At 39.0% G+C, this 60,716-nt stretch overlaps 4 protein-coding genes across 4 annotated transcripts; all 4 read right to left on the reverse strand.

Annotated features, from left to right (window-relative positions):
- Positions 1–10,478: 10,478 nt before the first annotated feature.
- On the reverse strand, positions 10,479–11,393 carry LOC116522873 (olfactory receptor 14A16-like). The gene has a single exon (XM_032237950.1). The coding sequence runs from the start codon at positions 11,391–11,393 to the stop codon at positions 10,479–10,481; it is 915 nt and encodes a 304-aa protein (XP_032093841.1).
- An 8,342-nt stretch (positions 11,394–19,735) lies between these two features.
- LOC116521489 (olfactory receptor 14A16-like) lies at positions 19,736–20,677 on the reverse strand. The gene has a single exon (XM_032236158.1). It carries the CDS (start codon positions 20,675–20,677, stop codon positions 19,736–19,738), a length of 942 nt encoding a protein of 313 aa, XP_032092049.1.
- Positions 20,678–32,829: 12,152 nt separating this feature from the next.
- LOC116521490 (olfactory receptor 14A16-like) lies at positions 32,830–33,768 on the reverse strand. The gene has a single exon (XM_032236159.1). The coding sequence runs from the start codon at positions 33,766–33,768 to the stop codon at positions 32,830–32,832; it is 939 nt and encodes a 312-aa protein (XP_032092050.1).
- A 20,527-nt stretch (positions 33,769–54,295) lies between these two features.
- On the reverse strand, positions 54,296–55,210 carry LOC116522440 (olfactory receptor 14A16-like). The gene has a single exon (XM_032237344.1). It carries the CDS (start codon positions 55,208–55,210, stop codon positions 54,296–54,298), a length of 915 nt encoding a protein of 304 aa, XP_032093235.1.
- Positions 55,211–60,716: the final 5,506 nt, after the last annotated feature.

Here is a 60,716-nt window from a genome sequence, read left to right on the forward strand (position 1 = left end):
CTAATCGGTCGGAGGGAGGTGATCGGCAGAAGGCGGTCTCTCAAATATCCAGATCCACTACCATGGAGTGCTTTAAAGGTGGTCATCAATACCTGAAGCGCACCCGGAGACCGACAGGTAGCCAGTGCAGCTCGCGGAGGATGGGTGTAATGTGGGCGAACCGCGGTGCGCCCACTATCACTCGCGCGGCTGCATTCTGGACTAACTGCAGTCGCCGGATGCTCTTCAAGGGCAACCCCATGTAGAGCCCATTGCAGTATTCCAGCCTAGAGATCACAAGGGCTCGAGTGACTGTTGCGAGAGCCTCCCGGTTCAGGTAGGGCCGTAACTGGCGGACCAGGCGAACCTGGGCAAATGCCCCCCTGGTCACAGCCGACAGCTGATGGTCGAAAGTCAGCTGTGAATCCAGGAGGACTCCTAAGTTACGGACCCTGTCTGAGGGGTATAAAATTTGACCCCCCAGCCTGAGTGTTGGAATGTCAGCCAAATTATTGGGAGGGAAGCACAACAGCCACTCGGTCTTGTCCGGGTTGAGTACCAGTTTGTTAGCGCTCATCCAGTTCTTAACGGCCTCAAGACCCTGGCTCATCACGTCCACCGCTTCATTGAGTTGGCAAGGGGCGGACAGATACAATTGTGTATCGTCCGCATATTGGTGGTATTTTATCCCGTGCCTCTGAATGATCTCGCCCAGCGGTTTCATGTATATGTTAAAAAGTAGGGGGGATAAGACCGAACCCTGCGGCACCCCACATGTTAGGGGCCTCAGGGATGATCTCTGCCCCCCGACCAACACCGACTGTGACCTGTCCGAGAGGTAAGAGGAGAACCACTGCAAAACAGTGCCTCCCACCCCCACCTCCCGCAGTCGTCGCAGAAGGATACCATGGTCGATGGTATCGAAAGCCGCTGAGAGGTCAAGGAGAACCAGGATGGACGCATGGCCTCCATCTCTGGCCCTCCAGAGATCATCGGTCAATGCGACCAAAGCGGTTTCTGTGCTGTAACCAGGTCTGAAGCCGGACTGGAAGGGGTCAAGATAACTAGCTTCCTCCAAGGCCCGTTGAAGCTGAAAGGCCACCACCTTCTCAACAACCTTCCCAATAAAGGGGAGGTTGGAGACAGGACGATAGTTGTTTAAAATGGCTGGATCCAAAGATGGTTTCTTCAGGAGGGGTCTCACCACCGCCGCTTTAAGTGCGGCGGGGAAGTGCCCCTCCCGAAGGGAGGCGGTCACGACTGCCTGGATCCAGCCATGTGTCACCTCCCTGCTGTTGGCAACCAGCCAGGAGGGACATGGGTCCAAAATACAGGTGGAGGCACTTACAGCTCGAATGGCCTTGTCCACATCCCCGGAGGCAACATCCTGGAACTCAACCCAGAGATGGCTTGCCAAGTAATCCTCCTGTGTCTCGGCTGGATCTACTGTGGTGGAGTCCAAGTCCGACCGAAACCGAGCAACTTTGTCCGCCAAGAACTGGGCATAGTCCTCAGCCCTACCCTGCAAGGGATCTCCCAGATCCCTCCTATTAAGGAGGGAACGGGTGATCCTAAACAGGGCGGCTGGTAGGTAGGTAGGTGTTCTAACCCCCTCCTCCATCCAGTAACAAAAGCCGAGACAAGTGTAAAATGGAATGTCCTTTAATAACTAGACCAGAATCTTGGTGGCTGAAAGCCAAATAAACAAACAGATAAGGACCTTGGCAGCAAGTCCGACAAACCTTGGCAGCAATTCAGACTAACTCTGGCCTGCCAAGTTAGTTTCTTTTTAGTCCAAGCATTGACTTCTGCAAGAAGGGTGTGGCACAAGCAATCTTTTTTATAGTCTGGAGAGGAGCCTAATGACCATCAGCTGAGTGTAATTACCTCCTGTAATTACATAATTGTTCTTGACGCTGAGTAGCTCTTAGACGGCATGCATCCCGGAACAACTCACTGTTGGTTTCTGGATCACTCTCCCTTGTCTCCTCCCCACTGATCCAAAGCTCAGGCACCACCTGGTGGCCAACCAATCTCTCTGCACCGTGCTCGGAGTCAGAACCCTGTCCAGGGTCCTCCATGTCCTCCAGGGCCGACTCATAGGGCCCCTCGCTGTCGGAGTCTGGTGGCAGCTCGAACGGTTCCTGCTGGGCCACAAGAGGTAGGTATATATACTTAAAACCTATGAAATGAGAAATATGCCATCTTTGATTAGATATTTATTTGAGAGTTTACTAGATGGGGAGAAATCCTAAAAAAATAATATGAAATATATTGAACAGTTTTCTATATAAATTAAAGAGGGAATTTGGTGTTCCTTAATATTTTTTGAAAATATTTTTATTGAAAAATTGTATTACAATAGTAAAAGCAAATAAAAATATGACATCTGTGACATCTGATCTTTATAACAGTAACATCTGATCTTTATAACAACAAATATGATCAATATGATAATGTTACAAACAAATATATGTTCTTCCATTAGTCTTTGCAAGTCCTCGCACTTGCGAATGACAGCTCGGCAGCAGCCAGGCGCGTCTTAGCCAATCAGACGCGCCTGTCAGTTGCCGAGCTGTCAAACGCGAGCCAGCCGAGTATAAAAGAGAGAACAACTCCAATGGCTCCCCGATCTACTTCATAGCCGCGGAAGTTACCGGTCTACTGTTCTGACCTTCCGATCTACTGTTCTGACTTTCCTATCTACCGCGCACAGCTACCAGCCTGTCCGGTCTACTGCATTGTTATCGTTACAATGTTACTTGTTATATTAAAGTGGTTACTGTTACCTTCGATCCTCTGTCCTTCCTTGTGAAGATATAATACTGGCGACGAGGACTGGGGAAAATCTGTAACCAGAAGACAAGCGACATTACAACCGTTATTCAACTTTCCACGTTCTCCGCAATTAGCTACAGTGCTACAGACAACTCTAATGGCTGGCATGCCAATTTTCGCCCCTTTCGGGGTTGGCGGGGAAACATGGGAAGCGTTTCTCGAAAGATTTGAGTGCTTCTTAATTGCTAACAACAGCCAAGGATACTCGCAAGCGAGGAAGTGCGGCTTCTTTTTAACGGCTTGTGGCCCAGAAATGTTCGCTACTGCAAGATCATTCGCTGCCCCAAGAGCCGTCTACGATCTCTCATGGCAGGAATTAACAGATGGCCTGAAAGCTTATTATGCTCCGACCCCTTCGCAAATAGCTAGGCATTTCGCGTACTGCAGGCGGGTGCAGAAGCCCGCAGAAACGGTCAATCAGTTCCTGCAGGCTCTGCGAGTCGCCGCAGCACAATGTGAATTTCCCGACCTGGAAGCGAACCTGGCAGAGCAATTTGTATGTGGGCTTAAAGACATTTTCTTAAGGCGCAGATTACTAGGGAAACCTAAAGTCACTCTTGTGTAAGCAATCGATGAAGCTCGAGCCACTGAGCTGGCTGATTCTTCATCTTCGGAGATCGAATGTTACCTCTCCCAGATGACCGTTAGTGGCAGTTTACCCGTCCCTCACAACGCTCAAGCCTTACAAACTCTTCAGCCACCTCCTCTTCAACAGCCCTCATACATAACCAACCTAATTGATGAATTAGCTCCACTACCAGACCATCTAAGACAACTTCAAGTGGACAGGCTGGGTGCAATTCCGTATCGGCAGCAGCCTCAGCAAGCTCAAGCTATCAGCCGTCCTCCTACAAATTCCTCCGTTTGCCTGGGCTGCGGCGGCGTGCATCCCCGGTCTACCTGCCCCTTCAAGGCAGCGGTTTGCCGCCGCTGCGGAAAGAAGGGGCATCTCGCCCAGGTCTGCCGAGCCTCCCTGCCGGTTCCTGCCGCGTCTTATGGACCACCTCCTCCTTACGGACCTCCTCCTCCGCCGAAGAATTCTCAACCCCGCAAGTCGCCACAGCGCCAAGATGATTGCTACAACGTTATCGAAGCCACCTCTCCTCGTCCAGAGATCACCGTCAACCTGGCCTCAGAGGGTACGGACAAAATCAACATCACCTTACAGATCGAAGGAAGACCTTGCAAGATGGAGGTCGATTCCGGCTCCTCCAAGTCCCTCCTATCTTGGGACAAATTTTCCAAATTATGCCCTAATGTCAAACGTTCTCACCTGTCACCCCCTGACGCCATTCTGAAAGATTACCAAGGCTTGCATATCCCCATTCTGGGTTCCTACACTTTGCGGGTTGCCTGTGGCACTCACGCTGCTGTATTGCCAGCCCTAATTGTGCTAAAACCCTTACCTTCCATTTTAGGGTTAGATTGGTTCGCTCCATTAGGTCTATCCCTTCATGGAGTCCATTTTTCAGCGGACACGCTCCCTCCCTAACGGACTACACTGACATATTTGATGGCCAGCTAGGCCATTACAAGGGCAGCCCCATTTCCCTTAACTTGGATCCCCAGGTTGCCCCAATCAGGCTGAAGGCCCGCAGGGTGCCTTTTGCCTTGAGGCCAAAGGTTGACGCTGAGCTTGATAAGCTTGTGGCGCAGGGCATACTGGAGCCCGTCGACCACTCACCTTGGGAGACCCCCATTGTGATTGCGGTGAAGGCCGACGGCTCCATTAGGATCTGCGCCGACTACAAGTCGACGATCAACCTTGGCCTCCTGGCAAACCCCTATCCAGTCCCTGTAATACAGCACCTGCTCCACTCATTGGGGCAGGGCTGTATTTTTGCCAAACTGGATATGGCGCAGGCCTACCAGCAGTTTCCTGTGGATGATGATGCGGCGGCTGCCCAAACCATCGTCACCCACCGGGGGGCTTTCCGTTGTCGCCGCCTCCAATTCGGCGTATCCGTTGCCCTGGGGATCTTCCAGAGCCTCATGGAGCGATTGCTCCATGGGCTCCCTGGTGTTGTCCCATACTTTGATGATGTCCTGATCACTGCAAACAGCCGCTCAGACCTCATCAAAGTCTTACGGAAGGTCCTCGACCATTTCAGGGGCGCGGGACTAAAATTAAAATGCAGCAAATGTTTCTTTGCTGTGCCACAGGTGGATTTCCTGGGCTTCACAATTGATGCCCAGGGAATCCACCCCACCCCTTCAAAACTAACAGCCATCAGGAACGCTCCCACTCCTACCTCAAAGGCGCAGCTGCAATCGTTCCTGGGGCTTTTGAATTTCTACGCGCCATTCATTCCCCACAAGGCATCACTAGCCAAGCCGCTGCATTGGTTGCTCGACCGATCCGCGGCCTGGCAATGGGGCAGTCGCGAAGTGCATGCGTTCGCAGCTGTCAAATCCCTGCTGAGACTACACTTTCTTAACTGAAAAACTCAGAGATTCTCAGATACAATATAAATGGGAAGTGCCATCTGGTATCACAGTCACATTTGAGAACCAAAAATATCGTCTCAATTCTGTTTGCGAAGCCCGAGATTTTTACTACAAAACCCTGAAGGCGGGACTTCCTGATTCATCCGGACTTGGAGAAAGACAAGGAGAAGGAGAAGATAAGCAGCGGGACACGTGGCTACAAGGCGGAGGGTGTTGCTTTCCCTTTCCGGAAGGGCAGAAGAGTAAAGAATAAAGATCCAGCTATGCCTTTAAAATACTTCTTAAATTTTTAATTTGAATAAAATTTCAGGACTCCTGTCTGGTATAAAATGACAAAGCTGTATATCGATGAAGAGATATTGAGACTGAAAGAAGCGGTGCTGAATTTGGACATATATTATATGGGACTTATATAAGACTTGTTTGAATCTTAATTTAAACTGCGCATGATCTATTCTTTGGGGCGAGGAGAGCGAAGATCATAGTTTTCTTGGATTGTGGTTTGGAATGAATGGAGTCGGGTGCGTGGGGTAGATGGAAGGGTAGTGAAAGTTCAATTAGATTATCTTGATTCAGAATGTATGCTGATTTTTGTATAAATTGTTATTTGAATACAAGGTTAAGAAAGATTATCTGGAGAGTCTACACGAGGGTGGAGTAAATATGAGAGGAGCAATGGATGAGGATAAAATATATATGCGGACACGGGTAAAGGTAGGATGGGAGGTATAGAATTTATATGCGGAAGCAGGTAAAGACATTGTTTAAAATTTTAAAAATAATGAGAAGCTGAGTTTAATGTTAGAGAGTATATTGACTTCTCTTTCTTGGGGGGGGGGTTACCCCCCCTCCTTTTTTTTTCTCTTTTTATTATTCTTTTCTTTTTTGTTCTTTATTTTTTATTATTTTGTAACTTCTAATCTATTTGGTTTCAATATACTCCAGACTTTGCTTGATAAAGAACGATGCCGAGAATGGGACCTGGGAAGTCGGAAGGGGGTCAGGGAGGGGGGTTCAGGGGGTGGGGGGGGAGGGTCGAAGTAACAATGAATGCACTTGGATACTGTTGCTTTTTCTTTTTTTTTCTTTTCTTCTTTCTTTTCCTTTTATTTTTCTTTTGTTTTAGTACAAAACAAATAGACCAATGAATACTAGAAATACACCGAAGCGAGGTGTAGAGGGAAAGAAGAGGGGGGAATTAAGAGGGAGTGAGAAGGGAATGTAAGGAGGGTGAGATGGTGGGAAGGGGAGAAAGGAATGGCTGAGGGGGAGGGGAAGTAGAAGAGGGGATTGTTGGAAGGGAGAAATGAAAGTTGGAGGGGTAGAAGGAAGGGTGTATGTAGGATAGAAGTGTTATGAGTTGTTTATTCTTCTTTTTTTTAACTGCACAGTATTTAAGTGATTGTATAAAGGAAAATGAAAATGTAATAAAAGAATCTTTGATAAAGTTAAATCCCTGCTGACATCAGAGGCAGTCTTAGTGCAATACAGTGACAAGATGCCTCTGACTCTAGCGTGTGATGCCTCCCCCGTGGGCTTGGGGGCTGTTCTGAGCCACGTCCTGCCCAACTGCTCAGAAGCTCCCATGGCTTTTTACTCCCGGACACTGTCACCATAACAGAAGTAACAGGACCCGTTTCCTACAGGGCAAGAGTTCCCGATGGATCCATCTGGAGGAGGCACTTGGATCAACTAAGGCACTGACAGAATTCCAAAGTTCCTTTTCAAGCCGACACGCAAGGGTCTGACACAGGCGCAGCTCAGTCAGCCCTGGTTCCGCAACTTCGCACCAATGTTTCGAACCCTCCAGCCTTCCCAAACTCAGGCCAGCCTAACTTCCCATCAAGGGTAGTGAACCCTGATGTTGCATCAACTACACCTCAAGCCGAGCTCGCAATGCCCCATCCAGCTAGTATAGGTCACTTTAGACCTAACCCATCCCCCTCACAGGCCGCCTACCGGCCTAATTGCCATCCACCGCCATCCTCGGCCGCGCCCCCTTCGCCCATCTTACCGTACAGTAGAAGTTATCCAGTCACGAATGCAGGGCCTTCTGACGTCACCTGGAGCTCTACTCCCTGAAGGGAGGAGCTCAGACAGGGACATCCTTCAGGAGATCCACCGGCAATACAATTGCAGAGGTCGGGGCGTGTCCACCGTTCTCCAGCATATCTCGATGATTACGCGTGCGCAAGACTAATGCATGCGCACAGCTGGGGGGGAAGAAGTGTTATATAGTCTTCGCAAGTCCTCGCACTTGCGAATGACAGCTCGGCAGCAGCCAGGCGCGTCTTAGCCAATCAGACGCGCCTCTCAGTTGCCGAGCTGTCAAACGCGAGCCAGCCAAGTATAAAAGAGAGAACAACTCCAACGGCTCCCTGATCTACTTCATAGCCGCGGAAGTTACCAGTCTACTGTTCTGACCTTCCGATCTACTGTTCTGACTTTCCTATCTACCGTGCACAGCTACCAGCCTGTCCGGTCTACTGCATTGTTATCGTTACAACGTTACTTGTTATATTAAAGTGGTTACTGTTACCTTCGAGCCTCTGTCCTTCCTTGTGAAGATATAATACTTTCCTCCTTTGTCATTCTCTTTCTCTCTCTTTTCATATAGCAGTCACCTTGTAAGAAATGCTGCACTAAACCACTTGTTAAACCTGTGGTGGTTAGCCTGGCCATGCTAGTCTGGAAGCAGGTAACAATTAATTCATTGAAGTGAAAGTGAAAGGCTTGTTAGTTCACACTTCATATTTGGCAAGCAAACAGCAGGGCATTCTGGATAACAAGTAGGAAGAGCTAGCTTAGTTAAGTGACTTTTTACTATAAAGTTAATGATTAAAAGCAGAACAGAACAACAATGACTTTTGCTTTTCATCTTTTCTGATTGTTCACTTTTGTGCTAAATCTGCACATAGTTGTTTATCATTTTTTTTCCAAATATAAGCTCATCTGTACACATTTGTCTCTTGTGTATTTTTCATCCTACAGTTTCAGTTGAATCTAAATTATCAAACTAAATAGTATCATCATTAAATATTACATTGTAGAAAGTGTGCTATAGCTTAATTTCTTTAAGGTTTCAGAACTCCTGAGATCCAATAACATTGATAATATAAATTAATTCAGCTGCAGGTTGAGACATTCAGCTTTTTTGGCTGAAGGGGATCTCAAAATCTATCATCCTCAACTAACAAAAAGTTTCCATTTTTCATTGTTTCTACTTTTCCCTCTTGCTGTTTAACTGTAGGCAAAATAAGGAATCTAAATTGTGTATCTTTAAATGTACTCAGCCGGTGTAATTGGTTGCATTTGATTGCAAACTTTGCTTCAGAGAATGAACAAGAGAATGAACACAACATCCTCTGAAACTTCTTGAAACAGTTGTGATATTCTTCAGTTGTAGGTTAAGGTTCTGGAGGACAGATATGCAAGTCCAGTAAAAGATACAGCTTTTTTTAAGCAGAAGAAGATAAATGTAATGGTTGATTGGGATACTCTGAGGCTTCCTCCTCTATGCAGGGCATTGAGCTGGAACATGCCCGATGTCTTTTCTATCTCTCTGATTATATTATTTTTTCTTAATATATATTTTTTCAAAATACTATTTCTACTTATAAAAGAAGTTGAAAAGCAGTTGGAAAGGGTTTTGACCATTCCTTTTTGCCACACAGAAATGTGATGGATTAGAAAGCAACACCCACACAAATTGGGTAAAAGTTGAGTTTATTAAGCAAAGGAGTTTATTAAGCAAAGGAGCATAATGACAAGAAATATCCACAAACAATGCAGGAAAAAAGGACGGCATATTCAATAAAGGAGCTTAAATGTATAACAAAATTTCATATCCCTTAAGCTGAAATCCCCTCACCTTCATCAAAGGAAGATACTGATGTTGCCTAGGTAATTCCATTAACGACATCTTTCTGAAGTACACTTATACTAAGCAGAAGATGGTATACATAACATCAAATCTATATAGCGTATTTGGTATGCCTTATCAATAGCCTTGATGAAATTCAATCATTCTCAAGCATATTTCATGCTAATGTACATCTATTTACACTCAGGTGTTGGACCAAGGAGCATAGCTCATCTCTTCCAATTTGTATGAAGTTGTGAGATTTCTGAAAAATTATATGATATTTTATTGGAATTTTGCATCATCCTAATTATATTTCTTATCTTTGCAATTTCTTGTGATTGTCAAAGTACAATTATATGAGATAGTGCCAGCTTATCCATCATACCCACATTGCCAGATATCTAATCTTTTCTAAGAACTTCTAAGGAAAAGAAATAGTACTCCTGAGATAAAGAATGAGAAAAAACCAGTTTGATATGGTGCTTAAAGCTTCAGGCTAGGAACAGGGTACTCATGAGTTCTAATCCATCCTATGCATGGCAAACCCCTTTGGAAATAGCTTGCCAAGAAAAATGCATGGACTTGTGCAAGAAGACACAGGAACTAAGACTGACTCAAAGGTGCAAAATATCAAAATGTATGTGCAAATGACCATTTAAGGAGAGAAGAAGGTAGAATCCTGTGTACTTGTGGAAAAACTAAAGCTTTAACTAGCCATATTATGTTGAAGAATTAAAGGGGAAGCCAATTCACTTAGGAAACTACTGGGAAAAATAGACCACATAATTTAAACTTTCCTTTTGTTGCAGATTTTTTCCATAATAACATTGTATCTTGATCCTTACTTCATTAAATTGGGATTTGTCAAGTTGTGGCATGTCAGAAGTTGCCAGACATCTACATTTAGCATCTATAAAGTGAATTGATAGTAACTAGGAATGCAGGATTTTTGCTGAGCAACTACCAGAATTCAATTCTTCTAGATGAAGCTATGTCTCCATTTCTAACACTATTTTAGTCAAAGAAGTAAAGGAAATGACAGGAAATATAAATTTCTGTTGAATAGAATATAAATACTCTGTTTCCTCAAAAATAAGACCTCCCCAGAAAATAAGCCTAATTGGGCATTGGAGTGCATGGACTAAAATAAGCCCTTCCCTGAAAATAAGCCCTCCACAAAAATATTGCAACATAGCAGCAGCCATGAGGTGACCATGCTTGCTGCTTCCTACACCACAAAAATAATAAGACCTCCCTGAAAATAAGGCCAAGTGCTTATTTTAGGGGTCAAAAGAAAATAAGATCCTGTGTTATTTTTGAGAAAACCTGGTAGCACTAAAACATTTTTTTAGAATCTCAAGAGTTTAGAAAGAACAAATATGATATTCTTATTTCTCATGCTATAGATGATTGGGTTGAACAGGGGTGGAAGAAGGGAATATAGAACAGTCAACCCAAAATCTAAGTGTGATGGAGTGTTAGTGGGACGCCTCAAATAGCCAAAAAATCCAGTTAATAAAAACATAAACACTACTGTCAGATGTGGAATACAGGTTGATAAGACTTTTTGTCTCCCTAGTTCAGAAGGGATTTTTAGTACAGCCTTGAAAATCATGGCATATGATATGATAATAAAAATAAAACAACCTATTCCTACAATGATACTCACCACAATAACTCCAATCTCAATTAGATTGAAACCAGAGCATGATAGTTTTAGTAAATGGGGAATTTCACAGAAAAATTGGTTGACAACATTAGAACAAAAAAGGATTGAAAAAGTGCCAGTGGTATGCAATGTTCCATAGAGAAGACTTATAATCCACACTAAAATTATTATTTCAGTGCAGGCTTTCCAATTCATCACCATCTCATAGTGCAGTGGATTGCAAATGGCAACATACCGATCATATGCCATGACTGTCAAGAGGGAGAAATCAGAAGCTGCAAATGAAACAAAGAGAAAGACTTGGGCCACACATCCTAAGTAAGAGATGTGTCTAGTGTCCATGAGGGAATTCACTATGGATTTTGGAACAATAACAGAAACTGAGGCCAGATCCTGCACAGCCAAATTCATCAAAAACCAATACATGGGGCTATGCAGTCTATTATCTAAAGCTACTGCAGAGATGATAAGAAGATTTGCTGTTATAGTTGACAAATATAACACAAAGAATAAAAAGGAATGTAAAATCTGCAAATGCCAACTTTTTGAGAATTCCAGGAGCAAAAAGTAAGGCACTGTGGTTTGATTATCCATAAGCTTTGATTAGCTTACGACTTAATTTAATTTAACTCAATTTAATTAATAAACAGAGATTTGGGATGTAGTTAGGTAAAAATAGTGAGCATATATAATTTGCTACAGTTCTGAGATCAGAATGGAAAAATAGAGAGAAAACATTGAAAGAATAAAAACACCGTTCTGAAAATGGATGCAATAAATTTTGTGTCTAATTACAGCATTATTTGTATATTTCAAATTATCTTTGACTAAACATCAAATCATAAATTACAATTTTCTTTCATTTATTTTCCTTGTTGTATATATTAAAACTTTGGCCTAAGACTTGAAGGAACTTTTCATGTAACTTTAACTAGAAATTCCCAGGAGTTTTTGGACCAGTAAGTGTCTCTTATCACTCTTAGAGAATTGTTACAATAATGAAAAATTGAAGACAGAAATCCAATATAGAAACAATAGAATTAGTTGTTATGTCTTTTATTTTGAAAAATTGAAGGAATGGACTTTCAATTGGCTGAATTTGTATAGCACACATAAAGAAAACAAATGACACATACACACACATACAGAGAGAGAGAGAGAAAGAAAGGGAGGGGGAAAGAGAGAGAGAGATTTTAGCAGTCGGTCTTGGAATGTTGTCATTGACAAAAATAATGCATCAAGCCAGTGTTTTTCACCTTGACACTCTTTGTGCATTGACTTCAACTGGCGTATTCCAAGAGTTCAAATCCATCTGCTTTAACATTGCCAGGGTTGAGAAACTCTGCCCTTAAGTAAATAAATATTAGTTGACAAGCAAATAATTGAATGAATACAAACATACACACACACGTATATATATATATATGTTATATTTATATATGTTATATTTATGCTGATAAATAAAGGGAGACTAGTATAGATCTATTTCAAGCTATTTAGCTCTCATCAGCTAGCCATACCCTTACTGGGATTTATATATATATAAATGTCACAACCCCTGGTATGCCCAAATATACACACACACACACACACACACACACACACAAACATATGTGTGTGTGTGTGTGTGTGTTATATTTGTGCTGATAAATAAATAAAGGGAGAGTAGTATAGATCTATTTCAAGCTATTTAGCTCTCATCAGCTAGCCATACCCTTACTGGGAATCGAGCCTGTGATGTATTGCCTCTTAGGCAGATGTGTTAACCATTGAGCTACAGAGCTCGACTCCTTATCAGCCAAGCCAGGGTGAAAGGTATATATTTATTTATTTATCAGCACAAATTAAAAAAAACATACATACATACATACATACATACATACATACATACATACATACATACATATATATATTAGTGTCACAACCCCTGGTAAGCCCCAATTATGGGAGGAAGCTAACTGCTTCCAACATCTGTCAATCGGCTCGTCACAAGAGTCCATCACGACAGAAACCCAATATTTTTACTGTTGCCTTTTGTTATATTTGTGTTTTTATTTGTGCTGATAAATAAATAAAGAGAGACTAGTATAGATCTATTTCAAGCTATTTAGCTCTCATCAGCTAGCCATACCCTTACTGGGATTTATATATATATAAATGTCACAACCCATGGTATGCCCAAATATATACACACACACACACACACACACACACACACACACAAACATATGTGTGTGTGTGTGTGTGTGTTATATTTGTGCTGATAAATAAATAAAGGGAGAGTAGTATAGATATATTTCAAGCTATTTAGCTCTCATCAGCTAGCCATACCCTTACTGGGAATCGAGCCTGTGATGTATTGCCTCTTAGGCAGATGTGTTAACCATTGAGCTACAGAGCTCGACTCCTTATCAGCCAAGCCAGGGTGAAAGGTATATATTTATTTATTTATCAGCACAAATTAAAAAAACATACATACATACATACATACATACATACATACATACATATATATTAGTGTCACAACCCCTGGTAAGCCCCAATTATGGGAGGAAGCTAACTGCTTCCAACATCTGTCAATCGGCTCGTCACAAGAGTCCATCACGACAGAAACCCAATATTTTTACTGTTGCCTTTTGTTATATTTGTGTTTTTATTTGTGCTGATAAATAAATAAAGAGAGACTAGTATAGATCTATTTCAAGCTATTTAGCTCTCATCAGCTAGCCATACCCTTACTGGGATTTATATATATATAAATGTCACAACCCCTGGTATGCCCAAATATATACCTTTCACCCTGGCTTGGCTGATAAGGAGCCGAGCTCTGTAGCTCAGTGGTTAACACATCTGCCTAAGAGGCAATACAGCACAGGTTCGAATCCCAGTAAGGGTATGGCTAGCTGATGAGAGCTAAATAGCTTGAAATAGATCTATACTAGTCTCCCTTTATTTATTTATCAGCACAAACATAACAAATATAACAAAAAGGCAACAGTAAAAAAATATTGGGTTTCTGTCTGGATGGTCTCTTGTGACGAGCAGAAGGACAGAGAATGGAAGTGTGACCTTCCGCCCATATTTGGGCATACCAGGGGTTGTGACTTTAAATATATATATATTCAGCATAAATATAACAAATGTAATATATTCAGCATAAATATAACAAATGTAACAAAAAAGGCAACAGTAAAAAATATTGGGTTTCTGTCTGGATGGTCTCTTGTGACGAGCCAAAGACAGAGAGTGGAAGTGTGACCTTCCTCCCATATTTGGGCATACCAGGGGTTGTGACTTTAAATATATACCTCTCACCCTGGCTGGCTGATAAGGAGTCGAGCCTTGTAGCTCAATGGTTAACACATCTGCCTGAGAGGCAATAGAGCACAGGTTCGATTCCCAACATAGGGTATGGCTAGCTGATGAGAGCTAAATAGCTTGAAATAGATCTATACTAGTCTCCCTTTATTTATTTATCAGCATAAATATAACAAATGTAACAAAATGGCAACAGTAAAAAATATTGGGTTTCTGTCTGGATGGTCTCTTGTGACGAGCCAAAGACAGAGAGTGGAAGTGTGACCTTCCTCCCATATTTGGGCATACCAGGGGTTGTGACTTTAAATATATACCTCTCACCCTGGCTGGCTGATAAGGAGTCGAGCCTTGTAGCTCAATGGTTAACACATCTGCCTGAGAGGCAATAGAGCACAGGTTCGATTCCCAACATAGGGTATGGCTAGCTGATGAGAGCTAAATAGCTTGAAATAGATCTATACTAGTCTCCCTTTATTTATTTATCAGCATAAATATAACACACACACACACACACACACACACACACACACACACACATCTTTAAATATATTAAGTATATCAATGGTGCATTATAATTTTTCAAGACAAAACATGATAATTCACACTGGTATTGACCAGGTGGTCCTTAACATAAGGAGGCATATTCATCAAAGCATATTCATCTCAAGAGAAATGAAAGCTAAAGAGGACATATTCATATTATAATCAAAATTCTCTAGTTAACATTTCCTCAACTAAAACCTTTGCAAAAGTTTCAAAAGTAATATCAGTTTGATATGGAAACCAATTGCCAAGAATGGATCTGATTTATCTTTAGTAAATGTTTTCAAGCAATGGCTGGACAAGCATCTGTCAAAGATACTGTAATCTGGGTTCTCTAAAATACTCCATTGGATTCAATATCCTATATAATCTCTTGATACCGTACCATACAGTAGTTTTGTGAATCTTGGTTGCTAAGATTCATATTTTTTTATATATACTGAATTACTTTTATTTTATTTTCATTGTTTCCTAGTTTTAATGTGAACTGAACAGTCACAGATTATGATATATATATCTACTAAACTACTATATTTACACTTTCTAAATTAATAAAGAACTTAATAATAATTAATAATTTATAAATATAAAATGAAATACGATCTTATCAATGTAAGATTGGCATCTTTTTAACAGTGTAGTGCCAACATTTACCAATACTAATACCATTTATATATTTTTAATCAAAATGTACAAATGAATCTAAAAAAAAAGACTTAGATTATGCTAAATCAAAGTCACAGTCACTCAATCCATTTTATTTCAATATTGAAAATAGGTTTCTAAATTTTTTGCAAACTATAAGTATTTCTGTCATTAACCATTGATATCAGCATTTTTGAAAAAAGTATTTTCATGCCTAATATATATTCCATTTAATATGTAGAATACAATAACTGTATGTATGTTTTGTGTATGTTTTTTGTGCATGTTCATGTTTGTGTGTATATATGTGTATGTGTGTGTGTACATACATACATACACACACACATTTTGTGTGTGTATGTGTGTGTATGCGTATAATACTTTTAATCTAACCTTTGTCTAAATGACTGAAAATAAATATCTCCTTTTTGTCTTCATTTGTATAACCTATTTGTGACAAAAGAATAATAAATTGCATGCCATTTCATTGTATTCTTTTCTCAGTGGGAAAATTATAGTAGCCAAATTAAGTACAATGATTTAATGTAGATTTAAATAACTGCCAGAAAAGTAATTGCTTTTTCTGTCAAATAGCAAATAAATTTCCCATCCTATATTTACCAGTTTTCTTCACAGAATTGCTGTGCCTTTTGATGTGTACTTTTTAGACTGTTAAACACTGATTCTTCAATAGATGCAACCAGACTATTGCTCAGATCTATCTTCCAGAGAAAGTATTGATTTTATATTTAGCAATATTATTAATCTGTTTGTTTCTCTCAAGAGGCAATTAAATAAAGTACAAGATTAAACAAGACATTTTTTTAAAAAAAATGACCTGAGTTCTTATGAAAGTAATTAGCCATTAATAGCTGCTGCAATTGAGAATGTCCTAATATCAGTTATCCCATTGCATTATCAATTCATCTTTAACTTACCAATAGAATTGGTAAGTTGACCAAACCTCACTGTCCAGTGGAGAATACAAACTTAGATTATATCAGAAAACCTACCAGAAGCATATCCTGGAAGACTTTTATTCATTTGGAGTTTTATTTTATCTTTAGCTTTTTAAGGTCTTGATTGTTGAAAGTATGTTAAAAGTACAAAAAAGTAAAGAAGGAAGAGTAATAATGATTTCCAATTTTCTTTGGTACATGTATCAAACACTCTAAAATTAACAATATCCTACATTATTTGCAAAATCCCAAATATGATGAAATAAACAAAAATCAAAATTTCATATTTTCCAATTTCTTGTAAATTGACATATTCAACTGGAAAACAATTTCAATTGGATGTTTTTGAGAAGATAAATTGATTTTGGAAAATGGGTTTACCATATTCAACCAAACAATAATTGATAAGAGATATTATTAAGAAGCAAATGAAGATATTTGATCTGGGATGATCCAGAATTAATTATAATTAATAAAGTGAATAAATGACAGGTCAATAATTTGCAAATAGAATTAGAAGTTAAAAATGTTGGGGCTGCTTTGCAAGGAGAGGGTGATATATTTATCAGCATTCAACTAGGGAGGAAAATATATATATAGTTGTTGGTCATGAACATGTTTTATTGTCATAAATTGTAATATTTAACAAAAGTACTATAAAAGAGAAACTACATCTCAAAAGACCTTTTGCATTACAAAGTTACTCAAACATCTTAGGTGGGGCAGAATTTATAATTGACTTGAATGGGGAGCCTTAATATTGTTGGACGAAATATTAAGGAAAGTGAATATAAAAAATGCCAGAATGATTAGAATTAATAAAATTTTGTCAATAAATTCTAACATTTATATCATTGGATTGATCCTCAGTCATCTATGGTAAACCCCAATAGAAGCAAGGAAAAAAATTCATAGAATTGACTTACAAAATGAGCTTTTATGGAGCAGATCTTGTATTTCCTTTCTCCCTCCTTCTTGGAATTATCCTCCTGATACAAGGAAAATTAGCAAAGAAAAAATTGAACACCATTCATATTTAATGTCTATAATTAAAGAATAAGACAAAAAGCACATTGACAGCTGCAAAGTAGTACAAGCCAAGCGTGATATTCACTTACTTTCTCTATCAATTCACATGTGACTGTGCATGAACTAGTGCGTTCTTCGCTCACGCCCCTGTAAACACATACCCATAGCTGTCCATGCAAGTGCTTTGCTCATGTATGCAGCTTGCACACATGCATGCAACTTGAAACATGCCTAAATATGATGGTATACAGCCAGAGTGGGTGGGCAGGCCAAACCGGCTGAATACCACATCTGGTACAAACTATTTCCCTTGTTAAGCTTCTGACATGGGTCATGCATGAAAACATATAACAATTAACATTAAAAATCAAAATAGAATGTTTGCTTTTTCATGTCTAATGCTTGGCAAGCAAATAACATGCTATTTTAGAAAACAGGGAAGAAGAGCTAGTTTGTTTAAGCAGTTTTTTTAAAACATTTTTTGAAAGATTAAGAATAGAAGAACATTTGCAAAATTTCCTGTTATACACTTTGTCTGCTGAAACTGCACTTTCTCATTTATAACTGTCATAAATGTATACCTAACTGTAGAGATTTGAATCTTGTATATTTTTGTACCCACTATTTCAGTTGAAATTGAATTACCAAACCTGGAGAAATATATAAGCCAAAGCATCATTGTTCTTTATTGAATTATGACAAGTGTACATTAAATCAATTTCCATAAATATTTACAAATCCTGAAATCTAGTGACATTGGAAACAGGGGAGTTCAGCAGCAGGCTGAGGCTGAAGGGAATCTCAAGCTCTTCTACCATCTTCCATTTTCCAAAAGTTTCCTTTTTCTATTGTTTCCATTTTTCTCTCGCTGCTTGAAATTTATATTTGCAGGACTATTTTTAGAATTCTTGTGATGCAATGTCATTAATTACATGCAAACAGTTTCTCACATCATACCTACTTCATCATAGTAGTAGAGAATGGCATATCCTAGAAAATGTGCATTCTAATGTTACAGACCCCAAATACATACCGCACTAAAAATATGCATTCAATTTTTTCATGGCATTCTGGTGTCTATAGACCTGTGGAAAATCCTATTATTCTAAAATACATATCTTAACTTAAATTCTCTCTATCCCATTATTTCTTGTCATTATAATCATAATTGACTGTAGGAACAATAAGAAATTTAAATTATACATTTCAGCTCTCTATAGGGAATTTGATCTGATTCCAAAAAGGGCTTTAGAGGACATAGGATAATGAACATTCTCTGAAATGCCTTAAAACAGTTGTGACATTCTACAAGTGCAGGTGAGCATTATTGTGGAGAAATATGCAATTCTAGAAAAAAGATACAGCTGTTTGAAAATGCTGAAGATGGAAGCAACACTTAATTGGGATGGTCTGAGGATTCTTCCTCTATGCTGGGATGGAGATAGAAGATGTCCAGTGTCAATTGCAATTCAAAAAGGTGCCTTTTTGAGGAGGGAGGCGCCAATGTCATGACAAAATGGTTGTGTTGTCTCAATGCTCTGAGACCACAGCCAATACTTTTGCCACTGGGGGGTCCAAATGGACCTAAACCATTCCAAAGAGACAGTGAACAGATATCTCAGGAATATCACAAAATCCTTGAAAGAAGCAAGAGAAGAACTTCAAGCCGTTGACAAAAATTCCAGCCACAAGGCTGACAAAGTCGGGGCAGCCCAAACGGAAGGATACGGAAAGTGAAAGTGTTTCCAGCTGGTGAGGAATTTTTATTGCTTTAAAAAAGAATCTGCCCATAAAAACTCAAAAACCAAATTAAATTAAAGAATAGAAGAATCAAGCAGCGGAATTGAATTTGGAATGGTTTTAGACAGTGGTTATCTTACTCTTTAAATGTTATTTACATGGATCGAATCTACGCAAGCCTTTTAAAATGGTTGGGAAGTTCTTAAATTTCAGATTGCTTCTCTTCTTCATTAGTTCAATCCCATGCTCAAGCAGAAGACCCTATAACAGTGATGGTGAACCTTTTTAGCTCACATGCCATAGGTTCACCATCCTTGCCCTATAACAATTCAGACAAATGGCAGTCCAATGTCTTCTTAAAAACCTCCAGTAATAAAGAACCAGAGGTTTGAAGGCAAGCTGTTCCACTGGTTATTTTTTCTCACCATTCAGAAGTTCCTCCTTGGCTCAAAGTTGTTTTTCTCCTTGATTAGTTTGAAAATTGCCTTGTTTTTCAAGAAGAGTCAATAAAGGCTACACATCCCAGCTTGCAAAGCATTGAGAGAAAAATGAGCAGCCACACAATCTAATGGTAATTCTGCAAATGCAGCTAAAAAAAACTAAAATAGTGAAGTAAAATGGAATAATTTTAAACCAGTATCATAAATCACTTTTTCACATTATGAATTTTTCAGTTAAGTGAATGTACTAAATTACCTTACACTATAATTGATTCCTAGATGTAATAATAGATTTGAACATATCACACAATGCAACTTGGATCTCCCTGTTCCTTATAGTATAAACAATAGGATTCATCAAAGAAGGAACCACAGAGTACAATATTGTGATTACCATTTCTATATTTGAAGGGGAGACAGAAGGAGGTTTTAGTAAATTAACACTTGCCATGATGACAAAGAAGGAGACAACAATAAGATGTGGAATGCAAGTCGAAAATGCCTTATTTTTTCTTTGCAAAGTAGAAATTTTAAAAACAGACCTGAAAATCCGAACATAGGAAACAATTATGAAACTAAAGCAAGGAACGGCAATACCAGCTATACTGAATATAATAAATGCAACTTCAATGAAATATGAATTGTCACAGGATATTTTCAGAAGTTGTGAGACATCACAGAAGAAATCATTGAGAACACTAGAACAAAAGTTGATGGCAAAGGTGCCACAAGTGTGCAATATTGAATAAAGAAGACCACCTATCCATGCAATGACTGCCAGCTGAATACATGTTTTCCTATCCATTATGATTTCATAGTGCAATGGGTCACAGATAGCAATGTACCTATCATATGCCATGCCTGTGAGAAGAAAAAAATCTGACATCCCAAAGAACAATAAAAAAAATACTTGTGCGATGCACCCAGAGTAAGAAATCTCTCTGTTATTCAATGCAGCATTTATCATGGCTTTGGGAATAGTCACAGAAATAGAACCAAGGTCTGTAACTGATAAATTGACTAAGAAAAAGTACATGGGTGTATGGAGTGGATGGTGGAGGGACACTACTGATATGATGAGAACATTTGCTATTAAGGATATTATGTAGATCATGAAAAACAAAATACAGTATAATATATTTTGCTGAAATTTGTCAGAAAATCCCAGGAGAATAAAAGTAGAGATGTGACTTGTATTAGGCATTTTTTTTCCCTTGAGAACGTTTAATGCACTGCTGTGGAAAGAATAAAAATACTGATTGGTTAGCAATTATGAACAGCACTAATATTAATGAGAGTTGCAATAAAAAATGTAAACATCTGAAAAACAGATAGATTTTCCTTTTCTCACATCTAAGACATAGAAGAAAAATATGGTTTAGAATTTACAGATGTGGATAGGGCTTTTTAATGAAATTTCCAGCAATCAATTTCAACTTGGAGAATATATTCCTTCACCATTTCAAAATCATAAACAATATTTCCATCAATTGTTTTATTATAACTATAACATATATATTGTAATGCTCCAACATTTTTCCTTCTTTCAATTTAGTAGGATTAAACAAGTTGTTTTCTAAATGTGGATACAGTGTTAATACACAAATACTTCCATTGTGTTAGATTGCTGATCATACTTCAAAAATAATTTATATCTGGAAGAATAGGAGTGATGGCACAGATATTATACAAAATATAGAGAAAAAGAGAGAAATTACCTGTCATTGTCACACTTCAATTCATATCTGTGATAATTTCAGTACAACTCTAGAAAATCCATGTTTTCTGAATGTGAGCTGGATTACATAGAATAATTATGTATTTTGTTGAAATTGCACTTTATAGATTTGTCTGCATATCCCACAGAGGCAAGCATTGTTGAATAAATTCCCAAAAGTAATCAGTAGCATTAATAGACTGAAATGCATCCCTAATGAAACAATGAATTTATGTTTTTTATAACTCTGACAAACAATATAGTGGGCTTTCTTTGAAAAGTCTATGTCCTTCTGTACAAGATGAACCCTTTCTAAGAAAAGGTGCAGCCAAAATGCTAACCTTTGGCTTTGAAATGGCAAGCCAGACTGGATGATCAAAATCCTGCTTTTCTTTAAGTGACATTGTATTCCAATCAGGGTCAGTCACTGGGGTTGGTGGTTTAGTTTTCCAAGCTTTTGTACTCATGCTGGAGCCCATCTTTATGAAGACTCATGCTAGTGCCTGTCTTCGTGAAATTGGCTCTAGCATATCCAAAAGCTTGGAAGACAAAACATCTGGTCCTAGTGACCAACCCATTTTGGATCCTGAGACACATATATTTACTGACATTTTATTTATACCAAAACATGGTGGAGCCATGATCTTACTCAGGGATTTGATAGACGTATAGTTGGACACATGGTTATATGTTTAAAATAAATGGTACGATATACATATATAATGTAGTTTTATATCTGATGATCATTAAATAGTTATTGGATAGGTTCCTTTATCTATCTATCTATCTATCTATCTATCTATCTATCTATCTATCTATCTATCTATCTACGTTATATATGTATGTATGTATGTATGTATGTGTGTGTGTGTGTGTGTGTGTGTGTATATATATATATATATATGTGTGTGTGTGTGTGTGTGTGTGTGTGTGTGTGTGTGTGTTTTTATTTGTGCTGATAAATAAATAAAGGAAGACTAGTATAGATCTATTTCAAGCTATTTAGCTCTCATCAGCTAGCCATATCCTTACTGGGATTCGAACCTGTGCTCTATTGCCTCCCAGGCAGGGAGTTAACCATTTGAGCTACAGAGAACGACTCCTTTTATCAGCCAGCCAGGGTGGGAGGTATATACTTAAAGTCACAACCCCTGGTATGCCCAAGTGTGGGAGGAAGGTCACACTTCCACTCTCTGTCATTAGGCTCGTCACAAGAGTCCATCCAGACAGAAACCCAATATTTTTTGTTATATTTGTGTTTTTATTTGTGCTGATAAATAAATAAAGGAAGACTAGTATAGATCTATTTCAAGCTATTTAGCTCTCATCAGCTAGCCATATCCTTACTGGGATTCGAACCTGTGCTCTATTGCCTCCCAGGCAGGGAGTTAACCATTTGAGCTACAGAGAACGACTCCTTTTATCAGCCAGCCAGGGTAGGAGGTATATACTTAAAGTCACAACCCCTGGTATGCCCAAGTGTGGGAGGAAGGTCACACTTCCACTCTCTGTCATTAGGCTCGTCACAAGAGTCCATCCAGACAGAAACCCAATATTTTTACTGTTGCCTTTGTTATATTTGTGTTTTTATTTGTGCTGATAAATAAATAAAGGAAGACTAGTATAGATCTATTTCAAGCTATTTAGCTCTCATCAGCTAGCCATATCCTTACTGGGATTCGAACTACTACTACTGTCCACTACTCCTGGAAACACCAAACCTGAAGTAGTCAGCAGCAGCCTGAAGATGACGAATGTGACTTCGTCGAAACGTCGCCAAGACATCTCCAATTCTACGCGGGAGAAAACCCGAACAACTAGAGACCTACATATATATATATATATATATATATATATATATATATATATATATATATATATATATATATATATATATATATAATCAGCACAAATATAACAAATGTAACAAAAAGGCAATAGTAAAAAATATTGGGTTTCTGTCTGGATGGTCTCTTGTGACGAGCCGAAGGACAGAGAATGGAAGTAGTGATCTTCCTCCCATATTTGGGCATACCAGAGGTTGTGACTTTATATATATACATACACACACACACACACACACACACATACACACACACACACAAACATTTATTTTATTACATAGACAACACATACACACAACAATAAAAAACAAAAAGAAAAAAGAAAAAAAAACATCATCACATAGAACATGTCGTTTGGTTACAGGTGTTTTAACATTTATCATTTAATAGGTTATAATTTAGTATCATTTCTTATTCCCTTACCTGTGCTAATCGATCCTAACTATATTTTCCCCCACCCACACACTTTGTATCTCTCTATTAAAACAAAACAATGGGAAAGCCCCAGGACCAGATGGACTACCTGTGGAATTTTACATAACATTTGAAGAAACATTGACCCTTCCACTGCTACAAGTCATGAATGAACTGATGTTTGAGAGCAAAATACCGAAGTCATGGTCAGAAGCGTATATTACATTACTACCTAAGGAAGAGATTGATCTAACACAAATTAAGAATTATAGACCAATTTCCTTATTAAATTCAGATTACAAGCTATCTGCATCTATACTAGCTGATAGACTTAAAAAATATTTAAATGGCTTCATCCACTCAGATCAAAATGGCTTCTTACCTAAGAGACAAATTAAAGACAACATGAGAATGATTTTGAATACTTTGGAATATTATGAGGCCCACCCCGAAAAACAAATGGCATTGATGTTTCTCGATGCGCAGAAGGCTTTTGACAATGTGAATTGGCAATTTATGTTTTTACAACTGGAGCAGATGAATTTTGGTAGGAAATTTACTCAAACCATACGAATGATATATCAGAAACAAGAAGCAAAGATAATGGTAAATGGAGAATTAACAGATCCTATTGAAATAAAGAGAGGTGCGAGACAAGGTTGCCCATTATTACCACTACTCTTTGTCTTAACATTAGAGGTCCTAAATAGAAAGATCAGAGAAGAAGAAGAAATAAGAGGAATGAAAATTAAGAGAGAAGAGTATAAGCTACAAGCATTTGCAGATGACCTAGTTTTTATCCTTGAAGATCCACTAGAAACAGCACCCAAACTGCTAGAAAGAATAGAGGAATATGGAAAAGTAGCAGGCTTGAAAATAAACAAAGATAAAACAAAGATTATGACAAAGAATATCCCAGCAACACAAAAGGAAGAGTTGTCAGAAACTTTGCAGATTCAAACTACAAGTAAGGTTAAATATTTGGGGATATACTTATCACCTAGATGTACCACTCTTAAGGAGGACAACTATACTAGACTAAAACAACAAATAGCGACTGATCTGATGAAATAGGAAAATCTGCACTTCTCAATGATGGGATAGGTTCTTGAGTATGAGAAAATTCCTGAAAAATTGGTGAAAAATATTTAACGACTTCTATTAATAATTTAACAATTTCTAATTGGCACACTCTGAAAGTTTATTGTATTGTAGCCAATTATTATTCTTTTGCTATGGCCTTCATTGCTTAAAAAATATGTTCTTACAGTGTTTTCTCAAAAAAAAAAAAGACTTTCAGGGAAGAAAAGGCAAAGTGATGGAGGCAAAGACTCTGGCAAAATGAAGAGCTGGCAAGCAGATCTGCTATTTATAATTACTCTCTAGATAAGGAGTAAATTTGAGATCATACACCTGTATTCCATATAATTTTTCTTCTTGAGCAAATATTATTTAGGTTTCTAAGAATCAGATACAGTTTAATGATTTTAAAAAATAGGTGAAGCCAAAATGCAAATGTGAATGCTTGTATTGACATCCCTTGGGAGAAAAAAAAACCCTAATTTTAATATATATTTTTTCTATTCCAAGAGCTAAGTTGCCTCCAAGGTGCTAAGAAACATATTTGTAGGATGGTTTCAGAAGTTTGGTCCACTGATTCCCAGATGTTCAATTTAGATTGGTCAAATGGTATTCTTGATATCTCTTATTTCTTTACAATGCATCATAGATTTTAGTCACAATTGAAGGTAGCCCAACCTTCATTCTTAAATAGTCAGAACAAGTGCCCTGAAGGAGACCCAAAATCTTCCTAGTGAAATTGTTTTGGACTACTTCCAATAGAAAATGGTCTTCTCATTCCACTCCCATATCTTAGTCACATAGATATCTCATTTAACTCAGCTTTGTAACTTAATTGCAGGGCTCTTAATTGCAGGGGCGTCTAGTTGTCATTCTTTAAAAGAGAAAAATTGCAGAATAATACTGGGTAGTGTAAAATTATATCTAAAGTATTTTCCATAAGGGGGACTTATGAAATGTGATGCCCAGTTATATCACAAAGGAATATTGCTATATTTGTTGAATATTAATTGTCAGTTTGTATTTAACATTATTTTTGCTAAAACCTGCTATCTTTGTTTTATTATGATTTATTTTTAATATTCCTTTTCATAGGCCAATAATCTTCTAAAGCCAGAAAATACATTAACATTGAAATTTTATGTCCATTAGGTAAGGTTTTCTGACTTCATGGCCACACTATATAAACTATATAAACATTTAATAAGAAGATAACAAATAAAAGATTTGACAAGCACCCATTCTTACTCTACTTGTAAAGTCAATGTGTATTTCTATAATCAATTTATTGTTTTATTTTCTACTTTGCCTCATAATTGAAACATGTCAATGCAATTAAAAACAGAGGTAAGGTCAATAAAAATGATATAGAAATATTTTGTATGCGAGGACCATTGATGTATTTCTTTTTTAATAACATTTTTTTATTTTAAATTTAAAACAAACACAACATCCTTCTTTATATGCTGTAGAAAGTGTATCAGTTGATTACAAAAAAAGACTTTTGTGCATCTTTTCCACAGTCAACAAACATAATTCATATTAATTCAAGCATTTAATTACTCAAATATTTATACATGTCACAATCATCATATTTCCATTTTCATTTGACTATAATTGTTTAAGCGTCCTTCATCATAAAATATATCAGAATTTAATGCATAACCACATATTGGCCTTTCAATTACTATTTCTAAAATCCTCCACTAACACTAAATCCTTATGTCCTATTCTAGCTAAACATCCATAATATTTAATAACAAAGTTTTCTAATCCTCCTTTCCAAATCACTGTTTAAAATTTACATCAAGTTTTCTTATGTTATACCCATATCTATGTCTATGTCTATATCTATATCTATATCTATATCTAATCTATCTATCTATCTATCTATCTATCTATCTATCTATCTATCTATCTATCATCTATCTATGTTGTTATTCTTATCCCTCATTTATTTGACTATATCATAACATTTTCCTGTATCATAACATTTTCCACCGAATAATCAAAACTTTAACTGTATCTAACGGTTCTTTTTTTACTAACCTTTATGTACAATCCAAAGGGATTTCTAATCTTCCTTACATGGGTACCATTCAATATTCATATCCAATTATACTCATTATAACACTAGACATTGTATACATTAGTAACATTATCAATTATTTATTTAAATTATATCTACTCTCAATAAATTTCATTAAGTTTAACTAGTTTTAAATTATATTCTTCCATCTATCAACCTGTATCTTTCCAATAGCAAAACAGTCTCATATCTTCTGCTATTTGTGGTGCCAGTCCTCTAATCGTCTCCTTGATCAACTTTGTATGGACTCCTCTTAGCAACTCCTTGCTTATAAGATCTCTCATGTAATCTTGATGCTCTTCTTCTGTTTCCTTATTCAGATTATCTTTGATTGTCATTAGTGTTATCAATGCTATTGCTAATAAAATTTGTCTTTTTAAGATTCTTTGGTTTTTTTCTTCTTCTGTATCTTGCCCTCTGGGATAAATTTCCCCTCCGTTTAATTCCTCTTTCAGTATTCCACTCTTTCCATTTTCAGAGACAAACCAATCACAATAAATATCAGCAAATTTGATCTTTTTATATTCATTTTGCACTTAGATTTTTTGAGTTGTAACCACCACATTTTGCATTTGATAAACATCTTCAACTTCATCATATTTTGCTGTTATGTGCTCTAAATCTTCCAGATTCTTCTCTATACTCTCATATGTATTTGATAATTTCTGTATTTCTGAAAATATCTTTTGCAAGCTTAAGATTTCTGTTTGCTTTTGAAATTGTGCCATTCTCTCCAGCTAAAACACAGCTGCTCTAGCTTGGAAGGTTAATAAAATTAAGCATAGATTCACAAAAATGTTTTGTTTTCACTTTTCTCTGGTTAAAGATATACTTCAAAGGGACATCTGTATGCTTCCCTTCTTATCACTCTCTATAACCAAGCAGTGAGACCTTGTAGTGCCAAGTCAAAACAATCAATGAAGAAAAAAATGTGTTCCATTTCCAATACATAAACTCCAATCCACAAACCTTCCAGCCTCCGAGTAGCAGTGTTATTGTTGCAAATTTCCTTATTTCTTTTTGTATCTTTTTTGTATTTCGTTAGAAAAAAAGCCCATTTTAAATGGGTTAAAAGGACACCCACAATAATGAAAGTGGAAAATTTTAGACCATAGGTTACAGAGAATAATAAAAAAGAAGAAAACTTAATCCATCCGTTTTAAAAGACTTGCATAAATTCCATCCATTAAGATAGCATTTAGGATTAGGATTAGGATTTATTTCATTTATATGCCGCTCTTTTCCCCAAAGGGGACTCAGGGTGGCTCACAATTCGGTCAGGGAAGGGGGTACAGACAGGGGATAAAAAAAGAAAATATAACAATACACAATTTAAAAAACACACAACAACCGTACCATTCGAGGAGGGGGGCAAAAGCTCTTTAGCCCCAGGTCTGTGGGAACAGCCAGGTTTTAAGGGCTTTGCGGAAGGCCTGGAGGGTGGTGAGGGTTCGAATCTCCACGGGGAGCTCATTCCAGAGGGTCGGAGCAGCCACAGAGAAGGCTCTCCTCCGGGTAGTCGCCAGTCGGCATTGGCTGGCGGATGGAATTCAGAGGAGGCCTAATCTGTGGGATCTGCTCGGTCTATTGGAGGCAATTGGCAGCAGGCAGTCTCTCAAGTACCCAGGTCCAATACCATGAAGGGCTTTATAATTGACGACTAGCACCTTGAAGCGTATCTGAAGACCAATATGCAGCCAGTGCAGCTCGCGGAGGATAGGTGTTACATGGGTGAACCGAGGTGCACCCACGATCACTCACACGGCTGCATTCTGGACAAGCTGAAGTCTCCGAATGCTCTTCAAGGGCTGCCCCATGTAGAGCACGTTGCAGTAGTCCAGTCTAGAGGTCACAAGGGCACGAGTGACTGTTGTGAGGGCCTCCTGGTTCAGGTAGGGATGCAACTGGTGCACCAGGCGAACCTGGGCAAATGCCCCCCTGGTCACAGCTGACAGGTGGTGTTCGAAAGTCAGCTGTGGGTCCAGGAGGACTCCCAAATTGCGAACCCTGTCTGAGGGGTGTATTATTTGACCCCCCAGCCTGAGAGATGGAAAACTTGGCCAATTAGTAGGAGGGAAACATACCAGCCACTCGGTCTTATCCGGATTGAGTACAAGTTTGTTAACCCCCATCCAGGCCCTAACAGCCTTGAGGCACTGGCACATCACATCAACCGCTTCACTGAGTTGGCACGGGGCGGACAGATACAACTGTGTATCGTCCGCATACTGGTGGAATTTTATCCCGTGCCGTCGAATGATCTCACCCAGCGGCTTCATGTAGATATTAAACAGGAGGGGGGACAGGACCGAACCCTGCGGCACCCCATAATTCAGGGGCCTAGGGGTCGATCTCTGCCCTCCGACCAACACCGACTGCGACCTGTCCGAGAGGTAAGAGGAGAACCACTGTAGAACAGTGTCTCCCACCCCCACCTCCCACAGTCGTTGCAGAAGGATACCATGGTCGATGGTATCGAAGGCCGCTGAGAGGTCAAGGAGCACTAGGACGGAGGCATAACCTACATCCCTGGCTCTCCAGAGATCATCAGTCAATGCGACCAAAGCGGTTTCCGTGCTGTAGCCAGGCCTAAATCCCGACTGGAAGGGATCTAGATAATCGGTTTCCTCCAAGGACTGCCGGAGCTGAAAGGCCACCACTTTCTCAACAACCTTCCCCATGAAGGGGAGGTTGGAGACAGGACGATAGTTGTTTAAAACGGCTGGATCCAAAGATGGCTTCTTCAGAAGGGGTCTCACCACCACCGCCTTTAAAGCGGGGGGAAGGAGCCCCTCCTGAAGGGAGGCGGTAACAACCGCCTGGATCCAGCCCGGTGTCACCTCCCTGCTGTTAGCAACCAGCAAGGAGGGGCATGGGTCCAGCACACATGTGGAGGCACTTACGGCTCCCATGGCCTTGTCCACGTCCTCAGGGGTAACAGCTTGAAAATCAATCCAGTGATGTCCATCCAGATTCTCCCCTGGTGCCTCGGCTGGCTCTGCGCAATTGGAGTCTAGGTCCTTCCGAAGCCAAGCAACTTTATCTGCGAGGAATTGGACGTAGTCCTCAGCTCTGCCTTGCAAAGGATCACTCGTATCCCTCCTGTTTAGGAGGGAACGGGTTATCCTGAACAAGGTGGCTGGGCGCGACTCAGCAGAAGCTATCAGAGAGGCAATGTGTGTTATTTTTGTCGTCCTGATTGCCCGAAGGTAAGCTCTGATGCTGGTAAGATAACCACTGTCCAAAACCATTCCAAATTTAATTCAGCCACTTGATTCTTCTGTTCTCCAATTTAAATTAATTTTAAATTTTTTATAGGCAGTCACTTTTTAAAACAGTAAAAGTTCCTCACCAGCTGGAAACACTTTCTCTTTCCATATTCTTCCGTTTTGGAGCCTCCCTGACTTCATCAGCCTTGGCTGGATTTTTTGTCGCTGGTTTGAAGAACTCCTCTTGCATTGATCAGGGACTTTGTGATGTCCCTGAAGTCAGCAAGACGTAGTCTTCCTGTTCACCATCTCTTCGGGACGGTTTAGGTCCAATTGGATCACCCAGCAGCAAAAGTACCGGCTACTGTCTTGGAGCATTGAGACAGCATGTTCATATCATTGCGATGTTGGCACCTCCTCCCATTGATTTAGTTCTGAATAAGGGGTTAAAATGGCATTGTGATCTACTGTGCAATGTTCTTTTTTTTTTTTTTTTGACACCCTGCTTCTTCTGGATGAAAGAATTTTGCTTCTTCCTCTCAGTCTTGCAATGTGTAACATAAGATATCTGCAACAGAGCTCTGAAGAAATATCTAGCAGGTTAATTGGACAATAATTGGTGGGAACTTTTTTTGAAAATTATATATATTTTTCCTTATTTCCAGCGAGGAGTTACAATACCTATTTACAGTATTTATTTGTCAGAATAGTCTAATAATAATAAGGGCATACTGGGATATCTCTGGAGGGGAAGAACTAGATCCTCACCACAGACTTTTCCCATGTGAATGTTGTAAAGAGCTGCGTAAACCCAATTTTGAGATTGCTGACCACTTTGACATTATGCTTAGTTGAATAGAGAATGTTATTGGCTCAGCATATTAGGAGCTGGAAATAGAAGAAATATATGGGGTCCACCTTTGTGATGATATGCCTGTATGAGACATGATACTGTGTGTGGAAATACCATTAGCCATCAAATCCCCAAAATTTCATCTTATTCTTTTTTCAATAAAACTGGGGCCAGGTTTCCTCCATTGATCACTGTAGTCTGATAACTTTTTGTTCTTTGTATCCATAATTCATAATCATAATTAAATCAATTGATTAAAACAAGGAATCTTCCCTTTCTTTTGAGAAACCCTTCTATAGTTTCTCAGAATGGAACTTTTATTTCTTCATCCTTGATCTCATCATCCCTTATGAGAGATGTAATAATATTATGCAATGACATTCCTTCTAAAATGACAAGTATATGTTAATCTGGAATCTTGCCACTCTATTGAATCAAGTAAAAATTTAAAAAAAAAACACATTTGAGTTGGATTGCAATGCATGATGTCTTTGACCTTGTGGCATATTTTAAAAATCAATGATTTTTCTGATGGAGGTTGGACTTCCATTTGAGACTGTACTTAAGCTGGCTAATGTTATCAAGTGTATGAGAAACCACAGGAGAGAAGGACTATATCAGCCAACTAGGTCAGAACCAGTACTAGATAATCACGCTTTGTTTTGATGTGGACATCAAAAGAATTAGCCCAAAAAATGTAGTAGAGATCCTAACTGAATTGATGCCATTGTATTCAAATGATCTTACAAAGGTTTAATCCACATTTTAACTGCCAAAGCTAGAGCCATGAAAATTGCACAGCCTATATTTAAAGCCAGGTTGTTTAGTAGTTTGTCAGTTGAGAAGCAAGGCAGCTTCCATTCAGCCTCTGGGATGAGCTATGCATTATTTATATTAATTTCTCATTGTGTTTAAGTCATTTTTACTTAAATTATTTTTGTCTAAATATGCTATTTTCTTTTTCTGATTTTCTATTTTCTTTTAACACTGGCAACCACCTAGGATTAATAATGAGCAGCTATATATAATAGAATTTAATACATACATCCAAAATTATCGTGTTTTTTTAATTGTTTCCACTTTTAACTCTCAAATTATGTTATTATGATACCATTGCAATAACTACATGCAAACACTGTCTAAAATCATATATATTACATCAAAGTAATAGAGATGGAATATCAAAGACAATTTACATTCTAATGTAACAGACTACAAGTATATACATTACAAAAAATTGGATCCCATTTCTCCATGACAACCTGGTATCTAGAGACCTGTGGAAAGTGATTAGAATCCCATTGCTCTAAAATACATCTCTTAACTTAAATGTGCATTCTCTTTATCCCTCTATTTCTCATCATTAAAATCATAGTTAACTATGGGAAAAATAACGGATATTAATTGCACATCTCTAAATGTACTCACTAGAATCTGATTCCCAAAAGTGCTTTAGGGAATGACATAGCATTCTTTGAAGTGCCTTAAAACAAATGAGATATTTTCCAGGTACAAGAGAAAACTGCAGAGGTCAGAAATGTAATCTTAGGAAAAGATACAGTTGTTTGAAAGAGCTGAAGTTGGATGCAACGGTCAATTGGGGTTGTTTAAGTTTGTTCCTCTATGCATGGACTTAGCTGAATATGTCCAATATCACTCCTAACTCTACAAATCTTTGATTATATTTTTTCAACATGCTTTGAAACAGCTTTTTGAAAACAGTTATACTTGCATTTACCACAAAGGATGAGAACCAGTTTTCATCCAGTTTGAAAAAGACCATGGAAGTCTTCTAGTCCAACCCCATGCTGAAGCAGAAGATCCTGTACCATTTCAAACAAATAACTGTCCAGTGTCTTCTTAAAAACCTCCAGTGTTGGAGCTGTTACTACTTCTAGAGGCAAGCTGTTCCACTGGTTTTTCTCACCTTTATGAAATTTCTCCTTAGTTCAAAGTTGTTTTTCTCCTTGATTAGTTTGAAATTTGCCTTGTCTTTCAAGAAGAATCAATAAACGATACACATCCCATATTGCAAATCATGGAGGAAAAAATGAGCTACATTGAGCAGCCAGATAATCTCAAGGAAATTCTGCACTTTTTCACCTCATGGATTTTTCAGTGAAGTAGATGTACTAAATTACCATCATGCATTATTGATTCCTAGGTGGAATAGCAGGTTTAAACATATTACACAATGAAGCTTGAATCTCTCTGTTCCTCATAGTATAAACAATGGGATTAATCAAAGAAGGAACCACAGAATACAATATAGTGATAACTGTTTCTACATTTGAAGGTGAGAAAGAAGGTGGTTTTAGTAAATTAACACTTGCAGTGCAGACAAACAAGGAAACAACAATAAGATGTGGAATGCAAGTTGAAAAAGCCTTATTTTGTCTTTGAGAAGGAGGTATTCTAAAGACAGACTTGAAAATATGAACATAGGAAATAATTATGAAACCAAAGCAAGGAAAGAGAACACTAATTAAACTGAATAGGATAAATCCAACTTCAATGAGATATGAATTGTCACAGGACAATTTCAGAAGTTGTGATACATCACAGAAGAAATCATTGAGAACATTGGAGCAAAAGTTGATGACAAAGGTGCCACAAGTGTGCAAGGCTAAATAAAGAACAGCACTTATCCATGCAATGACTGCCAACTGCAGGCATGTCTTCCTGCCCATTATGATTTCATAGTGCAATGGGTCACATATAGCAATGTATCTATCATATGCCATGCCTGTAAGAAGGAAGAAATCTGACATTGCAAAAAACAATAAGGAATATACTTGTGCGACGCACCCAGAGTAAGAAATCTCTCTGCTGTTCAAGAAAGCATTTATCATGGCTTTGGGAATAGTCACAGAAATAGAGCCAAGATCTGTAATAGACAAATTCACTAAAAAAAAGTACATGGGTGTATGGAGTGGATGGTGGAGGAACACTACTAAAATGATGAGAACATTTGCTATTAAGGATGTTATGTAGATCACTAAATACAAAATGAAGTACAGCATATTTTTCTCCACTTGATCAGGAAAACCCAACAAAATAAAAGCGGAGATGTCACTTGCATTAAGCATTAAATATGTTTATTGTATTGCTGTAGTAAAGGTAAAAATAATTTCAACTGATCAGGTAGTAGTTATGAACAGCACTAATGTTAGTGAAAATTGCAGTTGGAAAAAATGAAAAACAGATGGAGCTTCCTTTTTTCATATCTAAAACATAGAACAAAAATATAGTTTAGATTTTTCAGATGCATACAGGGCTTTTTAGTTTCCATCAATGGTTTAGTCATAATTTTAAAACATATCTGTTGCAAAATACATTATAATGTGCTGTGACATTTTTTCCTTCTTTCAATTAAGACATTTAATGACATGTTTTCTAAATGTGGAACTAATTTTAATACAAAAATACTTCCATTATATTAGATGTTGATCATATTTCAAAAAAGTATTAATATCAGGAAGGATAGGAGTGATGGCACTGGAGAATGACTGCACTGATTGAATGTTTTTGCAGACTTGGATGGACTCACAGATACTGTAACATCATATGTCATTTTTTGTGAAGATCTATGTGTGCTGACCAGAAACCTGCAAATATACAGTAACAATAAACCTTGGTTTATACTAAACTTAAGCAGCTATATTGTACCAAAGAGGAAGCCCACAGAAAAGGTGATAGAATGCTGTACAACCATGTATTAACAAGGGAGATCAAAGATCAGAGCAGCAAAAAAAAAACATACTCTGAAAAGATAAGGAATCAGTTCTCAACAAATGAACCAGCAAACATGGGAAAAACTCTTTAAAATATCATGGCAACTCTCCTTACCATGCTGAAGGAAATCAACAACTGACAGATGACCTGAAAGTGTTTTACTGTAGGTTTGAGAGAAAACTACTGCCACTAATCTCCACAATCCCCATCTTAAACACATCAACATCGGCCAAACCTCCTACACCTACCTTATGCCATTAGGTCCACCACCTCTGGTGATTACAGAGAATGAGGTGGAAGGTATATTTCATAGATAAAAGCCAGGAAAACCACCAGGCCCAGGCAAGAAAACTCCTCCTTGCTTAAAAGCTTGTGCTAACCAACTGCCCCCCATCTTCACCCACATCTTTAATAAATCACTAGAGATATGCTGTGTTCCTTCTTGCTCCAAATGCTCTACTATCATCTCAGTGCCAAAGAAACCCTTCATCAAGGAACTGAATGACTTCAGGCCAGTTGCTCTAACACCTGTAGTTATGAAAACCTTTGAAAGGCTAGTGCTGGCCCACCTGAAAACCATCATAGATCTACTGTTAGCCCCTTACAATTTGCCTACCAAGCAAATAGAACAACAGATGATTCTGTTAATATGACTCTGCAGTACATCCTATAACATGTTGAATCTCAAAGACCTATGCAAGGGCCCTCTTTGTAGACTTCAACTCAGCATTCAATACCATCATTCCAGATATTCTTCTAATTAAACTGAATCAGCTAGCTGAACTTGACCACATTCGTAAATGGATCATAAGCTTCCTAACAGACAGGAAGTAGCAGGTGAAACTTGGCAAAATCACATCAGATACCTGCACAATTAGCACAGGAGTTCCCCCTAGGCTATGTGCTCTTTCCACTTCGCTTCTCTCTCAACAGTAGAGACCTTCAGGTTTCTAGGTTCTATCATATCTCAAGATTTAAAATGGGCATCTAAACAAAAACATCATCAAAAAAGCACAGCAAAGAATGTTCTTTCTGCACAAACTCAGAAACTCAAACTGCCCAAAGAGCTGCTGATTCAGTTCTACAGAAGAATTATTGACTCTGTCATCTGCATCTCTATAACTGTCTGCTTTGGTTCTGCAACCAAACAAGACAGACACAAACTTCAATGGATAATTAGAACTGGAAAAAAAAACATTTGCTTCCAACCTTCCTTCCATTGAGGACCTGTATTTTGCATGAATCAAAAAGAGGGCTGTGAAAATATCTACAGACCCCTCACATCCTGGACACAAATTGTTTCAACTTTTACCCTCAAAATGACGGTATATGGCTCTGTACACCAGAACAACTAGACACAGTTTTCCCCCCGAATGCCATCACTCTGCTAAGCAACTAATTCCCACAACACTGCCAAACTACTTACTAAGACTGTATTACTATTATTCTTCTCATCCTTCCTAGTGCCTATCTCTTGCCACTTATGGCTATAACCATATAGCTTGTATCTTTACAATTTATATTGTTTTATTGTTTCCTAGTATGATTTGATTGCTTATAGTGTCCTATGACTATCACTAAGTGTTGTATCTTATGATTCTCGATGAATGTGTGTGTGTACACTGAGAGGATATGCACCAAAGACAAATTCCATGTGTGTCCAATTACACTTGGCTAATAAAGAATTATATTCTATTCTATTCTACAAGATATAGAGAGAAAAAAGAGAAATTACCTTTCAAGGCCATACCTCAATTCATATTGATGATGGCTTCAATAAATCGCTAGAAAAATCATGTTTTGTCAGTATGAATTGGATTATACAGAGAAATTATGCATCTTAATGAAAGCTTTATAAATCTGTGTGCATATACCACAGAGACAAGCACTGTTGAATAAATTCCCAAGAGTTTTCAGTAGCATTAGTACTCTGAAATAGATCTCTGATTAAAAATGAACTGTCAGATGGTTTGTGTTTTTATAACACTAATACTAAAATATATTCAGTTTCCTTTGATGTTCTTGCATGCAAGTTGACCCCTTTCTAAGAAAAGGAGCATCTGAAATGATGACCTTTGGCTTTGAAATGGCAGGTTAGACTGGATAATCAAACACTTTCCTAATTTAAACAGACAATTTATTCAGATAAAAACATGATGGAGATTTATCCTTATTGTCTATTGTGTTTATACTATGCTCAAGGAAAAGGTAGGCATACAGATGCACAAACAGTCATATATTCAAAACAAATGGTACAAGATATACATATATTGCAGTCTTACTTCTGATGATCATTATATAGTTATTAGATAGGTTCTTGGTTGGGAGAAAAGCCCTAAAATATTAATGAGAAAAAATATTTAAAAACATATTCTAATAGCCTAATAACTCTGCATTGAAACTATCTGGTCATTTATTATATAGTAACTGTTTACTCTTTTTGCTATACTTCTTAACTAAAAAAAAACACCCCTTCTTTCTTTCTTTTCTTTTCCAGGGAACTAAAGGCAAAGTGATAGAAACAAAGACTTGGGCAAAATGAGGATCTGACAAGCCGATCTGCTATTTCATAATTCCTCTCTGGACATGGAGTGGACTTGAGATCATCCACATGTGTCCCAGGCAGCAGTTCTTCATGAGCAAATGTTATTGTTGTAAATTACAATATTTAAGATCAGTTCTTAGAGAAAAGGAAATGCAATCAAAAGGCCTTTTGCATTGCAAAGTTTCTCAAGCATCTTAAGTGAAACAGAAATTATTATATTAAATGTCTTCTATCTAATTTGAATGTGAAACCTGAATATTGGTGGGTAAGATATGAAATAAATAAGCATCAACATAATTAATTAATTAATTAATTATGTTATTAATTTTATTATTAGAATTAATAAGTTTAAATTTAAATTAAGCCTTAATATATTTGAAGAAATGTTACTCAAGTTGGCCATGGTAAATCCCATAGCAATGAGAAAGGAATTCTATAGAATTGACTCACAAAATGGATTTTTATATAAATAAAGGAGATTTGTAGTTCAGAGTTGAAATGATCCTTGGTGCTCTCTGAGCTTCCTTGTTTTCTTGCAAACATTTCATTAGCCAAATTAGGTAACATCATCAGTGCTAGTCAGGAATTTGATTTGTTGACAGTGTATATTCTGGTTGCTTGCCCTGTCAGTGTTGGTGGATTCTTAGAGATTATTTGGTTGAGCTGTTTATTATTGACTCTTCGGCAATTTCTGGATTGGGATATTGTTTATTTGATTGTTGATCTGATGCAGGGGTTCCAGTTTGCTCATGGCCATGCTGTGTGCAGGCGCTTGATGTGTGCTACACATGCAATAAAATTGTTCTGTGCGTGCACAGAAGCAAAAAATAGATGGGGGCACCTATGACATCACCCGGAGAACGAATTTGAGCTTGTGGCGGGTCTGGGTCATTGCCAATTCCAGTGACCAAGGCTTCCAAATCACTACTGGTTCGGCCAAACCTGTCCAAACCTATAGGAACCCACCACTTGGTCTGATGTTAACCTTGGAGTTAAAATATGCTTTATCGGAGTCCTGATTGCTGGTGGATAATGCTTGTGTCTTTTTGTTCCATTTTAGGCTAGTTGTTTGTCTTTTTTGCGTAGTCTATAGATTTAATGTCTGTTTGTCTATTCATGGTTAATTTGTCAGAATGCCAGGCCTCTAGATTTTTATACCCCTTTATATCCTATCCATTGAAAAACTCATCCTGATCAGAGATAAATTAATCAATAGGAAGGTGAACATTTCTCATATTTAGACTCTAATGAAACACGTCTACTGAAACTACACATTCCGATCTACTATTTTCTTTTTTTTAAAGTTTTTTATTTTTATTCTCTTATATATAGTTACAAGTATACATTCAGAGTTATTATTCTTATTTATCTTTATCACTTTTACATTTGTTTTTCCATATAAAAGGTTTAAATATACATTCTGGGTTTCTTTGTTTACCATCCCCTATACTTATTTTGTATTATCACCACCCCAATTTTTTTTTCCACCCTCCCTCCATTCTCTACTTTCTTCCTTCCTCTTCTCCTTTCCCTTTCCTTCGTGTATTGCCTCTTTCCTACTTCTCTCTTCCTCTTCCCCCTCCTACCCTCTCTCCTTCTCTTTCTATCCTTTTCCTTCTTCCTCTCCTTTCCTCTTTCCTCCTTCCCTCCCCTTTCCTCTCTTCTCCTCTCCTCTTCTCTTCCTTTCCTTTTCTGTTAGTGTGGTTATCTCTTTACAACTCTCATCTGGTGTATTTTGATGGTATTCCCGCAAACCCTATTATAATTTTATGCTTATCCTTTCCTATTCACTTTTCTTCACTATATGTCCTAACTATTTTTTCCTCTATATCTCATTCATAAACATATACCTATATATTAATACTTTCTTTTTTATTTCCTCCCTCTTCCTCCCCTTTTCCATTTAATAGTGTCTTCTCTGGGTTCTATATCTCTCTCTTGCTTTTTTTCTAGATTTCTTTCTCTAACCAATTATAAAATCTTCCCCATGTCTTGAAGTACAGTGATTCCTTGTTATCCTTTAATCTCAAAGTTAATCTGTTCATCTCTGCACAATCTTTTTTTTTTTAAAATTATCTCTTCTTCTGTTGGTATCTTATCTGATTTCCATTTCTGTGCAAATACAATACTTGCTGCCATAAATACAAGTATAATCAAATATGTATCTTCTTTTTTATATTTCTCTGGAAGTATACTCAATAAAAATATCTTTGTCTTGAGAAGGAGGAGCGACATCACGATGTTACAGTGTGCGGTCTTGATACTCTGAGAATGCCGTTGACACTTTTGCCACTGGAGGGTCCATTGAGTCCTAATCCATCCCATAGAGATGGTGATCAGGAAGACAAAGACTTGCTGGTCTGAGGGATATCACAAAATCCCTGATAGACCCAAGGGAAGTGATTCAAGCTGGAGGTTATCAGGCAGCCACTAGGCTGATGAAATCGGGACACTCTGGAAGGAAGGAAGTGAAAACAAAAAGTGAGACCATCTGGTGAGGTATTTTTTCTACTTTGCTAAAGACTGCCCAAAGAAATGTTTCTTTAAAGCCAAATTAGATCCTTAAACAAAAGAACTGAGCGGCAAAAAATAGTCCTAATGGGATCACTGTGGAAAGTTTTTTTTCTTTGTAACTACTTTTTTGTGGATTGAAATGCTCGTAACGTTCTTCATCTCTCTTCTTAAACTGAACGGATTGATTTTTTTTTCTTCTGCTACTTGTTGCTTTATTTTTTGACTTCTGGATTAAAACCTTTCTTTTTATTTTAACAATTCTTCCTACTACTTATTATTAAACCACACTAAAAGAAACCTAAAGAACTTTGTTTCCTATAGAAGGTGAAAATTAACTGCCACTCGGAGGTCAGAACCTGGGGTTTTTGAAATAATGTATCCCTCTTCTTATTTGACTTCACTAATTTTGCACCTGAAGGGCTTGCAACTTATTTACAGAAACTAATAAAGAACCAAGGATATGAACTGTTTTCACAGGTGCCTCTGAGAATTATTTTGGCAAGGAAATAAAGGAAGGAAGGAAGGAAGGAAGGAAGGAAGGAAGGAAGGAAGGAAGGAAGGGGGGAAACAGAACCCTTCCCCTTTGAAGAGCATAAAAGAACTTGTGTTCAAGTCAACTTGAAATAAAAGTAAGAGAGGCCTGGAAGACTAGAGTGGCAGTCCCTATTAGTTTTTTTTTCCTTTCTCTCTTCTGTTTTGGAAACATGGATCAATACTTAGATGAGGAAATCTTAAAATATCTTGGCTGGAATTCAAAATCTATTGGAAGGTCATGGGAGAATTGAGAAGAAGTTGGAAAGACTAGTCTTCCTCACAGCAAAAGATGATGGGGTTGGAGCCCCAAAAATTAAAGGGGAGAATGAAGTTATAGAAGATAAAGATAAGACAATAGATGAATTTATTAATGGAGCAAATGTGGGTGAAAATGGAAAGAAGGGAATATGGAAAAGGGAATTCGATGAATTGGAGCTCTACCCCAGATTCCAGGACACAGAAGAGATAAAAATACTAATGATGATAGACATAAGAAGAGAATTTTTTTCAGAAGCAAGATTGACAACCAAAGACAAGTTAACTTTAGTAGCAACTGGTGGGCAATGAGATTATCTGAGAGACCCTTCAAACAACAAAGTGCAGAGAGAAGCCTATAAAAACCCTATAAAGGAGATAAAAAGAAGACTTACTCCATAATTGGCAAGAGGGATAAGACTGTTTTGTTACTGGAAAGTTACAGATTGACAATGAAAATTGATAATAAAAAATAGTTTATTATTATTATTGTACAATTGTATCACAGCGGCCAGTTGTTTCGCCGGATTTGGCATTGGTTACTAGTCGGGCCCCACCCAGGGGCCTAGGACGTCGTAACGTATTTTCGTAATATGCGTGCAGATCCAAGCAGTGCGGCTTTTTGCATTTGACTGATGGTGATTTTGTCAATTTTTAACTGTTTTAAATGTAATTCCAGTGCTTTTGGAATAGCACCCAGTGTGCCAATTACCACTGGAATTACCACTGCTGGTTTGTGCCATAGTCGTTGAATTTCGATTTTTAAGTCCTGGTATCTTGCGATTTTTTCATGTTCCTTCTCAGCGACCCTGCTATCACCTGGTATTGCGATGTCTATGATTGTGACCTTATTTTTCTCAACCAGTGTGATGTCTGGTGTATTATGCGCCAGTATTTTGTCGGTTTGTATACGGAAATCACACAAGATCTTGACCATCTGATTTTGGGTGACTTTTTCAGGCTGATGTTCCCACCAGTTTGTTGCTGTTTTAATATTATAATTTTTGCACAAATTCCAATGGATCATTTGTGCTACTGAATTGTGCTGCAATTTATAATCAGTCTGCGTGATTTTTTTACAGCAGCTGAGTATGTGATCAACAGTTTCATCAGCTTCTTTGCAAAGTCTGCATTTGGCATCATCAGAGGATTTTTCGATTTTGGCCTTGATGGCATTTGTGCGGATAGCTTGTTCTTGCGCAGCCAGGATTAGTGACTCTGTTTCTTTCTTTAATGTACCTGTTGTTAACCATAACCAAGTTTGTTCACTGTCCACTTTATCTTTTATTTTTTCCAGAAATTGGCCATGCAGTGCTTTGTTCTGCCAACTCTCCATTCTTGATTTTATCACATCTTTTCTGTATTCTTGTTTCGTCTGTTGGGCCTTCAGTAGATTTTTGTTCTTTACTTCGATTAATAGATGTTCTTGACTTTCTTTTAAATAATCAGCCAGTGCATGTTTTTCTTCTTCAACTGTTTGCTTCACTTGTAATAATCCTCTGCCACCTGATTTTCAGGGCAGATATAGTCTATCAATATCACCACGTGGATGTAAACTGTAGTGCATTGTCATTAGTTTCCTGGTTTTTCGGTCCAAAAGGTCCAAATCAGCTTGTGTCCAATTAACTATACCAGCTGTGTATCTTATAACTGGTATTGCCCAGGTATTTATGGCCTTGATTGTATTTCCACCATTCAATTTAGATTTCAAAATTTTCCTACCTCTGTTGGTGTATTCTCGCCTGACAATAGTTTTTACTTCTCCATGCTTGATGTTATCCGACTGCAGAATGCCTAAATATTTGTAGGCTTCATTTTCTTTGCATTTAATTAATTGGCCATTGGGCATTTCAATTCCCTCACATGCAGTGATTTTGCCCATTTTTATGGAAACAGTGGAGCATTTTTCCATGCCAAACTGCATTGAAATATCGGTGCTGAATACTCAGACTGTGTTTGTCAATGATTGGATTTCTATTTCTAACTTTCCATAGAGTTTCAAATCATCCATATATAGTAAATGCGATTTTTTTTTCAGCTTCTTTGGCTGTTTGGTAGCCTAATTTCATTTTTTTTTAAAGATTACTGGTAGTGGGATCATTGCGATGATGAAGAGAAGAGGTGAAAGTGAATCACCCTGGAAAATTCCTCACTTGATACTAACCATTCTGTAGATCACATTCCCTACTGCCATCTCAGTTCTCCATTGTTTCATTGCCTTTTCAGTAAAGGATGTAATATTTTTGCTAATGCCAGTTGTTCCTAAGCATTTTATGATCCAACTATGTGGCAGTGAGTCAAATGCCTTTTTGTAATCAATCCAGACCATATTCAAGTTCGTTTTTCTGTTCTTACAATTTTCTAATATCATTTTATCAATTAGAAGCTGATCTTTTGTGCCCCTGCTCCATCTTTTGTTGCCTTTTTGCTCTACTGGCAAGATGTTGTTTGTTTCCAAATAATCCATCATGTTATCTGCAATAATGCCTGTGAGTAATTTGAAGGTTGTTGGCAAGCATGTTATTGGTCTGTAGTTTTCAGGTGTTGTTCCTTTAGTTGCATCTTTCTGAATCAAGTATGTTTTTCCAGTTGTCAACCATTCATCAATTTGGCCCTTTTGTAAAATTTCATTCAGTTGCCTGGCCAATATTGCATGTAAACTGGTCAGATATTTGAGCCAGAAACTATGTAATTGGTCATTTCCAGGTGATGTCCAATTCTTTACCTTTTTAACTCGATTTTTGACCATCTCAGTTGTTATTTCTAATACTTGCATTTGTTTGTTGCCAATGCTTTTCTCAAACTCATGTATCCATTTTGCTTCCTTGTTGTAGTCCTTTGCATTTCCCCACAATTCTTTCCAGAATTCAACTGTGGCCTGTTTTTCTGGTTTTTCACTTTTGGTGTCACCATTCACATTAAGACTTTGATAAAAACGCCGTTGGTCTGATCGAAATTGCTGATTTTGTTTATATTGGATGATTCGTGCCTCATATCGTTCAATTTTTCTAGCTGTTGCTGTTATCTGCTGTTTTACAATCTCTACAGCTTCATTGATGTTTCTTGTATCCAATCTATATCTTCTGATTAGCCGATCTATGGTTTTGTTGTTTTTACGCCGTTGCTCATGCATGTTCTTTAAGTTACTAGCATCTGCCCTTAATTTTTTGACTTTTTGTTCTAATCGGATTTTCCACTTTGGCTTTGATGCTTTTTCTGTTGTGTGACTAGATACTTTGATTTTAATGCCTAGTTCATTAGTGACTATTACAGCTGCGCTGTACATTAACTGGTTTGTTTCCAAGATGGATCCCGGTTCAATTGTTGAAAACACTGCATTAACCATTTTCATGACAGGGGCCAAAATTTTCTTAGGCACAGTTTTTAGTGATGGTAAACGTTGCCTTTCCTCATTAAGCAGAAAATGCTCCATGATCTGCGCCGAGGTGGCGCAGTGGTTAGGGTGCAGTATTGCAGGCCACTTCAGCTGACTGTTATCTGCAGTTCAGCGGTTCTAATCTCACCGGCTCAAGGTTGACTCAGCCTTCCATCCTTCCGAGGTGGGTGAAATGAGGACCCAGACTGTGGGGGTGATATGCTGACTCTGTAAACCGCTTAGAGAGGGCTGAAAGCCCTATGAAGCGGTATATAAGTCTAACTGCTATTGCTATTGCTATTGCTATCTTATCCTTCAATTCTTTTTGTTTTTGAGTTAGTTCATCAATTGTTTCAGTGATAACTGGTTCTAGTGGTGGTGATGTTATTTCCTCCCCGAGAGCTTCTTCTGGGAGTTCTACTATAATGTCTTTAGTTGTGTCTTGAATATCAGTTATTTCCGCTTGTGATATTGTTTTTTGGGTTTTGCAATTTGCCTGAATTTCCTCATGTTCAACTTCACTAAACACTTTATTCCATATAATAAATCGCCTTTGATCTGCTAGTCGTTGTTCACTAACATTTGAATCTGGATATTGTTGTTTCCATAATTCATACATTCGCTTTAAATAGCCTCTTTTTTCTGGCTCTGGATTGTAGTAACAGGCCATTATGGCACGGTTTTCATCTGCACTATATTTTTGTCGTTTTGTTGGCTTGTCCACTTGTAGCCCACTTGTAGATGGATGTCCAGGGACCCCAACATCCGCCGCGGCCCTTGTTAACCCGCGCGACGACCGATGCAGTATGGAATTCTTATTTGTTTTTTTCACCATATTGTATGGGTTAGAGGGTTTTTTTTTACGGGACCAGATGCCAACCTGACCCCAACCCTCCTCCTTTCTCATCCAGGCTTGGGACCGGCAATGGCGGAGTTGTTGTTGTTGTTGTTGTTGTTGTTGTTGTTATTATTATTATTATTATTATTATTATTATTATTATTTGGAATTTTTTATTTTCAAAACAAACATACAAATCCTTCTTCTGTACATACTGTCAAAAGTGTATCAGCTGGTTACAAAAGGCTTTTGTGCATCTCTTCCACTGTCATCAAATATAATTCATATTAATTCAAATATCTTAACTCAAATATTTATTATAGTACCATTATCATGCCTCCACTTTTATTTGACTATAGTTATTTAAACGTACTTCATCCTAAAATATACCAATATTTAATACATAACCACATGCTGGCATTTCATTTACTTATTTATAAAATCCTCCATTAACATTAAATCCTCATATCCTGTTTTAGTTAAACATCCATAATATTTAATACCAAAATTTTTCTAATCCTCCATGTATATAATTTATTGTCATTATCCTTTCTTTATTTAACTATATCCTATATCATAACATTTCCCCCCTAAGTTAAAATTTAACTGTGACTAATTTTGTTTTTTTATTATTGTTATTAATAATCTTTATATATAGTCCAAAAATATTTCTAACCTTCCCTTCTCATATCCAATTATTACTTATCATAACAGCTCAACATTGTATGCATTACTGTTATTATCAATTTTTATTTAACTATACCTATTATCACTGGATTTAACTAAGTTTAGCTATTTTTGAATTATACTCTTCCATCTATCAACGTGTATCTCTCCAATAGCAAAACAATCTTATATCTACTGCCATTTGTGGATCCAATTCTCCAAACATATTTTTAAACAAGTCTGTATGGACTCCGCTTTGCAACTCCTTGTTTGTAGTATTTCTCATATAATAGTTATGCCTTCCTTCTGTTTCCTTTGCCAGCTTATCTTTAATTCTTATCTTTAATTCTAATTCTCTTTGTCAGCTTATCTTTAATTCTCAGCAGTGTTATCAAATATTTTGCAAATAGTATTTCATAGTCCATAAGTTCTTTAATGCTTTTTTCTCCTTCTATGTCTTGTCCTTTGAAATAAGTTTTCTCTCTATTTAATTCCTCTTCAAATATTCCACTCTTTCCTCCCTCAGAAATAAACCAATTGCCACGAATATCAACAAGCTCAAACTCTTCATCTTCTGTTATAGCCTCGTAAGTCCTGAGACTTATGAATGACAGCTCGGCAGCAGCCAGGCATGTCTTAGCCAATCAGACGCGCCTGCGAGTTGCCGGGCTGTCATACGAAAGGCTATTGGCTCGTCCGTCTGACAGCTCTATATAAAAGGCTGTCAGACGGAGGAGAGGTGCCGGTCTACTTACAGTTACTGTTCTTGCCTGTAATGAACTGTCTTGAAGGTTACCTCAGACACCTCTTCATCTTTTCTGCCGCCGATCTAACACTGACGACGAGCAGTGGGATCTCTGGCTCTGAGCACGACCTAGAGGGCAAGCAACAATTGTGTTAGGCATGTAGACCCATGCCTCAAATTGCCTCAGCCTCCTTCCCAAATTGCCTCAGCCGCGAACTGTTATGGCCGGCATGCCAGCCTTCGCTCCGTTCAGAGCTGCTGGAGAGTCCTGGGCCGCATTTTTAGAAAGATTTGAATGCTTTCTCATCGCCAACAACCGGCAAGGCTACTCTCAGGCCAGAAAGTGCAGATTTTTCTTAACCGCCTGCGGTCCTGAGATGTTTGCAATGGCCCGCTCATTCGCTGCCCCTAGGGCTGTATATGATCTGACTTGGGAAGAATTAATTGAAGGGCTCCAAGCCTACTATGCCCCAACCCCTTCTCAGATCGCCTGCCGTTTCGCCTACCGCAGGCGAGTGCAGAAGCCATCCAAATCGGTAAATCAATTCTTGCAGGCTCTGCGAGTCGCCGCAGCGCAATGTGACTTCCCTGAGTTGGAAGACAACTTAGCGAAACAATTTGTGTGTGGCCTCAAGGACATATTCCTGAGGTGCCGACTCCTGGGGAAGCCTAAAGTCACCCTAGTCTATGCCATTGACGAAGCCAGGGCCGCCGAACTTGCCGACCTATCCTCAGTAGAGATCGACCGTTATCTACCTTGCACGGCCGCTTCCTCTATTGTGTCTGCCTTGCCTGCCTTGCCGGGGCCTGACCCCGCACCACCACAGCCTTCTACCTACATTACTAACTTGATAGATGAGCTGGCAACCTTGCTGGAACAATTCTACACCAACCAGGTGGATCGCCTAAGGGCCACCCCTCGCCGGCCTCAACAACAGCAGCCGGCGCTGATCCGTGCTCCTGCGGTCTCTCCAGCTTGCCTAGGCTGCGGAGGCTCTCACTCCTGGTCTACCTGTCCTTTCAAGACCGCCGTCTGCCGCCGTTGCGGCAAGAAGGGTCACTTGGTGCAGGTCTGCCGGGCCGCCCTGCCTCCTCTCTCACCAGCCGAACAACCTCCAGTCTACCGTCCTCCTCCTCCTCCTAAGAATCAACTGGCCAGATGTCAGCAGCCGCACCGTGAAGACTGCTATACCCTGACCGAGAATGTGCCTGCCACCCCTGCAGTGTTGGTCAACCTGGCATCAGAGGGTACGCAGAAGATCACCATTACAGTCACCATTGAGGGCTCCCCCTGCTTGATGGAGGTCGATTCTGGCTCCTCCCGCTCCCTCCTGTCCTGGGCTACATTCACAAAACTTTGCCCCCATGTGTCCAAGTCCCAGCTTTCTCCACCGGATGCCATCTTAAGGGACTACCAGGGGTCAAATATTACCACCCTGGGGTGCTATGGGGTGAGGGTTTCCTAAGGGAGCCAGTGCGCAGTTCTCCCAGCCCTCATTGTTTTAAAACTGCTTCCCTCAATCCTGGGTCTTGATTGGTTTTCTCCTTTAGGGTTATCCCTGACAGGAGTGCACAGTGTGGTGGACACGCCCCTTGATGTAGCAGCAGTCCTTAAGGACTATGCTGACATCTTCAATGGGCAGCTTGGTCAATACAAGGGAACCCCTATCTCCCTTAACTTGGACCCCCAGGTTGCTCCCATCAGGCTGAAGGCCCGCAGGGTGCCTTTTGCCTTGAGGCCAAAGGTTGACGCCGAGCTAGATAAGCTCTTGGCGCAGGGAGTGCTGGATCCCATTGACCATTCACGCTGGGAGACCCCCATAGTCATCCCTGTGAAGGCCGATGGGTCCATCAGGATCTGCGCTGACTACAAGTCAGCGATCAACCTTGGCCTCCAGGCAAACCCCTATCCAGTCCCTGTCGTGCAGCATCTGCTCCACTCCTTGGGGCAGGGCTGCATTTTCTCTAAACTGGATATGGCGCAGGCCTACCAGCAGCTTCCTGTGGATGACAATGCGGCAGCTGCCCAAACCATCATCACCCACCGGGGGGCTTTCCGCTATCGCCGCCTCCAATTTGGCGTATCCGTTGACCCGGGGATCTTCCAGAGCCTCATGGAGCACTTGCTCCATGGGTTCCCTGGAGTCGTCCCATACTTCAATGACGTCCTGATCGCTGCAAGCAGCTGCTCAGACCTCATCGAAGTCTTAAGGAAGGTCCTCAACCATTTTAGGGGCGTGGGATTAAAACTGAAGCGCAGCAAATGCTTCTTTGCTGTGCCCCAAGTGGAATTCCTGGGCTTCTTGATTGACGCCCAGGGAATCCACCCCACCCCCTCCAAAATTGCCGCCATAAGGAACGCACCCCCCCCAACCTCAAAGGCGCAACTCCAAGCGTTCCTCGGCCTTTTAAAATTTTACGCGCCATTTATTCCTCACAAGGCATCACTAGCCGAGCCGCTGCATCGGTTGCTTGACTGATCCGCGGCCTGGCACTGGGGCAGCCACGAAGCGCATGCATTCGCGGCTGTCAAATCCCTGCATACAGTGACAAGCTGCCCCTGACTTTGGCCTGTGACGTCTCCCCCGTGGGTTTGGGGGCGGTTCTGAGCCACGTCCTTCCCAATGGCTCAGAAGCCCCCATAGCTTTTTACTCTCGGACACTTTCCTCCGCTGAGAGGAACTACAGCCAGATAGACAAGGAGGCTCTGGCTGCGGTGTCTGGGGTTAAAAAGTTCCACAACTATCTCTATGGTCGGCACTTTACCCTCTACACTGACCACAAGCCTCTCCTTGGGCTTCTGGCTGGTGATAAGCCGACCCTCCCCATCCTATCCCCTAGGATGACCTGCTGGACGGGGTTCCTGGCTGCATACTCCTACGCCCTATGCTACTGTCTGGGCAAGCACCTAGGGCATGCCGATGCCCTTAGTCGCTGCCCCCTCCCTTGCGAGGACCCCCAGCTGGTCCCCTGCCTCTCCGTCCTCTCCATCGCCGAGCTGGACCTGCCCCTAACTTCCACGGACGTGGGCTCCCACTCTCGAGCTGACCCTGTCCTTTCTCAAGTCATGGCATGGGTCCTGAGAGGTTGGCCTACAGAGCCTATCCACTCTGACTGCCGGACCTTCAAGTCCCGCCAGCTGGAACTCTCCCTCCACTCCAGCTGCCTCCTCTGGGGTGACTGCGTGGTCATCCCATCAGTCCTACGCAACCAAGTCCTTCAGCAGCTCCATTCCGATCACCCCGGGGTTGCGTGCATGAAGGCGCTGGCCCGCAGTTACGTATGGTGGCCCGGCCTAGACTCTGAGATCGAGGCCTGGGTTGCCCGCTGCATCCCATGCCAGGAATCCCGCCCATCTCCCTGGTCCCGCATTCACATAGACTTCGTGGGCCCCTTCCACGGCCAGGTATTCTTGGTGGCTGTAGATGCCTACTCTCGCTGGGTGGAGCTAGTCTTAATGCACTCCACCACAGCCGAGAGCACAGTGCGAGCCCTGCGACGGTTGTTTGCTACCCATGGGTTGCCGGACACAGTGGTGTCCGACAATGGCCTGCAAATTACATCTGCTGCCTTCCAAACATTCCTGGCCGCCCAAGGGATCCGCCATGTGCCAGTCGCCCCTTACCATCCGGCCAGCAACGGCCAAGCGGAAAGGGCGGTCCGATCGGCCAAGGAGGCTTTGGGCCGCATGAACCGAGGCGACTGGCAGGCAAGGGTGGACGCTTACTTAATGGCACAGCACTCCACACCTTGCCCACTAACACGGCAAAACCCCACGGAGCTGCTGACGCCTGCAGACCACCCTGGATAGATTACACCCCCTCTATTCAGGAATTCAGCCTGGCAACCTGGGGTCTCCCTCCCATTCCTTCCTTCCCGGGGACACTGTTTGGGCTCGAAACTATTCTGGGGATCCTCAGTGGGTGCCTGCCACCATCACCGAGATAACAGGACCCATCTCCTACAGGGCCAGAATATCCGATGGCACCTCTTCCATTTCAATTTTTTGAATTTCCATCTTCTTATTTTGTATTTGATGAACATCCTCAGTTTTTTCATCACATTTTGTTGCCAAATGCACCAAATAGTCAAAGTTCCATTTTATTAGAGATGTCATGTTGGCACATCTGGGAAAACCCAAATCTGAAAGTTTCCAGGTTTTCCCCACCCAAATGAAAGTTCAAGACCATGCCCAGCACCCTTACGTCCATCACATGATCCAGTCAGGCACCGTCCAAAACTGGAGATGCCTCCCAGTCACACCATCACAACTGCAGGGCAAGCTCTCTGAAAAAGAGACTAAATATCACCCATACTCCATATAATTCCCCCTCCCATTTTTCCACAGCACAAAATGTGGCAGGCCTGAAGGCTCAATGTAAAAGATGGCTTCAAAGTCTGACAAAGGGTCCATCTGAAATGATAATATTTGGCTTTTAAATGACAGGATAGAAAGGTTGATTAAATCACGAAAATGAAATGGAAAATAAAACACATTTACAATGAAAAAAAAGGAAAAAAAAGAAAGGTTGATTAAATCCTTGCATTCATTATATTTTATTTCAGAAAAAAATGGTGAAGCTTCATCTCTAATCATGCATATCATGTTTCAAACTATACCATCCTCAGGCATGAGCCAGACATACAAATAGACAGATAGTCATACATTCAATATAAATGGTAATAATACATACACTGCAGTCTTATTTCTGATGATCTTTAGATGATCCTATTTGATAGGTTCTTTGTTGGGAGAAGATCCCCAAAATATTGATGTTAAAAATATTGAACAGCTATCAATTAGACTGTGGTCTCCAGCAAGTTGAGAAGTCTGGGAGATGAGGGATACAGGTGATGCTTGACTTATGACCAGTTGTTCTGGAACTGTTTGAAATTATGATGGTGCAGAATGAAGGATTATATGATCTATATTTGAAGTTACAGCTGTTATAGTACCCCTACAGTCATATGATAGTAATTCAGATCAGGAGTGAAATTCAGCAGGTTCTGGAGAACCAGTAGTAGAAATTTTGAGTAGTTCTGGCTGGCCCTAGAGTGAGGTGGGAATGGAGATTTTGCAGTATCCTTCCCCTGCCACACCCACCAAGCCACACCAACAGAACTGACACTTTAAAAATTTGAATTTTACCACTGATTCAGATCTCAGGAATCTGAACACATTTATGAATGACTGCAGATATTTTGTATTTCTCTCACCCACTTCTCTTTCACCCATCCTGTTGAATCTCAGAGTACTTGGGCCACCTGCCCCATCACCCCATTCCATACCTACCTCCTCCAATGATTGCATTTCTAAAGGTGCACCCTGTTGTTGAAATACATGGTCTTCCTAGATAGGCCACCTTATCCCATTCTGGAAATAGATCCTATTCTGGATGTTGGTGCCTTTTTCACAATTTCTCAGAAGAGCAGAATTTTTAAAACTGCACCCCTTTGAGAGATCAAAGATTGGCACCCTCTTTCAGAAAGGTGTAATGGCTCTTGATGAGTGGAAGCTGCCAAGTGGGACCCTCAGGTGATGAGAAATGTCCTTGGAGACCATACACTAGCTACATGTTAAGCTGGGGTAATGCTGCAGTGTGGGCCTGAGACTGCCTCTTCTCCATTTATCCAGTGAGGGACCCCATACATCACAACTCACACAGTCATTTAACAATCATAACAGGGAACATCAGAATTGGAATTATTGAGCAAGGCAGACATACTAAATGACTGCAATGACTTCTTACTATAAGGTGACCAGATTTTCAGATTGGTAAAGAGGGACACCTTTGATGTGGGGTGGGGGGGTGATTAATTTTTTTTCACTTAACAAATGTGGCAAGAAAAATGGTAAAATGGGGCAAAACTCAATAAATTTCTCACTTAACTACATAAATTTTGGGCTCAATTGTGGTTGTGCATTGAGAACTACCTGCACTTATCTTCAGTATTACTTCATTCTGCTGTAGCATTAAATTTCATATAGAACAAGCTTGTTCTTTTAGAATTGTGGAATTGTTATATAACTGTCTACCTTTAGAAAAGTTTCTCTTGAGTTAAACTCAGCTCCTATAATTTTATTGATGTGTCGTAATTTTCTTAGCAGTAGTATGGAAATTGTCCAACTCTGCCCAGAGAAGGAGCCTGAGTGCTCCGAGGAAACACCATGTTGCTTAAGGCCACGGGAGCCAGTAGGAAGGCGGCGGAGGGGCGGGAGCAGGAAAAAAGGCCCGATGGCTCCTCAAAAGCACGGCGGCAGAGGAGGGGGCAGGGCAGGGGTAACGCGGTGCCCAGCTCAGATGCTCCGAGCAGAGGGGGAGCTGCCCCCTCTGCCAGCGCTGGGCAGCAAAGCTTAACAGCGCTGAGATGGGCGGGGGAGCAAACGATCAAAGAAGGCGCCAAAATTAAAGCGGGATCTTTTGACAATGGCCCAGGATGCTTGAAAAATTATGAAGAAGTGTGTCTGTCCCGCCAAATGCGGGACGTCTGGTCACCTTATCTTACTATAAATTAAAATGGGGAAACATGTTGAGAAGTAACAAATGTACTAAAGATGCAGAGAAATTTGAAATGAGATTTTGGAATTATTTATAAAGAATCCTTTCCATATTTCCTATTTGGCGAAAAAATCCTGTCCCAGGAATACATAAAAACTTTCCTCTTCTGCTGAAATTTCTTTTTCTGAAAGAAAAATATAAATAAAAAATTGCTGTGTATCTTACCATTTCCTTATTTTCACAACTTGCTAAATCATATTTCTTTAGTTTGGGGATTACCATTTTATATGAACCATAAATATTTTATAACCATCATTTATGACTTAGTTTTGAGGCATAAAATGGCTCCATTTTAAAATTCCTACAATTTGTGGTTTATTCCATAATAAACCAATAGTTATCATTTTTCATCATATATGATACCATTTCTGAGAATAAAATGTACAGACAGGAATTAGAAAATCTCTTGCAAGTATAAGGGTTAACGCCTTTTGTCACACAAAATTATGAATAGGAGATTCATGAAAGCAATAGTCACGCAAATTAGGTAAACAATAGAAGACTTTATTAAGCAGAGCAGAGCAAAATAAGTTTAAATGCAAAGTATAATATAGACAAATATATTCATAGATAAAGCAGGAGAACTAGAAAACAGCATTCAATAGAGGAATATAAACATCATATTCCTTTAACGGGAAGCCACTCACCTTTACCAAAGGAAGATATTGATCTTCTCTAGAAAATCCAGTAAGTACCTGACACCTTCACCAGTACACTTATAATGAACCCCGAAATATTTAACGAATCTTCCCTCTTTCAATCTAAGATCTCCTTCACCGTGTACTTTTATCTATCCTCCCTTCTCCAGGTATTGGAACAGGAATTACAAATTCCTCTCTTATAAATTATCTCTTCCAATTTGTATCAGGTTGTAAGATTTCTAAAATATATAAAAATGTTTTGTTACAATTTTGCAATATCCTAATCACTCTTCTTGCCCTTTTCATTTCTTGTAGTTATCAACATGTTATATGCTCACCCATCCTGACCTTCCTACCTAATGTCAGGTTTTGTCAAAACATTTCTGAAGAACAGAAAGTTAAATTATGTGAGAACCAATTTGAGTTGAGTTGAGTTGAGTTTATTTAGATTTAGATTTGTTTATTATTTATAGGCTGCCCTTTTCCCTGAGGGGACTCAGGGTGGCTTACAATTTATTGGTCTTGTATGCCGCCCACTCCCGAAGGACTCCGGGTATAATGGTTTAAGGCATCAGGTTAGAAAGTGGAAGGCTCTAAGCTCTAGTCTGCCTTATGAAAAAACCAGCTGGGTTTCTTTGGGCCAGTCTCTCTCTCTCTCCCTCTCTGTCCCTCCATCTCTCCCTCTCTCCCTTTCCCTCCCTCCCTCCCTCCCCCCCCCTCTCTCTCTCTGCCTTAGGAAGGAGATAATGGCAACCCTCTACTACAAACCATTGCCAACCATTGCCAACTTCTCCAGGCAGTTGTCAGGAGTCCATATTGATTCAAAGGAGCAAAACATTAAAGTATGCAAACAAAGGACCATTTAAGCTTTAAATTTTAAACTTCCTCTCAATTATACTTCTTTTTCATAATCATATTACAGCCTGATCCAATTTCAGTAAAGATCAAGGAATGTTTGCTTGTGGCATGCTGGAAGCTGCCAAACATCTTCATTTAGCCACTGAAAACTGCATTGATTAATTAGGAAAACCAGATATATGCTCAGAAATTTTTGGAGTTCTACCATTCTTCTGGTTGGAAGGTTGGATGTATCTGGATCTTAACTGTACTTTTTTGGTAACTTACTCTTAATTCAAAGATGCAAGGAAAAAGACAGGAAAATGCAAAACTGTGATAAATAGAATAGAAATAACATTAAAGGTAATTTTCAGAATTTCCACAGTTTTGAAAGGACCAATTTGATGTTCTTATTTCTCATGCTATAGATGATTGGATTGAACAGGGGTGGGATAAGGGAATACAGAACAGTCAACCCAAAATCTAGGTAAGATGGAGCATTAGAAGGAGGTCTCAGATAGGCAAAGCAACCAGTTAATAAAAACATAGATACTACTATAAGGTGAGGAACACAAGTGGATAAAGCTTTTTGCCTTCCTTGTTCGGAAGGAATTCTAAGCACTGTCTTGAAAATCACGATATAAGATGCAATAATAAAATTAAAACAACCAATTCCTGCAATGACACTAGCCATAAGAACTCCAAGTTCAACTACATTGAAGCCAGAGCAGGATAGCTTTAGCAACTGTGGAATTTCACAGAAGAATTGGTTGACCACATTAGAACAAAAAAGGATGGAAAAAGTGCCAGTTGTATGCAATGTTCCATAGAGAAGACTGGTGACCCAAACGAGAATCATCATTTTATTGCAGGCATCCCAATTCATCACCATTTCATAGTGGAGTGGATGGCAAATGGCAACATACCGATCATATGCCATGACAGTCAGGAGGGATAAATCAGAAGCTGCAAAGGAGATAAATATGAAGACTTGAGCAGCACATCCTGAGTAAGAGATGTATCTGGTGTCCATGAGGGAATTCACCATGGATTTTGGGACTATGACAGAAACTGACCCTAAGTCCTGCACAGCCAAGTTCATCAGAAACCAGTACATGGGGCTATGTAATTGATTGTCTAAAGTTACTGCCGAGATAATGAGCAGATTTGCCATTATAATTGTCAGATATAATACAAAGAACACAAAGAAATGTAAAAGCTGAATATGTCTATTTTTTGAGAATTCCAGGAGTAAAAAAAAAGGGACTGTTGTGTGATTATTCATGTTTATGACTTAATTAAATTCATTTATAAACGTAGATGTGACACTTACATAAAATAGTGATCTAATTTCATGATACATTGATACAAACTGTGAACAGAATGTAAAAATACCCTGAAAATGTGAAGAATGAACAGAGAATCACACAATTAAAAGAATAGATACAATGCATCCCTGTACCTAATAACAGCATTCTTCCTCTACTTGATTGATTAAATTCTAACCTATCAATCACAAGCTATTTTCTTCTCCTACTTCATTCTTCCTGGTTGCACTGTGTAGGACTTTGAAGACCTTTTCAAGTTCATCTTCTTTGGAAATTTCCTGAAGCTTTAGGATCAGTAATTATTTCTTACTCTTCTTGCAGAATTGTACAGTGATGAAAAATTGGAGATAGCCTCCAATATAGAGTGAGCTCCTAATGGATAGATGGAATAAAGGTCTAGAAGAGAAATAAAGTAATTAATTGTTACATGTTAACTTGAGGGAACATATTTCCAAGTGCTATTTTTTTTTAAAAAAATATTATTTTTCTATAATTACATTTCTTAGTGCTTCATAAACATCGTGTTTTCTGCGTATTTAACTTGCTTAGCAATACAGATTCTATTCTTACTCTCCATCCCCTTTTTCCAACCATTGGTAAAGGAAGTTCCATGTTTGATAATATTCTGTGTGTTTTTTCTGTTTGATTTTCAATGTAAGTCTATCCATTTCTGCACAATCTATTTTTTTTATTATGTCTTCATCTTGCAGTGTTTCTTCATTTTCCAATATTGTGCAAAGATAATCCTCACTGCTAAGACATGTAATACTAAATACATACTTTTTTTATCATTTTTTTCTGATGTCATCCCTAAGAAAAACAGTTCAGGTTTGAAATCCATATGTTTCCCTATTATCTTTTCTAGCCATCTGTGTATTTTTGCCTATTTTTTAGCACAAGTTCACCACATATGATAAAATGTGCCTGGTTTTTTACTACATTTCCAACATTTGCTAGACATATTTTTAAACATTTTACCTAAACTAGCAGTTGATAAATACCATCTATAAATCATTTTATATACATTTTCATTGCCATTGTTAATCTATAGTTCCTTTCACATAAATTTTTGCCATTTCTATAATTCTATGTAATAGCCAAAGTTTTCCTCCATTGTACCATTTTATTTTTTATTTGTTCATCCAGCTCCTGAAGGATAGACGGAATAAAGATCTAGAAGAGAAATAAATTAAGTAATTGTTATATGTTAACTTGAGGGGACAGCTTTCCAAGTGCTTGAATTTGTAGAAATCATACACACAAACAAAAACAGGGACAGAAAAATACATACACAGAGAGTATAAATTTAACAGTAATTCTGTGAATGTTGTGGCTAAAAATATAATGCTTTAAAGAAATTAATATTCATTGACAAATATCTATATAAGAATACATTAAAATACAATAATAGTTCATTGAAATTTTACAAAAGAAAACATAATTTTCATATCATATTTACCAGGTTATACCTAATATTACATGAAGAGTACATGAAGAAAGCATATTTTTATGAAGAGAAATTAGAACTCAGAACAATATCTTCACAACTCTCCAGATAATATTTTCTTTTTAACATTAAATATTTATGTTTAATATACACTTGATTTGCTACTTACAAAACTACCAACAATAGATTCCCTTTTTTCTGATTTATAAGAAGATTGTTTCCAGATTTAACTATCTTTAATCTAGTTTGTCTTTAGGACCAAATGTCTGAAAATAAATATCTCCTTGTTGTCTTCCTTCCCTTAACATACTGTATTTTATTCTAGAACACTAGCATATAATATCATTTCATTAAATCATTTTCTCATTGTGAAAATTAGCTTTAGAAACAGTCACATAATTTTTCTTTAAATAAATGCTAGTTTAGCTCAATAACAGATAATTGAATTTTTGTTGAATTGCTAATATGCACACCATGCCATACTTACTCTACAATTTTTCTTCATAGAATTATTGTGGCTTCTGATGTATGCTTTATAGACTGTTAAATATTGGCTCTATAATACATGCAATCAAAATATACTCAAATCTGTCTTCAGAGAAAAAGGCTGACTTCATATTCAGCAAGCTTATTAATCATTTTGTTTCTCTCAAAAGGCAAATACATATCATAAAATACACATTCAAAACTAGACAAAATAAATCAGTGTGAGCTTTTGTGGATGCTATTAGCCATTAACAGCTAGTGCATTTGAGAATATTATAATATCACCCATTTCATTGCTTTAGACAATCATAGATGATGTTACCAAAAGGACTAGGGTTGAAACGCACAAATTCTTACTTTATGAACTGAGAACTCAAATATAGATTAATTGAGAAAATGTGCCAGAAGGAAGTTTAGAAACAGATTTAATCATCTGGGAGTTTATCATTGCTTTCTAAATTGTTGGTTGTTATAATACTTTATAATATCAAGGATTATATAAATTAATTATATACTGTATATTGGAACTCCTATCCATTTAATTAGCCTGTTTCCAATATCATGCTATTTATATATTTAAATTATGTATCAAGTTGTGCTACCTCATGGGAAGGTTTACCAATATCTATCATATCCGTATTCAACCAAACTTAAAAAAGAGAGGTGCATAATGTCAAATATTGTAAGTTTTACTACTAGGAAAGAGAAATTGACAGGGAATTTAAAAATTCCCCTTCAAGATTTGCAGAGAATAGATTACCAAAATGAAAATTTGAATGGCAATACTTCACTGGCATTTTTATAGACATCTCACTTTAAAAAGCCTAATTGTAATATTTTCTCTGTTACAAAAACTAGGTTCACTTAAAGGTGTTAGAGAATATATTTGAATGATCTATATCAAAATTTTCATCCATTGCTTCCAAACTGTACAATGGAGGTTAGCCAGATAGGATTCCTGAAGGCTTTTAATATCTTGCACTGTCCCAACAATGAAATATGTATTCATTTTATTCAACAGCAATGGAAGATAGCCTTACCACAATCCTATAGTAGATAGTGGAGATTCCATGTGAGAGGCACAAAATCTTCTTAATGAAGTTGTTTTGGATTATTTCCAGCAGAAATCACAATTCACATCTCACACCCATTTCAGTTCCATACAATATTTGCCTTATCACCTGGCCTTAAAATATTTTAATTGCAGAGGTTACCAGCTGCTCTTCTTTAAATAGGAAAAAAAAACAGAATAGTGTTCACAGTTTAGTTTAGTTAAGTTTATTGGTCTTGTCTGCCGCCCACTCCCGAAGGATTCCGGGTGGCTTACAATAAACAAGGGAAGGGGATAAATAAACAAAACAACATTTTAAAATACACAACATTCACAGTTACCATGGGGCTGGATATTTCACAAGCCCCCCGGCCTGCTGGAGCAGCCAGGACTTAGTGGCTTTGCGGAAGGCCAGGAGGGTAGTAAGGGTCCAGATCTCCATGGGGAGGTCATTCCAAAGGGCTGGAGCTGCAACAGAGAAGGCTCTCCCCCGGGATTAATTTTAATTTAGCATGTGATGAACTAAAAAAACCCACATTGGGCTCTTTCTATACTGGATTTGGCTCCATTAGGATTCATCTTCCAACAGTTAAAATTTCCCCAATTGAAAATCTTTGGATGTCAGATAATTCAGGAGATCCATTGACATGTTTGGCCAATATTCAGAGACAGGTTGATAGTTTCACAGGTGAGGTAATTGACTGGATGGCATAGGCTTGGCTCAAGACTGAAAGGAACAAAAAAAGTTTTGAAACAGGCATCAAAAAGAGTGAAGAAGAATGGCTACTCATTTTTATTTGGCAGTTACAGTTCCATGTTGCCAATGTTGTCATGTTGCCAATGAATAAGGAAAGTTAGATTATTTGAATATGTACTTATTTTATTTCTGAATATGAGTATATGGTTCCTTTTAAAATACCTCTCAGGCTATTGTGCCAGGGACAACATAAAGGTCTATGTCAGCTTTCCTATAAGAATCAGAGTGTTTCAGATGATGATGAGGAGGAGGACGAGGAGGAGGAGGAGGAGGAGGAGGAGAAAGAGGATGATGACAATGATGATGATGAGATAAATAGATGGATGGATGGATGGATGGATGGATGGATGGATGGATGGATGGATAGATAGATAGATAGATAGATAGATAGATAGATATGCTGCCCATCTCACTGTGGCAACATCTCTTGGTGACTTGTAGAATGATGAAAATCCCTCTGGGGGGTGGGGGGAGAACACTGCCCGACTGCCCCTCTTGAAGCAACCTTGGAGGTTTTCAAGCTCATCTGGAGAGGCATTTTTTTCTTTTAAGAAAACCCTGAAAAAGCTGCAAGATCCAGAGCTGCTGTCTCCGCTATGATGCACATCTCGTGGCCTGCCCCGTTCCATCCACTTCCCCACCTGCCACCCCCAAAATGCATCTCACTGCAAGCATCTCCCAACCATTGTGTTCAGGAAAAAAACCATGCACAGTAAAGAAAAACAATTTGTGAGTGCGAGAAGTTGTTAATTGTCTCATACTTATGAGAAGTTTTTCTTTAGTGTGGAAGGTGTTTCCCTGCACACAATGGCTGAGAGGCACTATGAAGCTGCTAGACTCTGGTAAGATGTGCATCTCACAGTGGGATGCAACTTGGGGGTGGCAGGTTGGACAGGGGATGGGGTGGGGCATGGCTGCTAAAGGAAGGAAAACAGGGGTAACGGGCAAAGGGAGGACGGGGTAGATAGGTAGAAATTTTTTTTAAAAGGTACTTTTTCCTATGGGTGTGGCTAGGTTGGGGGGTCATGTGACTGAGTGGTTGTGAGTGATGTCTAGTTGGCCATGCCCACTTGGTCACATGCCCCCCACCTAGCCACTCACACTGAACTGGTAGCAAAAAAATTTGAAACCCACCACTGACAGCAGGATCTTCTCCTAAACCCCACAAGCCAAAATTCTCTAGCAGAAGGGATCTAAAATACATCTCTGACACTGGAATAAGTGGGATCAGAAAACACTATTGGGTAAGACAGCTCCTCAGATACCATGGATTGATGCCATAAAATCTAACACCTTGAAGAAGCAAACTGGCAACCAGGGCAGCTCTTGGAACAACTGTCTTATATATTCCCTGCTAGGACTGTCCATGCTGCTGCATGCTGTATCACTTCTAACTTTCAAATGCCCTTCAAGGATCACCCCATGTAGAGAATACTCTATATTTATTTATTTATTTATTTATTTATTTATTCATTCATTCATTCATTCATTCATTCATTCATTCATTCATTCAACCTATATGTCACTCATCTCACTTGAAAAATTTAGAATCTCACATTACTGGTACACAACAGCGGTGGGTTGCTCCTGGTTCTAACCGGTTTGGTAGAAGAGGTTCCTCAAATCTACCATGTCATTAAAACCCCTTCCACAGGTGGGACAGTACCGGAAACCCTCCCCTGGCCCCCTTGCTCGCTCCCCCTGACCACCCCGTCACCGCCT

Source organism: Thamnophis elegans, chromosome Z (genome assembly GCF_009769535.1).
Source record: "Thamnophis elegans isolate rThaEle1 chromosome Z, rThaEle1.pri, whole genome shotgun sequence".
Taxonomy (NCBI): domain Eukaryota; kingdom Metazoa; phylum Chordata; class Lepidosauria; order Squamata; family Colubridae; genus Thamnophis; species Thamnophis elegans.

Excerpts from the sequence above, each read along its gene's own strand:
- LOC116521490 (XM_032236159.1), bottom strand. The coding sequence starts at position 33,768 with ATGCTTAATGCAAGTGACATCTCCGCTTTTATTTTGTTGGGTTTTCCT.
- LOC116521489 (XM_032236158.1), bottom strand. The coding sequence starts at position 20,677 with ATGCCTAATACAAGTCACATCTCTACTTTTATTCTCCTGGGATTTTCT.
- LOC116522440 (XM_032237344.1), bottom strand. The coding sequence starts at position 55,210 with ATGAATAATCACACAACAGTCCCTTTTTTTTTACTCCTGGAATTCTCA.
- LOC116522873 (XM_032237950.1), bottom strand. The coding sequence starts at position 11,393 with ATGGATAATCAAACCACAGTGCCTTACTTTTTGCTCCTGGAATTCTCA.